At 48.5% G+C, this 72,089-nt stretch overlaps 1 protein-coding gene and 1 pseudogene across 1 annotated transcript in view; one reads left to right on the top strand and one right to left on the bottom strand.

The window, feature by feature from the left end:
- LOC115085922 (gastrula zinc finger protein XlCGF57.1-like) overlaps nucleotides 1-5,513 on the bottom strand; it is a 16,639-nt gene extending 11,126 nt beyond the window's left edge. The window contains exon 1 of the mRNA XM_029592463.1: nucleotides 4,783-5,513. Within this exon, the coding sequence (XP_029448323.1) occupies nucleotides 4,783-4,957 (175 nt within the window). The 5' untranslated portion in view covers nucleotides 4,958-5,513. The remainder of the gene's footprint in view (nucleotides 1-4,782) is intronic.
- Nucleotides 5,514-31,602: 26,089 nt separating this feature from the next.
- Nucleotides 31,603-71,727, top strand: LOC115085919 (annotated as a pseudogene).
- Nucleotides 71,728-72,089: the final 362 nt, after the last annotated feature.

Raw genomic sequence — 72,089 nt, 5'->3', positions numbered from 1 at the left:
TCCCGCATACACTTTTGTAGCGTCTTTGTGATGAGGGGAATTGGAGGAAACGCATACATCAGTGGTTCCGTCCATGGAATGAGAAAGGCATCCTGGGCGACTCTGTGTGGGGTCAGCCATACGGAGCAGAAGCGAGTCACCTTCCTGTTGGACTCTGTGGCGAAAAGGTCTATGGATGGTCATCCCCACCGTTGGAAGATGGTCTCTGCTACGTCGCGGTTGAGGGACCATTCGTGGGGATGGAATATCCGACTTAGTTTGTCCGCTTGAGTATTGGCAATGCCCGGCAGGTAAGTGGCTTGCAACTGAATGGAGTGGCAGGTTGCCCACTGCAGAATGGTGAGGGTTTCGCGACACAAACTCCATGAGCCTGAGCCTCCTTGTTTGTTGATATAAAACATGGCCACTTGGTTGTCCGTGTAAACCATGACCCGGTGACCTCGAAGGTGAGATACAAAAGTTCGCAGTGCGTAACGGATTGCTCTCAATTCCAGGAGATTGATGTGTAGGAACTTCTCTCACTGGGTCCAGAGGCCTTGTGTATGTAGGTGATTGAGATGTGCCCCCCATCCTTTGTGGAAGGCATCTGTGGTAAGGACTGCATTGTGTGGCAGAAGAGTAAAAGGAGCTCCCTTGGTGAGTATCGGTTTGCGTAACCACCAATCTAAGTCTGCTATCATGGTCTTTGTCAAGGACACTCTCCATTGTAGTGGTTGAGAATGTGGCTTCCACTGTCGTTTGAGACGCCATTGTATGTGTCTCATGCGAAGCCTTGTATTGGAGACCGCGTGAATCGAGGCCGCCATATGTCCCAACACTGTCAAGATTTGATGTGCCATCGGCGATATGGTCAATTTTAATTGCCGGAAGAGGAGCCTCATGTTGTGTCTCCTGTCTGTCGGCAGAAAAACCCTGCATCTGATGGTATCCAGATGAGCTCCTATGAACTGTATCGTTTCTGAGGACGTAGGTTGGACTTCTGATAACTGATGATCAAATCCAAGTTGCCGAGGCAATGGATTGTATCCTGAAGATGTTGTTGCAGAGTGTCCGGGCTGGCGGCCACAATCAGCCAGTCATTGAAGTAAGGAAAAATCATGATCCCTTGCTGACAGAAGAATGCCACCATCACTGCCATACCCTTGGTGAACACCCTGGGCGCTGTTGACAGGCCGAAGGGAAGGACTTTGTGTTGGAAGTGTTGGCCATGCACTTGGAAAGACAGGTATTGCCAGGAGGAAGGATACATAGGAATGTGAGTGTACGCATCCTTGAGATCTATGGAGCACATCCAAGCTTTGGGTTGGATCAAGGGTAGTAGAGATTTGAGAGAGATCATTTTGAACTTTTCCTTGACTATGAATTTGTTCAGCTCTCTGAGGTTATTGGACGAAGATCCCCCAACTTCTTTGGAATGAGGAAGTAGGGGGAGTAGAACCCCGTAAGATGGTCGGTTGGAGGGATGCAGCGAATTGCTTTTTGTCGTAATAAGGCCGTCACCTCCTCTTCCAATCGGGTTTGGTGGGATCTGGATCCCCATAGCGCTGAGTGAGGGAGCAGTGGAGGGTACTGGAAATGAATTTTGTAACCGTGACGAACAATGTCCAGTACCCATTGGTCGGTTGTGATCTTCTCCCATTCCTGGATGTGTGCCGTGATTCCCCCCGCTAGCACCGTCTGCGGTGGTGGCAGGGCAATGTTCAAAATGACAGATTAGGCTTGGCGGGGGCAGTAGGTTGTTGAGCCTGAGGGTGATGGCCCCGCAGTCGTCCCCTGCGGTTTTGGTTCTGTTGATTCTGCGGACGGGGAGTCTGCTGATAGGATGGGGGACGGTAGGACGCATATGGTTGATAAGGCAGGCGCTGAAAGATTTGTCTCTGGGGCAATGTAGAATATTGGCATGAAATAGAGTAGGTTTGAGGGGTGGCTAGGGATTGTACAGCCACTGACTGCTCCTTTAGTTGAGCCACTGTTTCCTGAAACCGGGTCCCGAACAGGTTGTCACCCTTGCAGGGCAAGTTGGCCAACTTGTCGTGGACGTCTTCTCTAATGGAGCTGGCTCTCAGCCAGGCCACCCACCGTGCTGCAATAGTGGCTGCCGATGCACGGGAGGAGGTCTCAAACCCTTCATATACTGTGCGCAACAGATGTCGTATGCCTTCTTCCAGGTCCTGAACGTTGTGAGCGTCCCCGAATGGTTGGGCGAGCTCCGCGTTGTCTTTCAGCCATTGCACACATTTGTAGAAGTACTGAACAATGTAAAATTGATGGTGGTTAATGCGGGCGGCTAGCATAGAAGCCTGGAATGTGCGCTTCGCGAACTCATCCAATGACCGAAGGTCCCTGCCCAGAGGGGTCGCTGAATGAAATCTGGATTTCCTTGCTCTCGCCATTGCCAATTCAACGACCAGGGATGCATGAGGCAGTTGTGGTGCCGTGTAATAGGGCGATTTTTGCATCTTGTATTTTAGGTCTGTCTTCCTGGAGACCACTGGAAGTGTGACGGGGGTGTCCCAAGAGCGTTCCAGAACTGTGTCCACTACCGCATGTGGAGGCAGAGACATAGGTTCTGCTGGAAGGTCGAAGATTTTTAATAGACCTAAAGTTTCAGATCTCGGATCAGGTACCTTCTGAATGTTCAGGTTGCGGACGGAACCCATCTTTTCCAAAAATTTTGGATAGGTTAGATCTTCCGGCAGAGAGTAAGGTTCCGCTGGTTCTTCCCCTGGCTCCGAAGGGTACCCGGTCAAACTGTCTGGCGACGTTGTCTGAAGATCCGGCGACACGGGGCTAAGTGGCCGTTCCTGAGGCTGTTGCGACGGTGTTGGGATCGGAGAAGGTGTGCGTGGAGACGGAGGCAGTGGGCGCTGTGGAGCCGAATGCACCAATGGCTGCGGAGATTCCGGTCCAGTACTGGGTGAGGATTCCGCTAGCTGACAGGACGATTGCATGACCTCAAAAAACCCAGCTAGTGCTAGTGAGAGACTAACGAAAGCATCCTTCGTCTTTGGCGGCAAGGGTGGCCGAGATGGTGCCTGCAGGCGCCCTGCTGGAATTGCCGCCAGCAGAATGTCAGAATCTGGCGGCTTGGCCTCATGGTTACGGGTGCGCAGTCCTTCTGGTCCCTTTGTGCTTCACCAGCGGTTCCTGCAGGACGTCATCCCAGGGGTGGCATTTAGAAGCCGAGGATAAGTCTGAGAATACAGGAGCTGAGGAAGCAGATGATGCTGAAGAAGAAGAAATGAGGATCTGGCCGTCTTCTGTCTCTGATTTGGACGAAGAGGCCGGTGAAAAAATGTTCTAATGATAGCGGTTCACGTCTGGAGGCCCTTGAAATTGTGTGGGTAGCAGACGGCGGCAACAAATGAGACCCCCTTTCTTTTCTCCTTACTGGGCTCCGGAAAAGATGCGTCGATGCCTTGGACGATTTCTTCCTTTTTTGCGTGTCCCGGCACCAGCGCCAGCGCCATCCCTTCGTGTCTCGATGGCGTTTCCACTTGCGTCAGTAGAGTGTGCGTCGTCCGACGCACCTGCGTCGCAGGCGACACATGGGGTTCGTGCGTCGATAAGGACGGCCTCAGACTGCGCGTCAGATATTCCGGCGCTGTGCTCCGAGTCTCATGCGCCCCGTCATCACGGCGCTACGTCAGTGTATCCTGTCTTGGTGGCTTCGAAGCATGGGACGCTCCGCGGGCAGGCTTTCCCTTCTGCACGGCTCATGTGATTCTTCCAGGATTCGGCTTTGACGTGGGAGGGATCCCGACCTTTGGAGGCCTGCGCCTTAACTGTTCTTCGGCGCTCCGCGGAAGGTCTGGAGGTAGGAGGCTCCATGGAGGCTGCCCGACGCTGCGGAGGCGGCGTGGCTGTGGCGGGCCTCGGGGAAGAGTGGGCTTTAGACGGCGGGGCATAGGAATCGGCCCTCGCTATTTTAAGACGCTCAATTTTCTTCCCTCTATGGCGTCGTGCCCTTGGGAGACATCTGGCCACAATGAGGGCACGTCTCTAGCGGGTGGTCTAGGCCCAGACATCTGTAACAGCGGTCATGTCCATCTGTGTGGGAAGGTCATGTCCATCTGTGATGGACATGACCTTCCCGCAGAGGCAGGGTTTGAACCCTGAGGGCCGGGGAGCATCTTTCCTACCGTGTTCCTTCATTTTTGTAGCTGCACTTCCCTGAAGAAAAAGTTTAGCTGAGGAGGTCTGACGCTCTGTGTGCCATCCCGCGCGCGGAAAAACAGGCTGAGGAGAATCGTTATCAGCGCGGGAAACCACGCGCAGCCTCAGAGCAAAGCTCTGACATCACTTAGGAAGCTCCGCCTCCTGGGCCTGATGGACAGTTCCCGTGACAGCATGGCTAATTCAGCCCTGCTATCGACGGGAAAAAGGGAGGGAGGGAGGGAGAGGTAGATCAGGACTGCAGGAGAGAGCGGGTGGGATCTCGATTCTCTCAATCATACTTCTATCAGATGCCCATCCCCAGGGGCTTTTCATCTCCCTCTTACTCATACAGATACCACCCACCCCATCCCTCCTCACTCCCAAACACTTTAGTATTGATCCACATCCTCTCCCGGTCAATCGCTTATTCACCATTCTCTAACCACCTCCCCTTGTATACAGTATATACATTTCACGGGAAACAATGATTTCTTCCGTCCTCACTCACTTTTTTATTGTGCTGAAAAAAATTACAAAAGGACTCCCCCTCCATACACACAGAGAATGTTTTATTTTGTTATGATGGCCCAGTGCTGCTATTAAAAATGTAAAACGATCCCTTACCCAGTGAGATCAGGGTCTCATAATTCTCCTTCATCACATCCCTGTAAAGCTCCTTCTGCTGTTCTTCTAAATCCTCCCACTCCTCCTGGGAGAAATAGACGGCGATGTCCTCAAAGGTTACTGGGACCTGAAACACAGACCCTTCCACACTCAGCACCTCTTGCATCCCCTCCATCGGGAGACCTCCCAGCGCTGGGGATCAGCAGGGCAGAGGGAGAATTTTCTGGGTGCATATAATTCACAATCAGGTAACACACAGCGCCCGAGCAGAATTACCTGACACAAAATCCATTCTGTGGGGCTCCTAACCTTTCTCTTTACATGCAGGAGGGTACCAAAGTGTCTTTTCTTTGACCCAGGTCTGGGCTGACTCTGCAGTGTCCCCCCAGGTTAGAAAGCTGCAGCAGGGTTTGTACAGAGAGGGCAGGACGTTGGGGGCAATCTCCTACCTGAGCAGAAGCTCCTGCAGGCATTTTCCTCTCTGCTTGTGCTGCTCTCAGGATCAGGAATGACTTGGGGGTGGGGGGCTCTCTTGCTCGGGATGGGGATGAGCTGAGTGCCTCCTGCAATGCAGCTGGGGGGGGGGGGGAGGGGATGTTACAGGAGAGGGGGAGAGAAGGGCAGACGCTGAGATCTGAGGCGGGAGGACTTTTGTTTCAAGCTGCAAGAATCCAATCTGCCAATGAATAAAAGATTCTTTGCAGCCTGTCTCCAGCGCAGGGCAGCTCCTCTTCCTGCCGGGCACCGTCTGCCGACGTCACATAAAGAAGGGCGGAGCTTCACAACCCCCCCCCCCCCGCGTGCTGTCATTGCTCCTGGGGAATATTTGTGCCTTCCTGCTCGTAACTGGGTTTTTAGACGAAAGGATACCCAGAGCTTTCTTACCAGGAAACACAGATCCCGTATCAGAGCCATTGCTATAGCCTTTTGGCAACGTGGCCACAGGGTTGCCAACTTTCAACGAGGAAAATTCTAAACTCCCCTCACACCAGCGATGGGGGCACCATAGCCCCTACAACACACCTGCTTGTTCTTGCTTTGAATTTAAAATGGAATTGCAATCAGATTTAACACAATAAATAAATAACCCCTTCTAGTACTACTTTCTCCCCCCTCTCTATCCCCACCCTTGGTCCAGTATCAGCATGCTCCCTACCTTCGCCCAGCCCCAACCTGCATTTACAGAATAAAAAGCAGACATATTTGTGATTTTTCTATCGTGTATCCCTGGATCATGCATCACCAGCAGAACTGAGCTTTAAAAAAAATCTCTAACACAAATTTAAAATATTTTCCTAAATAACCAAGAGTAGCGCACAACCCTAGACTATGCATACTTTGGCCTGATGTTACCTGTATCTGGCAGCTTGGCTAAAAGATGTCATAAGAAAAACTCCTAACATCCCTACATGCAATAAAGAAATCCCTGGCCAGTTTTAGCCACCCAGCAAAACTACTTTTAAAACCATTTGACAGCATTGCATCAACAGTTTTAGAAAATGGATACAAGATCATATTCAGATGATTTTTAACATCTCACAGATTATATAAAATATTCCCACAGGTACCAGTTAACTATTGGACACAAATACAGAATAAAGAGATCATAAAGCATAAATAGAAATGTGCAGACAAAAACAACTAGAAATTACAAGCAGCCAGTATGCAGTGCAACATTATCATTCCTCAGAAAAAAAAAAAAATAAATAAATATAAAACATAAAATCATATTCCTAATAGTAAAACAATACTAATTAAAATAATACATTTTTCAAAACAGCTTAACAGAACATTCAATAATTAAAATCTCATAAAAATTTTTAAAATTTCCCAAAACACCAATAAGAACAGAAGATTTGCCATACTGGGTATCCTGTTTCTAACAGTGGCCAATCCAGGTCAAAAGTACCTGGCAGGATCCGAAGGGGTAGATAAAGTCCAAGCTGTATATCACATGGATAAAAAGTGGATTTCTTAATAATGGTTTATGGCCTTTTCCTCCAGAAACTTGTCCAAACCTTTTTTAAACAAAGCTACACTATTAGCTCTCATCACATCCTCTGGCAATAAATTCCAGAGCTTAATTATGCATTGAGTAAAGAAATATTTTCTCTTATTAGTTTTAAATGTATCACCTAGTAACTTCATTTTGTGTCCCCCTAGTCTTAGTACTTTATGAAAGAGTAAACAACTGATTGTTTACTTGTTCCATTCCACTCACTATTTTATAGACCTCTATCATAACTCCCTTTCAGCCATCTCTTCTCCAAGCTGAAGAGTCCTAACCTCTTTAGCCTTTTCTCATAGGAGAATTGTTCTATCCCCTTTTATCATTTTGTTTGCCCTTCTCTGTACCTTTTCTAATTCTGCTACATCTTTTTTGAGATGTGGTGACCAGAACTACACACAATATTCAAGATGAGGTCACACCATGGAGCGATACAGAGGCATTATGATATTCTCTGTTTTATTCTCCATTCCTTTCCTAATAATCCCTACCATTCTATTTGCTTTCTTGGCTGCTGCTGCACACTGAACAGAAGATTTCATCATATTATCAACGATGACACCTTGATCCTTTTCCTGATGAGACTCCTAATGTGGAAACTTGCATTGCGTAGATATAATTTGGGATACTCTTCCCTAAGTGCATCACTTTGCACTTGTCCACATTAAATTTCATCTGCCATTTGCATGCCAAATCTCCCAGTTTTGCAAAGTCACCTTGCAATTTCTTACAATGATATTGTGATTTAACAATATTTCAGAACAGCAGACACATCAAATAACGTGTAACAATTAAAACTAATAAGGATTAAAAAATCTCCCACTTTCTATACGTGGGATCTTATGAGTTCCAGTCACCCTGAGATTGTCACTGATTGAGATAAACCTTTATGCAATGGAAACAGTGCGTGCAAATCTACCTCATGCATATACATTGCAGACATCCTGAAAACCCGACTGTCTGGAGTCCCCCAGGAAAAGTTTGGGAACTACTGATCTATGGGGCTGAACCTGGAATTCATGATACAGGGGTTCTATACTTCAGATTTTTGCACATAAAACGCAATCTATACACAGAACAAAATACTTTTTGCACAGCATGTTTTATTTTTATTTGTTTATTATTTATTTATTTGCTTTTATATACTGACATTTGTTGGAGTACATCACATCGGTTCACATTATAACAGTTGGAATAGTATGACAGGGGTGTCTTACTACTTTTACATTGTAATGTTTTAGGCACATAAATAATGTTTTATGCTCAAAAGTATGATTTTTGTACACAAAATATGTTTTCTGTGCATAAATTGTATTTTATACATGCTAAGCAAGCACGTCTTTCTGTGCATATCTTTGGGTTAGCGAGCATGCGTTTGAAAAACTTCCGGTGCATCTGCATACCATTAACTTACTGCATTGGGAGTTAACTCTTGTCAGTACGTGAGGGAAGAAAAGGCACTGAAGTTCAATGCACATTTTTTACTTACATTTTATTACATTTTCCAACTCATCCCCTCCCCCAACATTCACTGTCTCCTCATCTCATAATCCCACCTCTCCCCCCTCCCAAAAGGAGCATTCTCTCCTTTTGGTCCCTCCACTTTCACCCCTTCTTCATCTCATCACAATCTTCTCAAGCTCCCCCCACCCCCCCCCCCCCCCCCCCCAGCATTCATCCACTTACTGCATCGTTGCCCAGAATTTACCATCCACCCCCATGCTCACCTCTTCCCTGCATTCTTCCCTTCCACTTTGCTCTGTTGCATCTGTTTTCACTCCCCCACGACAAGAGGTAGGAGGAAGTGGAGGAGGAGCCTCAGAGAGAAAAGCAGCTCTTGGGTGCTCAGCTCTTTGGGCATGGAGACTCAGTCTATGCAAATTTATTCATGCATATTCATTACATAGAAACATAGAAATGACGGCAGAAGAAGACCAAATGGCCCATCCAGTCTGCCCAGCAAAGCTTTCACACTTATTTTCTCATACTTATCTGTTACCCCGACCGCTGAGTTCAGGGCCCTTATTGGTAGCCACTGGCTGTGGGCTCCCCAGGATAAGTTTGGGGAGCCCTGCTCTAAGGGCTCTTCTTGTACATGCGGTAGGGCAGTGCCTCTCAATCCAGTTCTCAGGGCTCACTTAACCAGTCAACTTTTCAGGAGATCCACAATGAATATTTTGGAAAGCTGACTGGCTAGGTGTGACCAGAAGACTGGGTTGAGAAGCACTGCTGTACGGTGATGGCCAACTGCGGTCCTCAAGAGCCACAAACAGTCCTGGTTTTCAGAATATCTACAATGAATATGCATGAGCTAGATTTGCATGCACTGCCTCCATTGTATGCATATTCATTGTGGATATCCTGAAATTTTGGACCATTTGTGGCTCTCAAGGACCAGAATTGGCCACCCCTGCTATGGGGCAGTGCTTCTCAACCCAGTCATTGGGTCACACCTAACCCATCAGGTTTTCAGAATTGCCACAATGAATATGCATGAGCTAGATTTGTATGCACGGCTTCCATTGTATGCAGATCTATCTCATGCATATTCATGGTGGATATCCCGAAAAGCTGTCTGGCTAGGTGCGACCTGAGGACTAGGTTGAGAAGCCCTGCTGTAGGGGAAGGAAAGTAGAACCAGCCCAGCCCCTAAACAGATTAATTCTCTCAATTTTGCCTTACAAATTCAATACAATTTCAGTTTAATTAACTCCAGTAAGTCCTCTTTGAATTCCTCAGAGGTGACCCCATACTGACTTCTAATGGATACCTAATTCCTCACTCCTGTATCTGCACCCTCCCAATTAATATTCACATTCGGACTCCTTAGCCCACCTATCAATTTCTTCTCTTTGCTCTATTTGCTCTAACTTCCATCTCTGCTGGCTCAGAGATGATACTTCAGGTCTGCTTTGCTTTTCTATTATAGTTCATTATATCTTTTGATATATCGAGAAGAGTTATATTATTATTTATTTATTATGTTTTATAAGGAATATTTGCTGAATCGTGTGTATAATTGTTAAAGGTAATACCTGAACAATTTAATGCATAAGGTAACGAATATCAGATAATTTTTTATTAGATTGTTTCTATGAAACTATTCTATTTGTATTTATTTTTGTTTGTGTTGCTTTTATTATGTGTGTGTACTTTGTATATCGCCTAGGCCTAACAGTGTTAGGCGATTAATAAATTTTATAAATAAATAAATAAATAAAATATTACATTATGTTTTGAGTAGTTTTGGACCGTTTTCTTTGTTATCTGTAACCTATGTTCCTTGTACCGCCTCCGAGCGATTGTTAACGTAACACTGTAAACCGATATGATTTGTATAGTTTACAAGAATGTCGGTATAGAAAAAATAAAAATAAAAATAAATAAATAAATAAATAAATAATGGTTCAACAGAGGGGTGGCTTCTGGGATCAATAATCCTACAGTGCCCCTTCCTGTCACTTTGGGGGCAATCTCATTTCTGCTCACATGGTTAAATGTGCAGGTGCTTTTTACCTGCAGACTTTGTTTTTGTGAACCTTCCCTTTATTTATTTACTTATATATTCCACCTGTTTGACGAATCATTCCAAGTGGATTACAATAAAAAACCATAAAACAAAGTATAAACAATACAAACAAAACAATGGTAAAAATACATGGTTAAAACCCATAGAGTAATAAATAGCTTCTATGAACAGTAAGTCCTTAAGTCTCTTCCTGAAGATTTGAATGTCTTGAGTGATTTTTAGGTCATGTGGGAGCATGTTCCATAATGTAGGGCCAATGACTGATAATGCTTGTGTTATGACCATTGGCTGTGGGTGGCTGAGGCCGACTCAACTTACGTCCTGTCATGCCCTGCTCCTCCCCGTTGGGTGAACTTGTGGCTGTGGCTGGCTGCTACCGCCGCGTACCTCCTGGATCCCAAGACTCCACGTGGCGGCTGGGATGCCACAGACCTACACACCGACTCTGGGCCTTCCTAGGCACGTGCGCACGCCACCGGGCCTCCCTTTAAAGGCCCAATGGTGGGAACTGCAGGGGCGTCCCTGGCCGATGACGTCACAAGCCTGGGATATTTAAGCACCTCCTTTGGCCTACGCTAACCGACTTGGCAACGAGCTCCCTGAGTGCCTCTGGTGCTTGTTCTTGTTTCTCCGGACCTGCCGTTCCTGCCTTGGATCTCTGCTCTACATTCTGAACTCTGGGACTTTGTCTTGTGCTGCCCCGCTCCTCGGGGTAGCCTCAGCGTTGCTACACCAGAGATCCTGTCTCCATGCTTCCCCGCTCCTCGGGGTAGCCTCAGCGTTGCTACACCAGAGATCCTGTCTCCATGCTTCCCCGCTCCTCGGGGTAGCCTCAGCGTTGCTACATCAGAGATCCTGTCTCCACGCTTCCCCGCTCCTCGGGGTAGCCTCAGCGTTGCTACACCAGAGATCCTGTTTCCACGCTTCCCCGCTCCTCGGGGTAGCCCCAGCACTGCTACACCAGAGATCCTGTCTCCATGCTTTCCTGCTCCTTGGGTAGCCTCAGCGTTGCTACACCAGAGATCCTGTCTCCACGCTTCCCCGCTCCTCGGGGTAGCCTCAGCGTTGCTACACCAGAGATCCTGTCTCCATGCTTCCCCGCTCCTCGGGGTAGCCTCAGCGTTTGCTACACCAGAGATCCTGTCTCCATGCTTCCCCGCTCCTCGGGGTAGCCTCAGCGTTGCTACACCAGAGATCCTGTCTCCACGCTTCCCCGCTCCTCGGGGTAGCCTCAGCGTTGCTACACCAGAGACCCTGTCTCCATGCTTCCCCACTCCTCGGGGTAGCCTCAGCGTAACCTCACCAGAGATCCTGTCTCCATGCTTCCCTGCTCCTCGGGGTAGCCTCAGTGCTGCTACACCAGAGATCCTGTCTCCACGCTTCCCCGCTCCTTGGGTAGCCTCAGCGTTGCTACACCAGAGATCCTGTCTCTATGCTGCCCCGCTCCTCGGGTTAGCCCCAGCGTTGCTACACCAGAGATCCTGTCTCTATGCTGCCCCGCTCCTCGGGGTAGCCTCAGCGTTGCCACACCAGAGATCCTGTCTCCATGCTTCCCCGCTCCTCGGGGTAGCCCCAGCGTTGCTACACCAGAGATCCTGTCTCTATGCTGCCCCGCTCCTCGGGGTAGCCCCAGCGTTGCTACACCAGAGATCCTGTCTCAATGCTTCCCCGCTCCTCGGGGTAGCCTCAGCGTTGCTACACCAGAGATCCTGTCTCCATGCTTTCCCGCTCCTTGGGTAGCCTCAGCGTTGCTACACCAGAGATCCTGTCTCCATGCTGCCCCGCTCCTCGGGGTAGCCTCAGCGTTGCCACACCAGAGATCCTGTCTCCACGCTTCCCCGCTCCTCGGGGTAGCCCCAGCACTGCTACACCAGAGATCCTGTCTCCATGCTTTCCCGCTCCTCGGGCTAGCCCCAGCGTTGCTACACCAGAGATCCTGTCTCAATGCTTCCCCGCTCCTCGGGGTAGCCTCAGCGTTGCTACACCAGAGATCCTGTCTCAATGCTTCCCCGCTCCTCGGGGTAGCCTCAGCGTTGCTACACCAGAGATCCTGTCTCCATGCTTTCCCGCTCCTTGGGTAGCCTCAGCGTTGCTACACCAGAGATCCTGTCTCCATGCTTCCCCGCTCCTCGGGATAGCCCCAGCACTGCTACACCAGAGATCCTGTCTCCATGCTTTCCCGCTCCTTGGGTAGCCTCAGCACTGCTACACCAGAGATCCTGTCTCCATGCATTCCCGCTCCTTGGGTAGCCTCAGCGTTGCTACACCAGAGATCCTGTCTCCACGCTTCCCCGCTCCTCGGGGTAGCCTCAGCGTTGCTACACCAGAGATCCTGTCTCTATGCTGCCCCGCTCCTCGGGGTAGCCTCAGCGTTGCTACACCAGAGATCCTGTCTCCACGCTTCCCCGCTCCTCGGGGTAGCCTCAGCGTTGCTACACCAGAGATCCTGTCTCCACGCTTCCCCGCTCCTCGGGGTAGCCTCAGCGTTGCTACACCAGAGATCCTGTCTCCATGCTTCCCCGCTCCTCGGGGTAGCCCCAGCGTTGCTACACCAGAGATCCTGTCTCCACGCTTCCCCGCTCCTCGGGGTAGCCTCAGCGTTGCTACACCAGAGATCCTGTCTCCACGCTTCCCCGCTCCTCGGGGTAGCCTCAGCGTTGCTACACCAGAGATCCTGTCTCCATGCTTTCCCGCTCCTTGGGTAGCCTCAGCGTTGCTACACCAGAGATCCTGTCTCCACGCTTCCCCGCTCCTCGGGGTAGCCTCAGCGTTGCTACACCAGAGATCCTGTCTCCATGCTTCCCCGCTCCTCGGGGTAGCCTCAGCGTTGCTACACCAGAGATCCTGTCTCCATGCTTCCCCGCTCCTCGGGGTAGCCTCAGTGTTGCTACACCAGAGATCCTGTCTCCACGCTTCCCCGCTCCTCGGGGTAGCCTCAGCGTTGCTACACCAGAGACCCTGTCTCCATGCTTCCCCACTCCTCGGGGTAGCCTCAGCGTAACCTCACCAGAGATCCTGTCTCCATGCTTCCCTGCTCCTCGGGGTAGCCTCAGTGCTGCTACACCAGAGATCCTGTCTCCACGCTTCCCCGCTCCTTGGGTAGCCTCAGCGTTGCTACACCAGAGATCCTGTCTCTATGCTGCCCCGCTCCTCGGGTTAGCCCCAGCGTTGCTACACCAGAGATCCTGTCTCTATGCTGCCCCGCTCCTCGGGGTAGCCTCAGCGTTGCCACACCAGAGATCCTGTCTCCATGCTTCCCCGCTCCTCGGGGTAGCCTCAGCGTTGCTACACCAGAGATCCTGTCTCCATGCTTCCCCGCTCCTCGGGGTAGCCCCAGCGTTGCTACACCAGAGATCCTGTCTCAATGCTTCCCCGCTCCTCGGGGTAGCCTCAGCGTTGCTACACCAGAGATCCTGTCTCCATGCTTCCCCGCTCCTCGGGGTAGCCCCAGCACTGCTACACCAGAGATCCTGTCTCCATGCTGCCCCGCTCCTCGGGGTAGCCTCAGCATTGCCACACCAGAGATCCTGTCTCCACGCTTCCCCGCTCCTCGGGGTAGCCCCAGCACTGCTACACCAGAGATCCTGTCTCCATGCTTTCCCGCTCCTTGGGTAGCCTCAGCGTTGCTACACCAGAGATCCTGTCTCCATGCTTCCCCGCTCCTCCGGATAGCCCCAGCACTGCTACACCAGAGATCCTGTCTCCATGCTTTCCCGCTCCTTGGGTAGCCTCAGCACTGCTACACCAGAGATCCTGTCTCCATGCTTTCCCGCTCCTTGGGTAGCCTCAGCGTTGCTACACCAGAGATCCTGTCTCCACGCTTCCCCGCTCCTCGGGGTAGCCTCAGCGTTGCTACACCAGAGATCCTGTCTCTATGCTGCCCCGCTCCTCGGGGTAGCCTCAGCGTTGCTACACCAGAGATCCTGTCTCCATGCTTCCCCGCTCCTCGGGGTAGCCTCAGCGTTGCTACACCAGAGATCCTGTCTCCATGCTGCCCCGCTCCTCGGGGTAGCCTCAGCGTTGCTACACCAGAGATCCTGTCTCCATGCTTCCCCGCTCCTCGGGGTAGCTTCAGCGTTGCTACACCAGAGATCCTGTCTCTATGCTGCCTCGCTCCTCGGGGTAGCCTCAGTGTTGCTACACCAGAGATCCTGTCTCCACGCTTCCTGACGGCCCGAGGCCCTGACGGCCCGTGAGAGAGAGAGGTTGTGGGTGTGTATAAGAGAGTGTATGTGTGTGTATGTGTGTGTACGTGACAGTGTATGTGTGAGAGAGAATGGACATGCAAGTATGTGTGAGGGGGGAAGAGAAAGGGTCTTAGAGCCTGAGAGTGTGTCAGTGTCTGTGAGAGAGAGAGGTTGTGGGTGTATATAAGAGTATGTTTGTGTGTGTATGTGACAGTGTATGTGTGAGAGAGAATGGACATGCGAGTATGAGTGAGAGAGAGAGGATAAAGTTTGTGCGCCCCCCACCCAATCCACAACAATTTTAGAGTGACTGGAAATCAAAAGATATCAGGCATGGAGAGTGGGGAATTTTGTTTATTCTTACTAGATTTAACTGATGAATGTTATTTTATGTGTCTTATTTTGAAATATTTTATAGTTTGTTTTTTTAGATGTCCTGTTCATCAGCCATTTTGAAATATTGATTCTTTCTATTAGTATAGTTTTACTATTATGATTAATGATATATTTCTTGATTTATTATTGTTTTATGAGGAATGATGGCGTTTCTATTTTTCCATTGTTTCACTGCATACAGGTCTGGCTTCACGCAGTTTCCAGTTCAGTTTTTGTCAGCACATTTTGTTTATATTTTTTTTCTATATTTGGTGTCGATCTGTCTGTGTTTTACTTGTGTGACTGAAGGGGCGTATTCTGCTGGCATGTAGTTTCTGTGTAGGATACAGCAGCCTGGCTTATTTTGTTTTCCTAATAGGAGGTGTATTGGTGTTTTAGAATCTGGTGTCATATTTGTAGTGTTGTCTTTTCAAAGATAGGGCTGTTGCTACTTGAGTGCTGGCATTTAGAGCTGGGCTCGGGTTTCCACCAAAAACAAGGTGACTTAAGCTGTCCTTGTTCCCCCACTGCGGCCCCTAACCTACCCTAAGTACATTCTCTATCCCTTCCTGTAAATCATTATTAAACAAATCTATCCCAATATCTGATAAATGTATCCCATCCCCATGGAACAAACCCGCATCTACACCCCACGCCCAACCGTGATGCACCCAAAACCCCCCTTCCCGAATCACCCATTTCCCGTTTTGCTTATTCATATTGGTAACTCCAGACTTCCATAAAATCTCATTCTTGCACCAAAGTCGCACAATTATGTCCGACTAACCTATTTTGATTCTCGGCCAACAATTGAAGATTTGAGGTAAATCCTTCTTGTCACAGGTCACCCACTCCCTACAAGACTTCCTCCCCACATCATTGCCCTCTAAATGAATCACAAGAATATCTGGCACCCCCCACGTATCCTCTCGCTCCCACAGGAAAGGTAACAGCTCGTCCCATTCCATTCCTCTTTTGCTGAACCAGGCGACATTCACATTCCAGCTCTCGAGGTTGAGGTGCTCGCCATATGACCGTCAAAGTGCCCATCGCTGTGCCCAATGCACGAAAGAGTGGCCCACAATCCAGACGCACTCTTGCCTCCGAGCAACCCTTAATAGCTTTGAAAAAGAAGAAAATACTATCAATAACCCTTCCCTCAACCCCCTCCCCTATATTTCCTGTGTGACTTTCAGATTGTTGTATGCTGTTTTGTTTTTTTTTGTTTTTCACCTAAACCCTCACATAAGATAGGAATGCCTTCGATTTCCACCTCCCTATGTCCTGTATGCCTGCACCTGATATACCACATTCTGCAGCTGAGGTAGCTGCCCCGATTCTGAAAGAATGCGAACTATAATCTTTCGCATCCCACCCCATCGTGCTCACCACCATATACAGCACTCTGGTAAACTGAAACCTGATTAAAGGCCACCCATTCCTAAGAACCAAAAAGAACCCGGGAACTATTTATTTATTTTATTTATTTAACATTTTTTATATACCGCAGTTCTAGTAACAATGTTACTAATCACTTCGGTTTACAGGTAACTTTGGGATGACATAACATATGAGTGTCTTACAGATAACAGGAAGTAAGAACTGGGATTTAGTTAGGATAAATATAAATAACATTAACAGGATGTTAATTAGTTAGTTAGGATAATGTTAGTTAGGATAAATATAAATAACATTGAACAGGATAAGATATAACAGGATAAGATATAACAGGATAATAACTAACAGGTGCCCCATCTGATACTGCTGCAAAGTACGAACTGGGCATACCGATGCAGGTGTAGCTGGAAGAAGCCTTTTGATTCGTTTTGGATTTAGGTAAAAACAAAACGACCAATTCCTCGTTCATCTGAACATGCTGCTCCAACAGCCCTTGTCCTGCAAAAGCCGTCTTAGACTTTGCTACCAACTCGCTTATCTGCATTGCCCCGAAAAAGGCCAAAGAAAATGCTGTCCAAAATAACAAAACCTCATACTCTGACCAACACACTGATGGCAGCCTTCCTATTAAAGAAATCAAAACCCTGTATCTGATGGGTTTTCTTGAGTCTCCCTCCCTCCCGGTATCCCTCTGCCAGCCTCCCAATATACGCTTAATTCGAAAACTGCACAATGGGTTCCCCCAACCTTGTAGTTTCCGAAAAAAGGAAACCTCGCCATCTGGACCCTAACTGTTACCACCGAATAACCCAGAAGTTTTGCCCAGACTATGAACTGCACCAGCTGGTCGTCAGGAACGGGCCCCATCCTCCAGCCCACAACCCGCAAAAACCGAGTCACTGCGTTTCATCCCGCTACATAAGTCGCCCACGTCGCAGGTGCAACTGACTGTCGAATCATTTTCCATTCTTCATCCTCCCCAGATTCCATAATTCTTCTGGAAACAGTTCCGCAGTCTCCTTCGCCTGCGGTGCCATCTCCCGGAAAACCTTCCATTGGAAACTAGAAAGGGCGTTAGCAATAATGTTCTGAACTCCTGGTTCATGCTTGGCTCTTATGCTAACATTCCGGCACAAACAACTGGCAAGCAATTCCCTCAACAACACCGAAACTTTCAAAAAATGCGCCAACAACCGATTAATCACTTGCACCATGCCTAAATTATCGCACCAAAAGACTACCCTCTGGTTAGCGAGCTGATCCCCCCATATTGCCATGGCTACTACCATAGGGAATAATTCTAAGAAAGTGATGTTCCTGGTCAAGCTACTCTCCACCCAATCTTCCAGCCATGGTCACGCGCACCATTGACCTTGGAAATACACCCCAAAACCCGTGGAGCCCGCCCCATCTGAAAAAAGCTCAATGTCCTGATTAGAAACCTCGCCCTCTGGAATCAACAAAACTCCATTAAAAGATTATAAAAAGACTTCCCAGATCCCTAACTCCTCTTTAATCCATCGCGTGACTCTAATGTAATGATGCTGCGCTTTAATCCCGACCGTAGCTGCTGCTAACCTTTGCAGAAAAGCCCTTCCCATCGGAATAACCTGACATGCAACATTCAGAGACCCAATCAAAGACTACATTTTGATTAATGTCACTTTATGGGCGATTTTTACTTCCTGCAGTTTATCCACCTTATCCTCAGGTAACCATGACACCATGCTTTCCGAGTCCAACTCAATGCCTAAGAAGGTTAACCGTTGTGTAGGTCCTTCAGTCTTCTCTGACGCGATCGGAACCCCCAATCTATCGGCCACCTCCAGAAAACTATCCAGCTGAACCTGACATTGATCCGAGTTGGTCTCTCCCACGAACAAAAAAATCATCCAAATAATGCAACAACTGATTACAACCTGTGTGCTGCACCATCACCCACTGTAAAAAAGAACTAAAGGCTTGGAAGTATGTGCAAGATATCGCACAACCCATAGGCAGGCAACGATCCACGAAATAACATCCTTCAAATGAAAACCCCAATAACGGCACTCTTGACGGGTGTATGGGTAACAATCGAAAAGCAGACTCTATGTCCGCTTTAGCCATCCACGCCCCTTGCCCAGCTGCCCACACTAAATTCAAAGCCTCGTTGAAGGAAGCATATCGCACTGTACAGTGCTCCCTTGGGATACAATCATTCACGGACTCTCCTTTAGGAAAAGACAGATTCAGGATTAATCTGTATTTACCCAGTATCTTTTTTGGAATGACGACCAATGGCGACAAATGCATGTGCTGAAACAGGTTCCGCAAAAGGCCCCGCTATCCTTCCCATTCGCAACTCCGCATCCAGTTTTTTCCGCACTACGTCCACCATATGGGCCGCGGACTTCGCATTACATACCCCAGCGGCTGATTCCCAAGGAAGACCGGCCCGGGGATTCGTCGCCCAGGCCGGCCCAGGACACATCACGTGGTCTGCCGAGCGCGGCTCCGTCACGGCCGCGCACGGCAGACCACGTGACTGGAGCGACCGGCCCACCGGGGGATGCCCAATCCCCCGATAGGCCAATCTGCCCCTGACATACCCTCCCCCCATTCCCCGAACCCATGTAAGGTATCTTGAAACCCTCTTTAAAACCCCAGAAAAGTAACTGCGCTGCTCTTTGATCCGGATAATGCTGCAACCACCCCTGCAACGCTGCTACCACTACCAGCGAATCCGCTTTAACTAATTGCGCATGGCTATTTTCCCTCTTTTGCAGGGGCGGTAATGGGAGTCTGTGAGCACTTGGAAGCCGGGTGCGCTCCATTACACGTGGCACATGTGTGTCTGAACTTACAATCTGGAAGAAAGCCCAAACAGAGCCCGCCTAAACAGAGATTACCGACGCCGCAGCAGCACAATGATGACGTGTCCACAGGGATCCCCCTCTGCGGGCACATGAGCAGAAGTTACTGCGGCGACATGGTGATGACGATCCTGTCCCACGGCAGCACACTGATGATCCTACCCCCCCACCTCCTGCGAGCACATAAGTGTGGCCGCGACTCAGTGAAGACCTGACCGCGAGAGTCCCACCCCTGCGGGCTGAAGAGGACCACGGTGACTTGACAGGCTTCAGGAGGTGCGGGAGGCAGGCTGTGAAAGGGAAGGTAGGACAGCGGGAACGACTCACTCCCTCGGCCTCCTCTACCCATCCGTTCCTTTTCCATTTGCCTCGGAGCTCAGCTCCCTTTCCTTCCCTTCTCTCCCTGTTTCTCAGAATGGAAGGGAGGAAAAGGGAGCCGAACAGATTAAGTGAAAGGGTAGGGAGCTAGTTGTGAGTGAGAGGAAAGGGAATGGAGGAGGAGTGAGAGGAAAAGAGTATATGAAGGTAGGAGGAGGAAGAGTGAGTGGAAAGAAAGGGAAGGATAGTGAGAGAAGAAAAAGGGGGGGAGTGAGTGAGAGGGAAGGGAAGGGAGCAAGGGAAGGAGCAGAAACAATGTTGGCAGTGAGAATGACTGACTGTAGGACTGCTGGGGCTGGGTAGGCAACGAGGGGTGATTGTGAAACTGCTGGGACAGGGGCATTGAGGGATGATGTGTGTGTTTGTGAGAGCCTGTGTGTAAGAACTAAGGAGGTAATTTTCAAAGAAGTTATGTGAATAGACGTAATGTACTATTGTAGCAATTTTCAAAAGTCATTTACACATGTAAAGTGCACTTACACTCATAATACCTAGTGACAATTAAATGTCATATAGTGTTGCGGTCCCAGTCGCTAGACTCACGACCGGGTCCTTACCTTTTTACCCGCGCTGCGGGCTGCGACGGGATTCGGCATCCCTCGGGCCTGCCAGGCCTCTCCGGCGGCGTCTCCACGAGGGAGACGCCGCTGAGCTCCGACTCTGCCCCTCCTGTAGGCACACGCGCGCGCGCGAGGGGAGGACTTTTAAAGGCCCAGCTACATGGAGTCCCGGCCAGCCCTCTAGATGACGTCAGATGCCGGCAGGGTATTTAAGCCCGGCGTCTGACTAGGGAAATCGCCTTGCAACAGGGTTCACTCCTTGGAGTTACTAGTTGCCTCGCGTTCCTGTGTTCCTGCCTTGTTCCCTGAGTTCCTGCTTCAGTTCCAGTTTCCTTGCTTCAGTTCCAGTGTTCCTTGCTTCAGTTCCAGTTTCCTTGCTTCAGTTCCTGAGCACCTGTTTCTGGCTCGGTTCTCCAGCTTCAATTCCTGGTTCCTGATTTTCAGACTGTCTTCCTGGCCTCATCTTCGGTTCGTCTTCTCTCTGCTGTTCTGCTGCCTGCCCCGACCTCTGACCGTTCTTCTGGACTACGTCTGCTCCGGGAGACCTCTCCTAAGCCCCAGCGGCCCGGGTCCTCACAGGCTCCTCCTGGGGGGACCACTGGCTTCCCAGGGTGAAGCTCTTGCCTGGTCTCCCGGCTCCGTGCCGCCTCCCGGCCAGTCTCCTCGGCAGTGGTCCACCCACTGCCTTTCTTTCATCTTCACGGCCGGCCCAAGGGTCCACCTCTCCAGTGATACAGTTCACAACATATAGTGTGTCAATTTTCAAAAGCCCACTTAGACATGTGTAAAGTACAGTTACACATGTAAAACCCAGTTTTATTAAGTGTGTAAAGACTTTTGAAAATGAACTCCTTAGTGTACTTTTCTGGTCGCCGCATCTCAAAATAGATATAGTTGCATTGGAAAAAGTACAGAGAAGGGAGAACAAAATGATAAAGAAGATGGAACGGCTTTCCTATGAGGAAAGGCTAAAGAGGTTGGGTCTGTTCAGCTTGAAGAACAGACATCAGAGAGAGGATTTGATAGAGATCTATAAAATCATGAGTGGAATAGAATGGATAAATGTAAATTGGTTATTTACTTTAAAAAAAAAACAAAAAACAGACTATAGGGCACTCCATGAAGTTAGTGAGCAGCATATTTAAAACAAATTGGAAACAATTCTTTCACTCAGTGCACAATTAAGCACTGGAATTAATTACCAGAGGATGTGGTGTTAAGGCAGTTAGTGTAGCTGGGTTTAAAAATGGTTTAGACAAATTTCTGGAGAAGAAATCAATAAACTGGTAGCTTTTTTTTTAATGTTTTAAGGGATGTGTGCATATATATGTAAATTATATTGTATGTGTAATTGGGTATCCATGGGCTACTATGGAGAAAAATCCCCCCAGGCCACTATTTTCCCACAATCCGCCCCTGCGCTCCTTTCTACCCAAGGATTGCCCGACGAACCTCGCCACATCATCAACCCAGAGAAGGTGGTCTTGGCAGCCACTCCTGCGGTCCCCGCTGGGAAAACTGTGGTGACTCGCGGAATGAGGAAATAGTTATTGAGATGTGCGCATGACCCTCGTTTGGCCGGTCACCCTGGACAAGCCCGCACGTTGGCCATGCTTCAACGCTTTTATTGGTGGCCCACGATGAAGGCAGATGTACAAGCATATGTAGCGTCCTGCGCTACCTGCGCGAGACAGAAACCTCCTGCCGGACTTCCCTGGGGTCTCCTTCAACCTTTGCCAGCGCCTGAAGAACCTTGGACACACATCACGACCGACTTCGTGGTGGATTTACCTCCCTTTAGTGGGAACAACACGATATGGGTGACTGTCGATTTCTTCTCGAAAATGGCACACTTCATGGCACTGCCTGGGCTACCTTCCGCTGCGGAACTGGCTAAACTATTTGTAACAAACAATGAGCCCAGCTTCCAAAAACCAGGAGTACGCATACACAGCAATATAGAATGGTTTTTGGACCTATTTTTTTCAATTTTTTCACACCATAAGTCAAAGACACATTCTTAAGTATATTGTTATAGTTTGTAGGACCGCTACCAAAGGGATCTGTATAGCAATCAGACCCAGCATAGGAGAGGTCACTTTACTTTATTATTATTATCAAATTTTCAAAAACTTCTTCAAAAGTACTATTTGCCACAGAAAAACGTATTCATAGATACAAACAAAAAATTATAAGAGCTTTCGTCTCAAAAAATCATTCAGCACAAACATTGCAGTACTTAGCTTCGAGCCGAGAAACCACGATGAAGTCACGACGTGATCACGTTTCGGACCACTCAGGGTCCTGCTTCAGGGGTCAATTCTTGGTAATCCTTTGATGCCGTTAATAAAACTCATTCCCAAAGCGGCAAGAACTGGCGTGTTTCATCTCAAATCTTCATTGGCGGTCCGTCTTCGAACCCTGAGTGGTCCGAAACGTGATCACGTCGGGACTTCATCGTGGTTTCTCGGCTCGAAGCTAAGTACTGCAATGTTTGTGCTGAATGATTTTTTGAGACGAAAGCTCTTATAATTTTTTGTTTGTATCTATGAATACGTTTTTCCGTGGCAAATAGTACTTTTGAAGAAGTTTTTGAAAATTTGATAATAATAATAAAGTAAAGTGACCTCTCCTATGCTGGGTCTGATTGCTATACAGATCCCTTTGGTAGCGGTCCTACAAATTATAACAATTAATTAAGAATGTGTCTTTGACTTATGGTGTGAAAAAATTGAAAAAAATAGGTCCAAAAACCGTTCTATATTGCTGTGTAAACTATTTGTAAAACATATCTTCCGTCTATATGGCATGCCTAAGCATATTCTGTCGGATAGAGGCGTCCAGTTTACTGCTAAATTCTGGAGAGCACTTTGCCGAAAATTCGACATTTCTTTGGACCTAACTTCGGCCTAACACCCACAATCCAATGGACAGAGGGAGAGAATGAATTAGACACTCAAACACTTCATATGTGAGTGTCTAATTCATATGTGAAGTGTTTGAGTGTCACATACGAGTGTCACTTGTATGTGAACTCCAGGCAAAGCAACTGGGCAGATTTACTTCCCTAGGCTGAGTTCGCCCTGAACTCTCGTCCTGCTTTGGCCACTGGATCTACCTCATTTCAAATTGTTTATGCTCACCAGCCGTTACCTCCACTGCCTCTGCCTCTGTCTGTACCTTCTCCAGCAGCCCAAACCACCGCAGTGGAACTGCAACAACTTTGGAGGCAAACCAAAGATCTGAGGCTCAAAACAGGGCAAAAGGCCAAGAAAACATATGGGGGCAGATTTTAAAAGCCCTGCGCGCGTAAATCCGGCCAGATTTATGTGCACAGAGGACTTGCGCGCCGGCACGCCTATGTTGCATAGGCCGCCGGTGCGCGCAAAGCCACGGGATGCGCGTAAGTCCCGGGGCTTTGCTTGGGGGGGCGTGTCGGGGGCGGCGTGGCATTCGGGGGCATTACATGGGCGTGGTGCAGGTCCGGGGGCGTTCCGGGGGTGTGGCCGAGGCCTCCGGACCAGCTCCTGGGCCGGGTGATAGCGGCCGGCAGCTGGCCGGCGCACGCAAGATACGCCTGCCTGAGGCAGGCGTAAAAAATGAAATAAAGGTGGGGGGATTTAGGTAGGGCTGGGGGTGGGATAGATAGGGGAAGGGAGGGGAAGGTGCGGGGGGGTGGAGGAAACGGAGGCAGGCTGCTCAGCTCGGCACACGCAGGTTGCACAATTGTGCACCCCCCTGCGAGCGCTGACCCTGGATTTTAGAACATGTATGCGGTAGTGCATGCATGTTATAAAATCGGGCATAGATTTGAAAATCTACCCCTTGATGCTCATCACAGAGAGGCGCCTCAATTCCAGCCAGGAGATAAAATATGGCTCAGTACGAGATTCCTTCGCCTCAAGCTGCCTTCTGTGCATTTTGCGCCGCGGTACATCGGACCTTTTCCTATCCTCCGACGCCTAGGAGCATTGACATAGAGCTTGAGACTACCTTCCTCGATGAAAATACACAATGCCTTCCATGTATCACTTTTGAAGCCGCTCATACTTTCGGAGTTTTCCACCAAGACTCCTGACCCAGAACCTCTTGATGCTGAGGAAGATATCACATATCAAGTAGATGACATCCTGGATGTACGTAAGAGAGGAAAACACTGGGAGTACTTGATTTCATAGGAAGGAAAGAGACCGGAGGAGAACTCCTGGGAGCCTGTTGTCGACATTCTAGATAAAGACCTGGTCCGGCAATTCCATCAGACCTATCCTAGGAAACCGAAACCTCCTGGGAGGGGCCCTAAGAAGGGGGATACTGTTGTGCTCGTCGGTTGCAGACAGTTGTACCCTCTGTTGCTCCCTCTCTTCTTTCCAATCCATCAACTCTGGGTAAGATGGCTGCCTCCGCCTCTGAATGCTGACCTCCCCGGCATTGCAGACAGTTGTGCCCTCTGTTGCTCCCTCTCTTCTTTCCAATCCATCAACTCTGGGTAAGATGGCTGCCTCCGCCTCTGAACGCTGACCTCCCCAGCATCCCTGGGACAGCTTGGGCGATTGTGTTCGCCATTTCGATCCAGGAATCACCTAGGGCACGCGCGCGCCATCCCTCCTCTTATGCACATCATGGCGGGAACCTCGGGGGCATCCCCTCCGCATGACCTCACTGCCTACGTATATATATTCTCTCTTCTCATTTCCTCCTATGAGTTAGCAAGGATTCCCTTCCTGCTGGTTTCGCCTCGCTACAGATGCTCTCAGCTCTGTGTTCCTGCCTTGGACGACTCAGGTACCCGCTCCTCGGGGGCCTTGCCATGCTCCAAATCTACCCTTTGGGGTTACCTTGATTCCAACTTGGACGCCTTAGGTACTCGCTCCTCGAGGGCCTAGTCATGTCTTGGACCTTCGATCCACGGAGGTTCCTCTTTTCAACTGCCTACTTCCCTCAGAGGGAGTACCATTGCTGTCCAGCCTCTCTCTCTCTCTCACCATCTACAGTGTGGATTCACGGCGTACCCCGTCCTGCGGACCACTACCGGATCTACTCATTACTTCAACTTGATGAGAGAATATCTCTGCACTGCGGAATACCAACGAGACATTATCATCTGGGACATTCCTCCTCTAAGCAGAGACTCTCTGCCCGCTCCTCGGGCCTCATTCATCACTTGCTGTACAATAAAGACACTCTATATTCTGTGTGTGTTACTGCTGAAGAGTCAGCCTATCGTAGCAAGTCCCCACAGGGCTCTGCCCTGTCGGAAGAGCTATCTCTTGTTGCAACCAAGGGCCCACGTTTCAAGACAAATTATAACACTATTCTGCCGTAAGGTGACTATGTCCCAGTTGCATAGGTGCGTCAGGTCACGGAGGACTGGGATCAGTCACTGGGCTCGGAAGCAGGGGATGGGAGAATGCCAGAGTGAGCGTGACTGGCCTTCATGAAGTCCATAACTCCTGAGACCATTGCTGGAGACGGCAGTCGATTCTCCCAGTGAGGTCAATGAGAGCATCAAGAGACCCGGAAAGCTCCCTTGCTGCCAATTCGTCCTTAATTATTTATTTTATTTATTTATTTAATTAATTAATTAATATCTTTTAATATACCGATGCTCAAGACCAAGTCTTATCGTACCGGTTTACATGGAACTAGGGTAAAAGAACCGCAAAAAACAACTGTAAGGAAGATAAAAGTTACATTAAACAGGGAGAAAAAAACATGGGCTTAGGAAGACAGGAAAGAATATGAACTAAAACAACTGGAGTGTACTAATGTCGTCCTCAAACATAAATTAAGTAACGGGACATATAAATCTTGCTGAATTTCGCTGGAGATTTATCATAGGCAATTAATAGGAGTGGCGTTTCCTGTGGAAAGAGGATCAGGGGAGGTAAACTAGGGGGAGGTAGTAGGGCGGGGCAAGAGGCGAGGGGGAGGGAGGAGAAGGGAGAGGGATTGGAAGGTAAGAGGGTCAATAATTGGTTGATGGAGTCTCCATCAATTCAAGGAGATAGTCCCTCCAAGACAATGCTTCAAAGGCTGTGTTCCTGGCAGTCTAAATCAGTAGCCAGGGTCTGGAATTCTATGGCATAGTCCATCAGTGGTTTAGCCCCCTGCCGGTGATGCAATAACTTGAATCCGGCAGTGGTCAACCTACCAGGCTCATCAAAACCTTGCTTGAAGGTTTGAACAAATCGCTGTATGTCCTGAATAAGAGGATCTCCACGTTCCCATAAGAGGGAAGCCCTGGCTAAGGCCTTCCCATCAAGGAGGGAAAGGATGAAAGTAGTCTTCATGGTGTCGTTAGAGAATTGCGCTGGTTGTAAGGTGAAATGCATGAAACATTGATTCAAGAAACCCCGATACTGACTAGGATCACCAGCGTATCAAGATGGTACTGGAAGATGAAGAGTGGTTGAGATAGGTGCAGACACAGGAGTCTTAGGAGGCGCCGTACTAACTGTGGTGGTCACATCCAGCTGGGCGCTGAGGTGTTCCATCTTCTCTGCCAACAACTCCAGGAAGTGCTGCTGCTGTTGAATTTTCTGAGCCAAGCCCGGAATGGCCTGGAGCCCTGAGAGGTTCGCCGGGTCCATGGCCTCAGCAAACTGTTACGGAAGAGGACCCTGGGTCCGAAACAAGGTTGTCACTACCTGCAGGAAGGAGGCCTTCTAGGTTCGTGTCGTCGGTAGGCAGAGCTGGCTGATGTGGAGACCCAACAGGACCTTCTCTAATACCAGCCCTCATTCCCCGCAGATTGAGCCCTTGGGTACCGGGGCCGGCTGGACTTAGGAATGGGTCTCCGGAGAAGAACAATGACACGAGGCGGCAAGCCAACAGAGCCAGAATGAACCAGGAGACAGGGCAGGCAGCAATCCAAGGGAGTCCAGAATGTACTAAGGGTCAGGGCAGACGGCAGTCCAACAAAGCCCAGAAACATAACCGAAGTCAGGACAGGCAGCAATACAATGAAGTCCAGAACGTACTAAGGGTCAGGGCAGACAGCAATCCAACAAAGTCCAGAAACATAACTGAAGTCAGGGCAGGTAGCAATCCAACGGAGTCCAGAGACGTACCAGAAGTCGGCAGGCAGAGATCCAACAAAGACCACAGGTATACCAGAAGTAAGGGCAGGTGGCAATCCAGCGAAGTCCAGAACAATCCAAGCCAAGACCAGAGAAGCAATCCAGAAGGAGTTGGCGACAGATGACTAGCTACCCACAAGGAGCACGACCTGTTGCCGAGGCAAGGCATTGCAGACAGGAGCGGGCAGAAGTACTGACGTCATCAGAAGGCACCACAGGATCTTTCTGTCGCGGTCCCTTTAAGAACAGTGGAGAGGTGCGCATGGACGCCTAGGAAGTCGCTGGTGGGCTCAGGTGTTGGCAGCCTGAGCAGCGACCCCAAGCCATGGAGAATTTTGTCACTGGCATCAACTCTCCACTGCTGCAAGAGGGGTCAGGACTGAACCAGGGCTGTGCCGGGTGAGTGTGACCGGCCGTGGAACGCCACAGCCAGCAATGCGCAATAGCGGTGAGCGATCGGGGGAAATATACGGCTAAGGAAGCTGACACGTGGCTGCAATAATGGCAATCACAGCAGCAAGAGAATGGTGCCTCAGCAATTTGACTCTGTACAGGCAAATCACCTGGTTATGTATGGCGGGAAAACACAAGTAGTGTTTTGATCTTCTTAATTTTTCTTCCTAAACTATGGAAGTTGACTTTCTGCAATTTGTGCACCTGACTCTTTCATTAATGCTGGCAGTCTTCATTTTGTTTTTTGTTCAGCATTCTCTGCTTTTTCATCTCACTGCTCTTCAGGACGCATTTTTTGGGGTTTTGTGCATACTTTGGTCTTCCTTTGGAGGCTGGATCTGGCACTGTCTTATTTGATTTTTTCTTTTCATTTGCCTCTCTTTCCTGGATGATAACTTTTCTTCCCAGCACCTCTTTTGTGAAGCGGGCTTGAAATCACATGGCCTCTCTCTCTTGATTTATTTCTGACTGTGACACTCTCCAGGAGCGACTGCGCCATTTTTTTCACTCCTGTGTCTATTTCCTTTGTTCTTTCTTTAGGATCTCTTTGATTGTGTGCCAGGAGTACGCTGTCCTCTGCTGTTTGCCATGTCCTTTTCCAAAGCTACTCTGGTGTGGTGGACCTCGAAGTTCGATGCTGTGAACGCTGGACTTTTCTGGACTATATTACTTGCTTTGATTTCTGATTGGCGTCCATCTGCATTTGCATTTGTGGATGTTCTGTTCTTATTTTTTGTTTCTGTTTGTTTTTCATTTTTCCTGCTCTACCTTTTTCTTTGTGTATTTTCTCTTTTCCCTTTTTTCTTATCTCTGTGTATTGCTAGTCTCAGTTTATGCTACAGTTTCATGCAACTGGCAGTTCTGTGGAGATCTTGCCAGGGTGCTGGTGGTTTCTGAGTTTTAGTTGGGTGATATTCTGGCAAGGTTTTCTCCTCCTGAGTGGGTTTTGGTTACTCTGGGGGTTTGGGTGGGTTTTGAATTTGGATTGGTTTTGTTGCATTACCTTTTTTTTAATTGTAATAGTTTTCGGGTGTGATTGGATTTGGAGCTGCTGGGTTCTCCTCCTCGATCCCGAAGTAATTCCCATCTAGGGGGTTATGGACCGGATTTTTCTTTGAAGCGGCTGCGGGTTTTGTTTTTAAGAGTATTTTGGCGCTGTCCTGGAGTTTTGTGGTTTGGAGGTTTTGGGGGGACTTATTGGGTCTTGGGTGTTTGGTTTTTTGGTACATAATATGTGGGGATTCGTTTCCCTTTTTTCCATGGCTGTTTTGTGCTGCGCCATCTGATTTCCCTCTCTTCTATATTCTCTAATTTTCCTTGGTCTTGTGCCAGTCCTGGGATAATTTATGCTCATTATTCTTTTTATTTACAGGCCGATACAGTACAGTGCGCTCTGGCAGAGCGCACTGTTAACCCGCGTTTGGACACACGTTGTCGACGCGCTAGCTTTACCCCTTATTCAGTAAGGGGTAATAGCGCGTCGAAAACGCGCGTCCAACCCCCCCCCCCCCCGAAACTAATAGCGCCCGCAACATGAAAATGCATGTTGATGGCCCTATTAGTTATTCCTGCGTGATTCAGTAAGTAAAATGTGCAGCCAAGCTGCCAATTTTACTTTAAGAAATTAGCGCCTACCCAAAGTAGGCATTAATTTCTGCCGGCAACGGGAAAGTGCACAGAAAAGCAGTAAAAAACAGTAAAAATTGCTTTTCTGTATCCCCTCCGACTTAATATCATGGCGATATTAAGTTGGAGGTCCCAAAAGTAAAAAATAATTTAAAAAAATTTTTTTTAAATCAGCCTGCGGGTTGAAAACCGGACACTCAATTTTGCCGGCATCCAGTTTCCGAACCCATGGCTGTCAGCGGGTTTGAGAACCGATGCCAGCAAAATTGAGCGTTGGCTGTCAAACTCGCTGACAGCCGCCACTCCTGTCAAAAAAGAGGCGCTAGGGACGCACTAGTGTCCCTAACGCCTCTTTTTACCGCGGGCCCTCATTTAAATACTGAGTCACGCGCACAGGAGAGCAGGTGCTTGCCCTCTCTCCCGCGACTTTTACTGAATCGGCCTGTTAGTGGGATAATGAGTAAGGGGTGTAAAATGAAACGGGGTTTAACTGTATTTCTTTAAATGTCCGTAGTATTTCCTCTCCCATTAAACGTAACGTATTCTGCAGTTCACCAAGCTTGCCAATGCTCAGATTTTGATGTTACAGGAAACTCACCATACTAAGCCTGAACATGAGAAATTGAAGTTGGGTTGAGTAGGTGAAGTTTATCATGCTTCTTATAATTCATGAGGCAGAGGGGTCTGTACTCTAATAGCTAAATCTCTGCTTTTCCGGGTGCCGAGATCTTTTTCTGACGCAGGTGGTAGATTTCTCTTACTCGACTGCTCTCTCTATGACACTGTCATTACCCTGCTTAATATTTATGGCCCTAATTATGATCACAGGGGGTTCTTCAAAAAGTTAACTGATCAATTGGTCCAGTTTGGGTTTGTAAATCTTTGTATTGGGAGGGACTGGAATATACACCCTGATCCTGGTTTGGAGAAAACTTCACACCTCAGTACAGGGGGTGGTGGTTTGGGTGAGTTTCCGGACATCACTGAGGTGCTTGGTCTGTTGGACATGTAAGCATCACTCAGATGAGAAAGATTTCACTTTTTATTCACCTCGACACAATATGTATAGCAGAACAGATTATTTTATGTGCACACTCAACTTTTACCAGCGAGTCAAAACAGTAAAATCCTGTCCTGTACTTTATCTGATCATCACCCTCTCCAGATTTCCATAGACCTTGCCCCTCTTATATCTCATCCCTTCACTTGGCGTTTAAATACATCCTTGTTGGGGGATAGGTTGAACTAATGTAACAGGCTTCCCTGCGTAGCCGCCACTGGGATGAGGTCCACCGGTGGCCACATGGGCCTCCCTGTCGGCCATCAGTGCCTCTCTATATCCCTGCATCCAGGGGCATTGGCCCCCCCTGCCCAGCCTCTGGTACACCACTGCCTGCTGCTTCTTCTGCCACTGGTGGACCCAATGGCACCGGCAGCACTACAGGCCTCCACTTCTGCAGCCGCCTGTGGGAACCAGTCCACCAGCAGCAACATGGGCCTCTCCCTACTCCTGACACCACCCCACCAGGTGTGCCGCCCTGTGTAATTGCACGGTTTTCACACCCGATGGTTCCGGGCTTGTATAAGTGTAGTCATCTCTTGCTAAGTCAGGATACAGCTCTACAAGTTTTTCTAATGGCAAAAAAAGAGATGGTGTATTTAGCCTCAAGCAGCTTGCAACACACAATGTATCTTCCTTAGAGAAAAATTCCATCCATATCATGTTACACTATTCCAAGAAAACAATTCACGCTTAAGTCATATTCCCAACTGGGTTGTTTTATTATTATTTTATTTCTTGTTATACTACCTTTATAGTTAAAATCAAAATAGTTAAGAAATTAAACTAGATGAATAAAAAATCATATAGTACATACAAACATGTTATATACATTGAATAAATAAAAACATATTACAATAAAATAAAATACAAGAAATAAAACATTCTGGTCCAGTTGACTAACACATAATGAATGCATTCATGATTCTGTCCCCATTGCTTGAACTTATGAATCATTCTTCAGTATTTGCAGATAGATTTTTCATGCTTGCAAACATCTTCATGGTTACTATTTGCACTGCTATATTAAGGAAGTTTCAGGGAGGGGCCACTGAGCAGTTTACTTGTATTCAAGGTTTCTGCCCTAGAAATTACTTTTCTGGCAGAAAGGAGCCTTTACTTGGAATCTGGACCCTCTGGGCAGTGAGATAGCCCAGCAGAAGGTCAAAGCTCCCTTCAGTCCTACCAGTATTGTCAGGATTGCAGAAAACGAGGAAACTTTATTGGCAGGACAATTTGTACATTTTTTACAATAGACTTCGTCCGCCCATCCGTGACATCATCAATGTGCGCCGGGCATGAGGAGTAGCTTATTCTGTTTCTAAGGGAAGAGCCAGCAAGGAAGGCGAAAAAGAGACTTCAGTCCTTGCATGCTACGAGTTTGAGTTCCTCGCCCCCCCCCCCCAGCATTTAAGTGGCAAATACTCAGTTATTCCCCAGCCTGCGATGGAGCCCCCAATTCAGTTTCACTCCTAAAAGCAGAGAGGAAAATGCCTGCAGGAGCTTCTGCTCAGGTAGGAGATTGTCCCCAAATTCCTGCCCTCTCTGTACAAACCCTGCTGCAGCTTTCTAACCTGGGATATTTTAGAGGCACTCCTGGGATGCAGGAAAAGCAATTTGGGACCCTCCTCATGTCCCAAAACTGGAAACGTTTGAGTATTGGTCATTCTGAAATTGGGGGAAATCTCCCAGGAATTTATCTTTGGTCTCTTTCTTGTGACTGGTAATTGGGAATTCGCAGGAACAAAAGCTTGAAAGGTTTTTACATACATTACTCTCAGTATTTATCCCCAAATTACAGATAAATCATTGAAACAGGATCGTTTTCACAGATTTAAGCCTATAAAAGCAAAAAGAGAAAGAAAACATTACAACCTACCTGATAATTTCCTTTCCTTTAGTGAGGGCAGGGCAATTCCCACGAGTGGGTTATGTACCTCTGCCAGCAGATAGAGCAAAAACTGATGTCATGGTCATATAGTCCTGCCCTGATATCAGCCCATCAGTATTCCCCGTATCCAGCAGATGGTGGACATGTATTTCCCTTTGGAGGGTTGCCTTTGAGTAAAAAAAAAAAAAAAGAAGTTTGAAATATCGGACAGACATGTCTGTGTAGCACTTCTTGCCTCCTGAGGTGATACAGTGTAGTCCCTCCCTCAATAGAGTGGCCTTCAGTCCGGTAGCTTGAGTGGCCTGGACCTAAATTTCAATTAGTGGTTGCAGGCTGTTAGAGGCTAGGCAGTGAAGGCTTTCGCCCTCTCCCCTGGTAGCTGGGACCCGTTTCTTCTCTCAGCCACAGGGGGCTGAGCTCAGGTAAACGTTTTTTACTTTAAAAAAATAAATCAATAAACAGCGAAAAGGAGATAGCAGGAGAAAGGGTCTTTTCCTAGTGTGTAGCAGATGGACTCAGGACCAATGTATTCCTGATAGCAGTTGGAGACGGATCAGATTTCAATCTGACGTCAGCCCTAGTACATATACCCCTGCAGGAAGTGCAGCTCTTCAGTATTTTCCGTCTCCATAGCAGTTAGGGACTACCTGCACGCTCTCACAGCGTTAGAGCAAAATTTAACAGAGAAAAACCCAAAATAAGAAGAAAACTTACTTCAACAGCGAGCCCCGCTCTTCTGTGGTGACACCCTCGGGTCCCTCCCCTAGTTGAGAATTCCCGAGGTGATTTCCGTAGTCCCTCGGAAGTGAGCCTCGGTCCGGCGGCCGACCTTCGGCAGGGACCTAGCCCCCGATTTCCGGTGCGGCTGAGAGGCAGTGGGTGCATCCTCGAGCGCGGCGGTGAAGGTATTCGCCCTCTCCCCCTGCAGCCAGAGACCGCCCGGAATGAAACCAGGAAGCGCCGAGACAAGGTAAGGTAGAAATCTTGTTTAAAGACTCCGGTCTCCGAAGCTCGAGGAGTCGCACAGGTCGCCGGCTGGGACCAGTGCCACCGGGTTGATCTACCCTAGCAGGGCTAGACCCCGGTTAGATCCAAGGGCTCTCCCATATGGAGACCCTCCGAGGTGGTTGCCATATTGCCTGCGTGGTCGCCGTAGCCATTTTAGCCCTGTCCACCATCTCGATCCGTGCGCACAAGGCGATCTGTGTGCACAACATTCCTTGTGCGCACAAAGTTACACGCTTAAGTACCATACGCACAGGTTACGCTCGCAACTCGCGCTTACTGGGCCGGGCGCATAACTGCGACTTGTGTGCACACTAGCATGCACATCCTAGGCGCACATCTATCCACGCGCATATATTCAACGCACCGGAGTGCATAATAGAATTTACGCGCCTATATCCATGGCACCGCCGGAAAAGGAGCTCAAGGTTCAGGGCCTCTGCCCAGCATGTCACATCAGAGCCGCACAACACGAAGAGGCCGATGCCCTGTGTATCCAGTGCGAGGAGGCCCTGGAGGATCAAGCCCAGGGCCAGTCCCATCCGGGCCTGAGTGCTAGCTCCTCATTAAGTACTCCGGACCTATCAATTCGCAGCGGGACACCTCCTCAAACGGGGCCCCCCAGGGACACAATGCCCCCTAGCTTGGACCCAGCGTCCATCTCCTGGGTGGAATTTTTCAAAGGCCCGCACACCTTCGTTCACATGCAGACGGATTCTCCGATAACACGGCCACAGCCTCCACCACAGGACCCTTATGCCCTGGGCCCCTCTAGGCCCAGAGAAGTGAATCCACCGCCCAGAAGCCCCACCTACGGGGACACGGACAACTCGGAGGAGGAATCAGAGCCCCTGGAGGAGGTTGATCTCCCTCCGGGGACAGAGCCTCACCGGACCATGAGGCGCTTCTTCACCAAGGACGAGCTTCCAGACCTGGTCACCCGCAGCCTGAATGAGCTTGCTATCCCAGGCACAAGTGCCTCAGGGGAGCCTAAGACGAATCCCCTGCTAGAGGGACTTCATCAGACCTCCCGCCATTTCCCCCTGTTACAAGCCGTCCAACAACTAATTGACCTGGAATGGATTGCTCCAGAGTCTTCGTTCAAAGGGGGACGGGCAATGGCAGCCATGTATCCTCTGGACCCGGCGGCCAAAGACCTTCTGACATGCCCAAAAGTGGATGCCATGGTCTACGCGGTTTCGAAGCGCACTACTATTCCAGTGGAGGGAGGCGCAGCACTCAAAGATGCCCAAGACAGACATCTGGAATCCATCCTTAGTCCTTTGACGTCGCCGCAATGTCCCTACAGATAGCTGCCTACTGCACTGTGGTAACACGTGCCTGCCTATCACAGACCAGGAGCAACACCCCTGGGGAAGCCATGGAGCCAGCAGTATCATTCCTCGCGGATGCAAATTCCGACCTGTGCACAACGCAACTAGAGGAGTGTCATCAGCTGTGGCAGCCAGGAGGCAACTATGGCTCCGAAGCTGGTCGGCCGACGCGTCCTCCAAAACAAGACTCACAAGGATGCCCTTCAAGGGATCCCTCCTGTTCGGCAGCGAACTAGAGAAACTGGCGGACAAACGGGGCGAGTTCCCACTGCCGCAGCTACCGAAGGACAGGAATAAGAGAAACCAGCGACCCTTCCCCCGATCCTCCAGGGGCAGAGGTTCACAGCACTTCAACCCATATAGAAACACTTATCAAGTGCCTCTTCCTACAGGCAGGAACCAGTCCTTTCGGAACAGGCACAACAAAAGAGGAACCAGCTCGGGTCCAGGCCCCAGCCGCACCCCACAATGAGAATCAGCCGACCCGTCCGAAGGAAGACGCCATGGGGGCAGACTTGCCCTATTCTACCAAAGATGGGTCGAGATAACTTCGGACAAGTGGGTCCTAACCATCATTCGAGAGGGGTACTACCTGGATTTCCTCCGAACTCCTCCGGACAAGTTTGTGGAATCCCCCTGCCACGACCCCTACAAGAGGGTGGTAGTGGAGGCTACGCTGAGCAGATTACTGACCCTAGAGGCCATAACTCCAGTGCCTCCACAACAAATAAATACTGGACATTATTCCATTTATTTTATCGTCCCCAAGAAAGAGGATACGTTCAGGCCCATCCTGGACCTCAAGACTGTCAACCATCACCTGCGGATTCCCCGCTTCCGCATGGAAACCCTATGCTCCTTAATAAGGGGGATACAACTGGGAGAGTTTCTCACATCCCTGGATCTGTCGGAAGCATACCTACACATTCCGATCTATCAAGATCATCAGCGCTTCCTACGCTTCAAGATCCTGGACCATCACTACCAGTTCCGGGCGCTACTCTTCGGGCTAGCCACAGCACCCCGGATGTTCACCAAGACCGTAGTGGTGGTGGCGGCGGCAACACTGAGGAAGGAAGGAATCCTCTTATACCCTTACCTAGACAATTGGCTGATCAGGGCGAAATACCCAGAGGAAAGTCACCAGGCAACCAACAGAGTCAAAACTGTACTGGAGAGCCTCGGATGGGTGGTCAACACAAAAAAGAGCTGTCTGCAGCCCTCACAGTCTCTAGAATACTTAGGAGTCCGCTTCAACACCAAAGAAGACAAGGTCATCCTAACACAGACAAGGAGATCAAAACTGAGAAACCAGTTGCAAACCCTGCTGAGCGAACTTCGCCCCACAGCATGGGATTACCTACAAGTCCTCGGGCTCAAGGCATCCACTCTGGAGGTAGTACCATGGGCATGAGCTCACATGAGACCCCTACAGCGCTCCCTCCTATCGCGATGGAATCCACTGTCTCAGAACTACGCTGTACGTCTACAGCTCCCGGGCAGAGTTCGGACCCAACTACGATGGTGGCTACAAGACGATCACCTGAGCCAGGGAACAAGACTATCCTCACCGACCTGGATTCTGCTCACCACGGATGCCAGCCTAAAAGGATGGGGCGCACACTGCGAAGAGCTAACCGCCCAAGGGCAGTGGAACACAGAAAAGTCGGGATGGAACATCAATCGGGCAGTCAGACTAGCCTGCTTACGGTTTGGTCACAGACTCCGAAACAAAGCGGTCAGAGTCATGTCGGACAACGCCACAACAGTGGCCTACATCAACCATCAGGGAGGAACAAGAAGCCAACAGGTGTCTCTGGAAATAGACCCCCCAATGTTGTGGGCAGAAGGGAACCTCAGGAGATCTCGGCCATCCACATCGCCGGTAAAGACAACATCACGGCAGACTACCTCAGCAGAGAAAGTCTAGACCCAGGAGAATGGAAGCTATTGACAGTAGCATTCCAACTGATAGTGAACCGTTGGGGAACACCAACCATAGACCTTCTGGCAAACCGGTCCAACGCCCAAGTGCCCAGTTACTTCAGTCGCAGACGGGAACCTCAGTCTCAGGGGATCGACACCCTGGTGCAGACCTGGCCACAGGAGACTCTGTTGTACGCCTTCCCGCCGTGGCCCCTGTTAGGCGCAATCATTCACAAGATTGGACTACACAGGGGACCAGTACTTCTTGTGGCCCCGGACTGGCCAAGAAGATCGTGGTACGCAGACTACTGGCAGGGACTCCCCTGCCACTACCTCCACACAGAGATCTGCTCCAACAAGGGCCGATCCTCCATGAGGATCCAGCTCTATTCTCTCTTATGGTCTGGCCATTGAGAGGGTTTGCCTGAGAAAGAGCGGATACTCAGGGGCTGTAATTGACACCCTACTCCGAGCGCGCAAGTTCTCTACCTCTCTAACATACATAAGGATTTGGAGAATATTCGAAGCCTGGTGCGAGGACCACGACATTATACCACGCTCAGTCAAAAATTCCTGCAATCTTGGAATTCCTACAGAATGGCCTACAGAAGGGATTGTCCCTCAACTCCATCAAGGTACAGGTGGCCACATTGTCATGCTACGGATCCAAGTGCGAGGGCGACACCATAGCCTCTCACCCGGATGTTTCACGCTTCCTGAAAGGAGTCAAGCACATCCGACCTCCATTAAAGTGGCCGGTACCTCTTTGGAGCCTCAACCTGGTCCTGTATTTCTTAGCAGGAGCCTCTTTCAGACCTCTCCATGCTGCCTCTCCAACTTCTAACATTAAAGACAGCCTACCTGCTGGCAGTTTGCTCAGCCCGTCGTATATCCGAGCTACAAGCACTGTCCTGCCGGGAGCCGTTCCTCAGACTCACCCCTGGAACTATCCAGTTACGCACAGTTCTGTCGTTTCTCCCCAAAGTGGTGTCCCACTTCCATATCAACCAAACTATCTCACTACCATCGCCAGATGAACATAAGAATTTGGAAGAGGCTCGAAGTCTACGCCACCTCATCATTGGCAGACTCCTATCCAGATACCTGGAAATGTCGGATCCCGTATGAAAAACGGATCACCTATTCGTCCTTCACAGCGGGAAGAGACAAGGGGAAGCGGCCTCACGAGCAACCATACCCCGCTGGATCAAAGAAGTCATCAATGTGGCCTACGTAGAAGCAGGCAAGCCGCCGCCTCTTCAAGTCACAGCCCATTCTACTAGAGCCCAGGTAGTGTCCTGGGCAGAAACCAAGATGTTGTCACCCGCCGAGATTTGCAGGGCAGCGACATGGTCCTCCATCCACACCTACTCCGGTTTTACCGCCTGGATGTTCAGGCTCGGGAGGACGCAGCATTTGCAAGGGAGGTACTAAGTGGGTCACGGACAGCCTCCCACCCAGTTTGGGAGTAGCTTTTATACATCCCATTGGACCTGAGTCCATCTGCTACACGATAGGAAATGGAGAAATTACTTACCTTATAATTTCGTTTTCCTTAGTGTAGACAGATGGACTCCGCATCCCACCCATGGCTGCCGTTACTCATGGAATGCTCGAGTGACTCAAGGGTAAGCCATGCTTTCCTGCATCTAGGACACCCATCCTACCAGGTATCGACGTTTTCCAGTTGAGGGCACTCGCTGTCTCCAGCTATAGCTAATTCAACCAGCTCAAGTTAATCAAATTATAAAGTTAATCAAGTTCAAGTTATGAAGTTATACAAGTCATTCAAATTAGTCAGTCACACATATATCCACAATGCTTTTCGAGGAGAATACTGAAGAGCTGCACTTCCTGCAGGGGTATATGTACTAGGGCTGACGTCAGATTGAAATCTGGTCCGTCTCCAGCTGCTATCAGGAGTACACTATACCCATTGGTCCTGAGTCCATCTGTCTACACTAAGGAAAACGAAATTATCAGGTAAGTAATTTCTCCAATTACCTCGGCTTTCAGCTGTCCCACACACGTCTCTGTGGAGTTCTGTGAGAGGAGGAGTTAGTGCAGGCATGGCGGGTTGAACAGTTGTTTGGCTAGGCCCCACTCCCAGGCTTTTCCCTTTTTGGCATGTTGTAGTTGCGCGGTGATTTTGCACATTTTTGCTGCGTTTTGGGCGTCCATTCTTACGTGTGTGTCCAGTTTGGGCATTCATCCTTCTGGATGCACACCATGTGCTTCCAGTTTAGGCATTGTTCCCTTGCGCCTGGTTTGGATGTTTGATTGGATGAACGGACTAGGCGTGTTCACTCGTATGCACATTTTTTGTGTGTTCATAAGAACATAAGATATCCCATACTGGGTCAGACCAATGGTCCATCAAGCCCAGGATCCTGTTTCCTACAGTGGCCAATCCAAGTCACAAATACTTGGCAAGTATCCAAACATTGGATAAATCATAAGCTACTATTGCTTATTAATTACTGTAATAGCAGTTTATGGATTTTTCTTCTAGGAACGTATCCAAACCTTTTTTAAACCCAGTTACACTAACTGCTGTAACTACATCCTTTGGCAATGAATTCCAGAGCTTAACTATGCATTGAGATATAATTGCGATGGAGAAGGTACAGAGAAGGGCTACCAAAATGATAAGGGGAATGGAACAACTCCCCTATGAGGAAAGACTAAAGAGGTTAGGACTTTTCAGCTTGGAGAAGAGACGACTGAGGGGGGATATGATAGAGGTGTTTAAAATCATGAGAGGTCTAGAACAGGTAGATGTGAATCGGTTATTTACTCTTTCGGATAGTAGAAAGACTAGGGGACACTCCATGAAGTTAGCATGGGGCACATTTAAAACTAATCGGAGAAAGTTCTTTTTTACTCAACGCACAATTAAACTCTGGAATTTGTTGCCAGAGAATGTGGTTCGTGCAGTTAGTATAGCTGTGTTTAAAAAAGGATTGGATAAGTTCTTGGAGGAGAAGTCCATTACCTGCTATTAAGTTCACTTAGAGAATAGCCACTGCCATTAGCAATGGTTACATGGAATAGACTTAGTTTTTGGGTACTTGCCAGGTTCTTATGGCCTGGATTGGCCACTGTTGGAAACAGGATGCTGGGCTTGATGGACCCTTGGTCTGACCCAGTATGGCATTTTCTTATGTTCTTATGTTTTAAATGAGCTACTTGCTAACTTCATGGAGTGCCCCTTGGTTCTTCTATTATCTGAGAGAGTAAATAACCAGTTTACATTAACTTGTTCAAGTTCTTTCATGATTTTGTAGACTTCTGTCATATTCCACCTCAGTCGTCTCTTCTCCAAACTGAGAAGCTTTCTTTAGCCTTTCCTCATAGGGCAGCCGTTCCATGCCCCTTATCATTTTGGTTGCCCTTCTCTGCACGTTCTCCTTGATATGGTTAGTCATTTTGGGCTTATACGTACGGGTAATCTAGGCGCGAGCCTTTGCCAGTCTGCACATTTACAACCATGGCTTCTGCAGCGAAGAAGCCAAAGCGATTTTCCATTTGTGTTGTATGCCACCGGAGCTTTCTTTAAGCCTGTGTCAGCGCTGCCTGGATGCTTGGGGAGATTTGCCGCCTCCTGATTTTGCTGATAGTGGTCCATCTCCTCAGTCTAAGGGGAGTAGGTCCCAGGGATACATGATGGGGGTGTCCCCACCCGTGATCGGTCCATGGACAGAGTCATCAGCGGACACTAACTCTCACAATGTCAGGTTTGAGCTTTTGGGGCCTGGAATGGATGGTCCTTTTCCTGTGTAGAATTCTTCCAGGGATTGTAGACTTTTAAAGGGCTAGTCTTCTGAATCAGCAGTACCTACTACAGTAGATCCATGTACTCAGAATGCTCATCCGCTTGTCTCCATGGTCAAGTGCCATGGCGCAGTGCAGGCTGACAAGGCCCGAATGCAGGTGGATCAAGATGATACCGATGATGAATGGTGGTGGCTCTCCTGGTGAGGAAGGGAACATTCCCCCAGATTTGGAGCCATATAGAACTCTTCTCAGTTTCTTTCATAGAGATGAGTTGTGGAGCTTGATCTCTCAGACCTTGAAGACCCTCGGAGTGGCTGGGACTGACTCCTTGGGGATGCAGAAGAAGGATCCCATTTTGGTCACCCTATGCAAGGCTTCTTGTTTATTTCCCCCCTTGGATGCTATCCAGGAGTTGATTGATCCAGAATGGAGTGAGCCAGAGGTATCTTTTAAAGGTGGACGCGTCTTAGTGGGTTTCTACCCCTTGGATCCACAGGTCAGAGAGCAGTTGCGTTTCCCTAAAGTGGATGCCTTGATATGTTCTGTCATGAAATGTATCACCATTCCGGTAAAGGGAGTTGTGGCACTGAAAGATGCTCATGATAGAAGGATTGAGGTTTTTCTAAAGGAAGCCTTTGATCTGGTGACAATGAACTTACAAATTGCTTCTTGTTGATGAAGGTAGAAGTGGAAGCAACGATACAAAGGCTGTTGAACCTGAAAGTGATGATTCCCATTCCCAAATCGCAGCAAAATACAGGCCGTTATTCCATTTATTTTGTCGTGCCCAAGGAGGAAAGGCCCATACTGGATCTCAAGAGAGTCAACCAACATTTATGAGTCATGCGTTTCCAAATGGAAATGGTGTGCTCTGTCATAATGGCAGAACAAACAGGGGAGTACCTCGTGTCTCTGGATCTGATGGAGGCATATCTCCATATTTCCATCCGTCGGGAATATCAGCGGTTCCTCTGGTAAGTAGTAATTTCTCCTTCCTCAGCATTCATGCAGGTCAATCCCCACAAGTGGGATGTACAAAAGCCAATCTTGAAAAGGGCAGGAGACTGCCAGCAATAAAGTCATGATAGAAGGATTGAGGTTTTTCTAAAGGAAGCCTTTGATCTGGTGACAATGAACTTACAAATTGCTTCTTGTTGATGAAGGTAGAAGTGGAAGCAACGATACAAAGCAACGATACAAACCCGCACAAATGTGGCGTCCTCTCTAGCCCTAACATCCAAGTGGTAATGCTGGGAGAAGGTGTACAGAGATTATCACGTCGCCACTCGGCAAATTTCAGAAGGCGACAACAAACAAAGTTCTGCCCACGATATCGCCTAAGCCCTCGTGGAATGCAGTCTAATCTGTTTCGGCAAGAACACCTCAGCAGTCACATAGGCTGCTGTAATGACTTCATTGACCACGTTGCTGGAGCTCCTTATTTATCTCTACCATGGAGCACAAGTAGGCGATCAGACTTCCGAACAGATTTCGTCACCTCCAAGAATCGCAGCAAATGAAGCCTGACCTCTAAAGAACGCAAAATACGGTACTCAACTTCATCTCTGTCCCTGTCGAAGGCAGACAGGGAAATGGACTGATTCAAATGAAAATCCAAAACCACTTTTGGCAAAAAAAGAGGGCATAGTCCAAAGTTGAACTGCACTCGTAGTCATATGGAGAAAAGTCTCATGGCAGGAAACAGCATGCAAAACAGATTGCCACCAGAAAAAATGTCTTCAAGGAAGACCACCATAAGGAATGAGTACGCAGCGGTCAAAAAGTCGGACCTGCCAAGAACTCAAGGACAAGTTAAGGTCCCACAGAGGCACTGGAAGCCACGAGAGGCAAAGATGCTTAACTCCCTATAAGAAATGAGACATCTGGATGGGAAGACAAAGGCACCACCCAGCCTAGTTCCTGTAGCAAGGAAACCACCCTATGGGAAGCATGAAGACTCTCTTCTACAGTCTTGGCTCTAATCAACCAGTCATCCAGATAAGGGTGAACTAGAATGCTCTCCTTGTGGAGAGCCACCGCTACCACCACCATGACCTTGGAAAAGATCCTGGGTGGTGTGGTTAGCCTGAAAGGCAAGGTTTGAAAGTGAAAATGACGATCCATAATAGCAAACCAGATTAATCCCCGACCCACCCTAGGCTGCCGATGTTTAAATTTGTGGTTTGCCTCCTTTGGGTGAGCTGTGCAGAGTAAGCTTCCTGCTCTTCATTGACAACTGGTAAGAGGCTTCTCTAAACCTTAATTTGCTGCTATGTTCCTTCTTTTGGCTGAGCTCGGTGTTCCTGTTGGTTGGGAAACATGAATGGTTGATTGCTAATAGTATTGTTCAAGTATAATCAGTTTTGTCCACAGTGACTTTTCCAGAGAATACTGGGCGACTGATGGGGCAGGACTATACAGCTTTTGTTCCGTCTCCATCTGCTGGCGGAGGAGCATAACCCACTTGTGGGGATTGACCTGCCCTCACTAAAGGAAAGGAAATGATCAGAAAAGTAGTAATTTCTCCTTTCTTTTCTTGCTTTTATAGGCTTAAATCTATGAAAATGATCCTGTTTGAATGATTTGTTTGTAATTTTAGGGTAAACCTGTCCCCTTGGAATTAATTATGTTTTTAGTAGAGAAATTTAACTAAAATCTTTAAAAGATCAGTTTCCTTATATAATTTTTGTTCTCTTATGATTTCTCTTAGTCTTATTCCCAGGTCTCCTTTTCTTATTTTATTAGAAAATCCCAGTTTATAGAATAAGAAGTATGTATTTCTTCTATGTATATCTGTCCTTCCTTAACAGTGTTTATAGGGGATCATTCTTCAGTTGCTGCAGCTTTGTACAATCTGAAACTCTATCATCCTGTGACTTACTAACATATGGAAAACTCTCTCCCTGCCCTGCTGAGCCCCAGTGCTGGGAGTTCTCCTGATGGACGAGATATAGAAGGTGCTGAATGTGGAAGGGTCTGTGTTTCAGGTCCCATTAACCTTTGAGGACATCGCCATCCATTTCTCCCAGGAGGAGTGGGAGGATTTAAAAGAACAGCAGAAGGAGCTTTACAAGGATGTGATGATGGAGAATTATCAGACCCTCATCTCTCTGGGTAAGGAAGAACTTTACATTTTTATTAGGGGATCTCAGCCATCAGGGAAAAGGAAATTCTGATTGTGAGGATTTCCTGGTGTGATTTGGTAAAAAAGTCAGAAAATGAGCACGTGCTGTAGTTATCACTTAGCTTCTTGTCAGGTGTAAAAATGCAGCAGATGTAGCATGATCAGAGAGTAGAAAGAAACATGTAGCTGTCAGTAATTTACAGTGAGGGTAGAATGGATGTCATGTGGCTGTGTCAGTGGGATATAGTGAGGGTAAAATGGATGTCATACTGAACTGTGTTAGTGGGATTTAGTGAGAGTAGATTGAATGTCACACGTAGCTGTGTCATGGGAGTTACTTAAGAACATAAGATATGCCATAATGGATCAGACCAAGGGTCCATCAAGCCCAGTATCCTGTGTCCAACAGTGGCCAACCAAGTCACAAGTATCTGGCAAGTACCCAATCATTAAATAGATCCCAAGCTACTGTTCCTTATAGATTAATAACAGTTTATGGACTTCTCCAGGAACATATCCAAAGCTTTTTTTTAAACCCAGTCACACTAACTGCCAAACACATTCTCTGGCAATGAATTCCAGAGCTTAATTGTGAGTTGAGTGAAAAATAATTTTCTCCGATTTGTTTTAAATGTGCTACTTGCTGACTTCATGGAGTGCCCCCTAGTCCTCCTATTATCTGAAAGCGTAAATAATCAATTCACATTTACCCATTCAAGTCCTTCATGATTTTGTAGACTTCCATCATATCCCCCTCAGCCATCTCTTCTCCAAGCTGAACAGCCCTAATCTCTTTAGCTTTCCTCATAGGCAGCCGTTCCATGCACTTTATCATTTTGGTTACCCTCCTCTATACTTTCTTCAGCGGAACTATATCTTTTTTGAGATGCAGCAAACAGCACTGCACACGGTATTCAAGGTGCGATCTCACCATGGAGCGATACAGGGGCACTGTGACATCCACCATTTTTTTCACCATTCCCTTCCTAATAATTCCTAACATTGTTTGCTTTTTTGACCACCTCAGCACACTGAGCTGATGATTTCAATGTATTATCCACCATGAAGCCTAGATCTTTTTCCTGGGTGGTAACTCCTAATATGGAACCTAACATCGTGTGACTACATCAAGAGTTATTTTTCCCTACATGCATCACCTTGCACATGTCCACATTAAATTTCATCTGCCATTTGGATGCCCAATCTCACAAGGTTCTCCTGCAATTTATCACAATCCCCTTGTGATTTAACTACTCTGCATAATTTGATCACCTCACTCGTTGTACCCCTTTCCAGATCATTTATAAATATATTAAAAAGCAGCAGTCCAAGTACAGATCCCTGAGGCACTCCACTGTTTACCTTTTTCCATTGTGAAAACTGACCATTTAATCCTACTCTCTGTTTCCTGTCTTTTAACCAGCTTGCAATCCACAAAAGGACATTGCCTTCTATCCCAAGACTTTTTAGTTTTCTTAGAAGTCTCTCATGAGGGACTTTGTCAAAAGCCTCTGAAAATCCAAATGCACCACTTTTACTGGCTAACCTTTGTCACATGTTTATTCACCCCTTCAAAAAAATGTAGATTTGTGAGGCAAGACTTCCCTTGGGTAAATCCATGCTGGCTGTGTCCTGTAAACCATGTCTGTCTAAATGTTCTGTGATTTTATTCTTTATAACAGTTTCCACAATTTTTCCCAGCACTGAAGTCAGGATTACTATCTCTAGTTTCCTGGATCACCTCTGGAGCCCTTTCTAAAAATTCCCTAACTGTAATGCTTCATTAGTATCCTTCAAAGATACCTCCTGCTGAGCGACTCTCAGCTTTCTTTTTTTTTTTTTTTAATTTGCAATTTTTATTGCTGTTACATAGGAACATTGATAAACAAGATGTACCATAAACATAGAATCAAACAGCAGCATACAATTTGTACAATATCCCTTCCCTCCCCCCCCCAGCATGTTAAATAAAACATGAGAATGTCAAGTCATTGATTTGTCACTCCAACTGCAGATTATGTGTGAAAAAGGTCAAGCGTAGGTTGAAAAAACTTCATTAAAGGGATGTAAAATTCAGATGTCTCCAGGAGATGTAGGGCTGCCAAACAAGATTAAATTTAGAGAGACGATGGTACTTCAGTGCAGTTAATCGGCAGAGAGTGCATACTCCATCTAAGCGTCTCAGAATTTCGTCCGAGGTGGGTGGATGGGGTCTTTTCCATGTGGTCGCTATCTCCATCTTAGTGGCCGTGCAGATTTGTTGTGTAAGAGTTTGTGTGTGCGCTGGAATGGTGTCAGCAAAGATAAATAAGAGTGCCTGTTCTTTGGAGAGAGTGAAGGCGGCATTAAGAAGATCAGATACCAATGTTGAGATACATGTCCAAACAGGTTGGATGAAGGTACAGTCCCACTACATATGCAAATACGTCCCAGGCTGATTGCATTTTCGCCAGCAATGAGGGTCGGCACTTGAATAGCAGTGGTGCAGCCTAGTTGGTGTTAGATGCCAGCGGAAAAGTATTTTGTAATTGGCTTCGATGATGCGGATTGAAATATTTCTACGAGAGATTCTGGAGAATATAATAGACCATTCCTCTTCAGAGATGGATCATTGCAGATCGCATTCCCAGGCTATCATGTGAGCATATTTAGTGAACGGACGGGATTGTAGAATCTTGTAGAGTTTAGAAATGAGGCCTCCAAATACTTTAGGAGTCGCTCAGTAGCCTTCAAACAGAGAACGCGAGGATGACAAGAGGCCTTGTGCTTGGATGTGAAGTATAAAGTGATGGAGTTGCATATAAGAGAAGAATTCCGTGGAAGGTAGGTGATGTTTCTCCTGTAGTGTCGAAGATGGAAGAATGGACCCTTGTTGCATGACGTGTGAGAGACACGTTATGCCTCTAGATTTCCAAAGGTTATAGGCCGAGTTGCAGGGAAGGAAGTGTTGTGAAACAGAAAAGTCAGAGTGAAGTAGTCATGATTGCCTACTAACTTGAACTTCCATTGTTTCCATAAGTTTAAAGTTTGCCGCGTGCAAGGGGTCAGGGATATATTTGCACGCCATGTCTTACAGGGTTGCCAGAGAAGAAAGGCTAGAGACACTGGAGCTTGACCATTCCTGTTCTAGTTGCACCCATGGTTTAGGGTCGTCAAGAAGATGCCAGTCGACTATCGGGTGAAGCTGAGCAGCTGCATAGTGCCATGTCAAGTTAGGTAAACCTATGCCTCCTGAGGTCTTATGCTGGTAAAGAGTCATTTGCACTATCCTAGGTGGACGATGTCGCCACAGAAAGCGTAGCAACTTCCTTTGCCATTGTAGCAGTGTGACTTTACTGACAAAAACAGGCAGGGTCTGAAAAAGATATTAGGAATCTAGGAAGTAAATTCATCTTAATGGTCGCCAGTCTGCCCAACCCCGTGAGAGGAAGAGAGTTCCATGTTTCTAAGTCTATATCGACTTTCCTAGTGAGGGGGGTGTAATTGAGCTGGAAGAGATCCGATATATTATTGCTAATATAAATCCCTAAATATTTAAGTTTAGAGGGCGCCCATTTGAAAGCGGGAGAGTGTTGCAGGGTGTGAGCCATATCCGGCGGACAAGAAATGTTTAAAATCTCTGATTTGTCCCAGTTGATTTTGAAACCAGATAAGGCAGTAAAGTGGGCCAACACAGCTTCAATCTCTGGGAGAGATGCAGTGGGATTGCATACTGAGAATATAATATCATCTGCAAAAAGAGACATTTTGGATTCATACGAGTGTAGAGAAAAGCCTTGCACTGTCGGCTTAGTGCGTATATTAATGGCTAATGGTTCAAGAAAAATAGCAAATAGTAAGGGAGAAAGGGGGCACCCCTGTCTTGTGCCCCGTCTTACTGGGAAAGGGGGGTGGTGTATCGACTGTTGATTTTTCAGGCTAGCCGATGAGGAATTATAAAGAGCCTAGATCCAATTTTGAAAAAAAGGTTCCAAATTCCATGGTTTGGAGAATTTGGAATACAAAAGGCCAGTGGACCACGTCGAAGGCCTTTTCAGCATCTATGGCCAGTAGTAAGTATGCTTCCTTCCGATGTGTAGTACCCCATATAATATTAATGATTTGGCGGACATTGTCGCTGGCCATGCGCCCAGGAATGAAACCCGCCTGTTCCCTGTACGTACCAGGATCAGTCCAGACGGTGGGTTATGTCCCCCGTCCAGCAGATGGAGTCAGAACAGACTTTGAGGGACTCACCATATAGGCTAGTACGCCTTCTGCAGGAGCTCAGTATTCTTCTGACTCCAGCAGATGCGAGTAGGGGAACCGGTGGCTTCCCCAGAGTAGCAGGGATTTCAGGATTTTTGCTTCTTTATTCAATCTTATTCTTACCTATTTCTTTTGAGAACAATTTGGATCAAGGTTTTTTTTTGGGTTTTTTTTTTCAAAAAGTCTCAATTTTTGGGGAGGCGTGGTTTGTTTTCAGCTCTGTCTGCCTCCTCTATTTTTCTCATTCCTGGCAGGGGGTAAGTTTAAAGTTTAAAGCTGTTTTGTGTGTTTGGCTTTCTTTTTCCTCTAGGTCTTAGATTGGTGGTGCCTCCTGGAAGCCGGTGGGGCCGGCCTCTCCGCGTTGTTTTTGTCATTCCGTCCCGCGGCCCTAACCTGTCTGTGTGTGATCTGGGGCCACTGCGGCAGGGAGGCTCGCTCCCCCTGCCCCTTGGGACGATTACAGGCGGGCAGCGCAGGCCATTTTCGGCCCCCCCGTGGCCCCCCTCTCCTCCCGGCCCCCCCCCCCCCCCCGCGGCCTCCTTTGATCCTCCCCCGGCGCTCTCAATGCCGCGGCCGTCCCGGTGTTCGGCCTGCGGCGAGCTGGGGTCGAGGATTTCAAGAGAGGGGATCTGCGCTAGGTGTCTCCCCGGAGGGGAAGGCACCTCGCAGCCCCTCAGCACTTTTTCTTTTCCTGTTCCTCAGCGGCCAGGGAAGCATGGGCCGGCCACGTCGCCGCCTTTGGCGGGAATGGCGGCCATGTTGGATCGGCAGCGCTCGGGGGACGCTCCCGCAGCCATGCCTGACGGGGGAGGATTGTGACCGTTTGCCGCCGAATCTGTCACCGGAGGGCGGATTGCCGGACCCGGGAGAGTCGGAAGGCCCCCCCCTCGGGGCCCCCCCCCCCCGGGCTTACCACGTTTTTCGCCGGAATTTATCCTGCTTATGCACAGTGCATATTTACAGGGCTTGGAGGCTCCCCGCGGGCTCCCCGCGGGCCCCCCTCCCGCCAAAACTCCTCGGGCACGGCTGCCCCGCTGGGCCCCCCTGTCCTGGGAGGCCCGGGGTCGGGGGCCTCACCATTGCCCATCCGGCTGTGCCTTCCCCCGGGAGGAGCGGGGGCGGCTTCACCCTCGGGGGGAGATCCCGCGGACTCCGCGGATGCTTCGCTGCCGGATGTCCAGTCGGAGGGCGACAACCCGCGGGCTCTTCGCATTGTTCAACGTGAGGAGCTAGATGACCTGATCTCTCAGATACTTCTGGAGCTGGATCTTGACCCGCCGCCGGAACCACCAGCACCTGTGGCCCCTGCCGCCGCCACGTCCTCCAGGAAGGGGGATCCGGTCCTAGCTGCCCTGCGACCGAGGGCTCGGGCTTTTCCCATCCATGATTCCTTTTTGCAGCTCCTGACCAGGGAGTGGGACACTCCTGAAGCATCTTTGAAGGTCAGTCGAGCCATGGAGAAGCTGTATCCTCTTCCTGACGATTTTCTGGAGATCAGCAAGGTTCCAAAAGTGGATTCGGCGGTGTCAGCGGTCACCAAGAGGACGACAATTCCCGTGACTGGTGGAGCAGCGTTGCGCGATACCCAGGACCGCAAGCTGGAAATTTTTCTCAAGCGAGTCTTTGAGGTCTCCGCCCTGGGAATGCGAGCAGTCATGTGCAGCTCGCTTGCGCAGAGGGCCAGTCTTTGGGTGCAGCAGCTGCTTACGTCGCAAGCCCTGCCGCCAGGGGAAGCTGTCCAGGCGGATCGTCTGGAGTCGGCCATAGCCTACGGGGCGGATGCCTTGTACGACCTCTTCCGAGTCCTCGCGAGGTCCATGGTTTCGGTGGTGGCGGCTCGGCGCCTCTTGTAGCTCCGTAACTGGTCGGCGGATGCCTCCTCCAAGTCCAGTCTGGGTTCTCTGCCCTTCCGTGGCAAGTTTCTCTTCGGGGAGGACCTGGACCAGATCATCAAGTCCCTGGGGGAAAATGCGGTCCACCGGTTACGGATAGACAATGACCTTCAAGGTTCTTTGGCTCTTCTCGAACCAGGGCCAGAGCACAATGGCGCTATAGGAGTTCCAGGCAGTCTGGGTCCAGGCCGTCCTACTCCAGATCCCAGACTTGGCTGCGGTCCTTTCGTGGCCGTAGGCCCACGCGCGATGGCTCGGGCCAGGGGAATCTCCCACCCAAGCCTCCACAATGATGCCAGGCTCACCTACTCCTCCATCCCCAGGATTGGGGGGCGGTTGACGGATTTCTTCAAGGAGTGGGTGCGTATCACCTCCGACCAGTGGGTCTTGGTCACTATAAGGAACGGCTACGCTTTGGAGTTTGCCTGCCCCCCGAGGCAGAGATTCCTCTTCTCCCCCTGTGGCTCGGACCTCAAGAGGACGGCGGTACAGCAAACTCTGGACCGCTTGCAGGTGATAGGAGCCATCAGTCTCGTCCCCTTCGGCGAGGTGGGCTTGGGCCATTATTCCATCTACTTCGTCGTACCCAAAAAGGACGGCTCGTTTTGGCCCATCCTAGATCTGAAGGAAGTCAACAAATCGTTACGGGTCCTCAGGTTCCGCATGGAGACGCTACGTTCCGTGATCGCCGCAGTGCATCAGGGAGAGTTCCTTGCCTCCCTAGACCTGACGGAGGCTTATCTGCACATTCCGATCTTCCCGGCTCATCGGCGCTTTCTCCGTTTCAAGATCCTGGGTCAACATTTTCAGTTCATGGCACTTCCCTTCGGCCTGGCGACTGCCCCGCACACCTTTACCAAGATTATGGTAGTAGTGGCGGCGACCCTCAGGAAGGAGGGCATTCTAGTTCATCCCTACCTGGACGATTGGCTGATTCGGGCAAAATCTTTCGCCAGGGGCAGGCCTCAGTAGCCAGAGTCATACAGGTCCTTCGCTCTCTGGGCTGGGTAGTGAACTTTTCCAAAAGCTCCCTAGTTCCCTCGCAGCACTTGGACTTCCTGGGAGCGAGATTCGACACCCGTCAGGGCAAGGTTTTCCTACGCCCGGACAAGGCTCAATCATTACGGGATCATATACGACTGTTCTCTGCGTTGCAAGAACCCACATCCTGGGACTACCTTCAGCTGTTGGGCGTGATGGCCTCCACCATCGACCTCGTGCCCTGGGCGTTTGCCCACCTGCGTCCCCTGCAGGCGGCTCTTCTATCTCGCTGGAAACCGGTCTCTCAGGATTATCAAATGATACTCCCTCTTCCACAGGAGGCCAAGGACAGTCTGACTTGGTGGTTGGTCCCGGAGCACCTGGCTCGGGGCGTTTCCCTCGAAGTACCCAACTGGATGGTGGTCACCACCGATGCAAGTCTAGTAGGATGGGGAGCCATCTGCGAGCGAAGCGCCACGCAGGGAACGTGGTCAAGGGTAGAATCGACTTGGCCGATCAACCGCCTGGAAACCAGGACGGTCCGGCTGGTGCTTCTCCATTTCCTCCCTCTGGTTCGAAACCGGGAGGTCCGGATTCTCTCGGACAGCGCAACCACAGTGGCCTACATCAATCGACAAGGAGGTACAAGGAGCCGGCACGTCGCTATCGAGGCGGCACTCCTGATGGAATGGGCAGAGATTCACCTAGCCCGACTGGCAGCCTCCCACATTGCCCGGGTGGACAACACTCAGGCGGACTACCTGAGCCATCAACAACTAGATCCCGGCGAGTGGTCCCTCTCCGACGAAGCGATGCAACTCTTCGTCCGTCGGTGGGGTGCGCCGCACCTGGACCTGATGGCGACTTCCCGCAACACCAAAGCTCCCTGCTTCTTCAGTCGCAGGAGAGAGCGAGGCGCGGAAGGGGTTGGCGCGCTGGTTCTCCCGTGGCCGTCTCATCTACTCCTCTACGCCTTTCCACTTTGGCCTCTTGTGGGCAGGATGCTCCGCAGGCTCGAAAACCATCCAGGGAACGTGATCTTCATCGCTCCAGAGTGGCCCCGCCGACCCTGGTTTGCAGATCTTCTGCAACTGTCGATAGACGGTCCAATTCGACTGGGCCATCTCCCTCGTCTGCTTCATCAGGGACCAGTATTTTTCGAGCAGGCAGAACTCTTCTGTCTTGCGGCATGGCTTTTGAGAGGCGTCGCCTTAGACGCCGGGGCTACCCGGAGGCGGTAGTTTCGACCCTGTTGCGGGCCCGGAAGACGTCTACTTCGGTAGCTTACGTTTGAGTCTGGAAAGTCTTCGAGATGTGGTGTTCCACAAGGGACATTCGGACCACGGGGGCGACGATATCGCAGATCCTTCAATTTCTCCAGGATGGTTTGGACAAAGGTCTTGCCTATAATTCCATTCGAGTACAGGTGGCGGCCCTGAGCTCTCTGCTGCAGACGGGCGGCTCCCTACTTCTCCAACCGGACATCGCCCGTTTTCTCAAGGGAGTCAAGCACTTGCGACCCCCACTAAGGGATCCATGTCCCTCCTGGAGCCTCAACATGGTTCTCCGTGCCTTGTCAGGGCCGCCTTTCGAACCTCTCCGTGGAGCTATGCTTAAGGACCTCACTCTCAAGACCGTCTTTCTCGTCGCCATCTGTTCGGCCCGGCACATTTCAGAGCTTCAAGCGTTGTCCTGCAGAGAACCTTATCTACGCTTCACAGATTCAGGCGTCCTTCTACGCACTGTTCCTTCCTTCCTCTCGAAGGTAGTATCGTCTTTTCACTTGAATCAGACTGTGGAACTTCCCTCCTTCGCTTCCAGCGAACCGAGGACCATTCGCCTCTTGGATGTCAAGCGCACGTTACTCCGATATCTCGAGGCTACCAATGACTTCAGGGTCACGGATCATTTGTTCGTCCTATGGTCCGGCCCAAAGAGGGGTTCGCAGGCTTCGAAGACAATGATCGCTAGGTGGTTAAAGGACAGCATTTCTGTATCCTACATTGGCTCGGGGCGGACTCCTCCCACCGGTATCAAGGCTCATTCTACCCGCTCTCAGTCCGCCTCCTGGGCGGAAGTTCGCTCTGGCTCTCCTCAGGAGATTTGTCGTGCAGCTACCTGGAAATCGCTGCACACGTTCTCGAGACATTATCGGCTGCACCTTCTGTCTTCAGACTCTGGGAGCTTTGGCGAGCAGGTTCTCAGAGCAGGCCTCTCAGGGGCCCACCCGTGTTAGGGAAGCTTTGGGACATCCCACCATCTGGACTGATCCTGGTACGTACAGGGAAAAGAAAATTATTCCTTACCTGCTAATTTTCGTTCCTGTAGTACCAAGGATCAGTCCAGACGCCCACCACTCTTGGGGTTTTGGGCCTGCTCCTTTCCTATTGCTCGGGTCGTCTTTTCGGCAGTCTACTCTGTTTCTGTTTCTTTCATATGAATATGAACTCAGCTCCCTACAAGTTGGTTGTGTTGCCCAAAACATTCTACATGTTGTTGTTGGCACTGTTATTTGTTTTTATGGTTAAGGTTACTTGATCCAGATTGTACTTCGTTTATTCGAGCTTTGATATTCTTAATACTGAGCTCCTGCAGAGGGCGTACTAGCCTATATGGTGAGTCCCTCAAAGTCTGTTCTGACTCCATCTGCTGGACGGGGGACATAACCCACCATCTGGACTGATCCTTGGTACTACAGGAACGAAAATTAGCAGGTAAGGAATAATTTTCTTATCTGGATGAATGATTTGAGCTATGAAGCAGTTCAGCCGGTCAGCTAGAATTTTGGCTAATATTATGAGGTATAGATTGATCAAGGAAATTGGGCGATAGGAAATGCATAAAGGGGGGTCTCTGACTGGTTTGGCTATGATGGTGATTCTGGCTTTATGAGCATCTGGGTTCAATGCTCCACCCTCCCTTAAAAAAATTGAAGTGACTCTGTAAGTGTGGTGCTAGAACCAGAGGTAAAGGATTTATAGAATTTGGCGGTTAGCCCATCAGGTCCCGGCGCCTTGCCCACTTTAAGGTTTTTTATGGCAACGATTATTTCTGGGGTTGTAATTTCAACATTCAATCGGGCTTGCATCTCTAAGGTGAGATGAGGCAGAGGAAGAGATTGAAGATATTGGAGTATGTCTGGAGGCTGAATATGGGATTCGGCAGAATATAGTTCTTAATAAAATTTGAGGAATTGTTGCATGATAGCTGAATTAGTGGATTCAATTTGACCATTCTCATTTTTAATTTTAAGGATGTGGTTCTGGAAAGTTTGCTTTTTTAATTGGTGTGCTAAGATTCTACCAGCTCGATTTTCCCCCCCTCAAAATGGGTTTGTCTGGTGAGATTCAATACATGTGTAATATGATCTAGATCCAAACGGAGCAAATCGTCTCGAGCTTTAGAAAGCTGAGCTAGTGTCTGCGTGGATCCCGTTTTGACACGGTGTCGGGTGAGTTCTGCAATCTGAGCCCGCAGTAGGGAACAGGCCGCCTCCCTCCATTTTTTAATATAGGAGGAGTGGGAAATGAAGTGACCTCTAATAAATGATTTAAAGCAATCCCACACCATAACTGGGGAGGTAACTGAGCCCACATTTAGTGTGAAAAAAACCACTAATGACCTGTGTAGAGGCCAGCACAAAAGAAAGGTCTTGTAGAAGAGTCATTAAGCCTCCAAAATTTACAGCCATGATCTCTCGAGAGTAATTGGAGTGTCACAGAAATGGGAGCGTAGTCAGACCAGGAAACTATGCCCGCCTCGGGGTTGCGGACCCAATGAAAGAGAGATTTATCTACCATCAGGTAGTCAATTCGTGAGTAGGAGTCATGCGATTTGGGTTAAAATGAATAGGACCGGGAGTGTGGGAAGGTAGTCCTCCAAGAGTCTACTAGATTATGCTCAGTTAAGAGTTCTTTAAGGGCCCTAGAATGAACCTTGGCCGTGTGGGAGTGCCCCTTGGAGGTATCTAAAGAGGGGGACACTGTTACATTAAAGTCTCCTCCCATTATTAAATGCCCAGTAGCATGCTGGGTGATAAGGTGTTGAAGATGCTTAAAGAAAACAGCCTGTTTCCTGTTAGGAGCATACAAATTAAGAAATGTAAAGTCAGTATCATGCATGGTAACACAGAGTAATAAATAGCGACCTTGAGGGTCCGAGATGCACTTCTTACATTCAAAAACCAGGTGCGATGCAAACAAAATACCCACTCCCGCATACTTGACTGACTTATTAGCTGCAGAGTAATATTGGTGGGTAAATTTGGAGGATTTCATGAGAGATTCGTATCTACGAGTAAGATGCGTCTCTTGTGCAAATACAATGTCTGGTGTGGAAGCCGCTAGTTCCTTTATAGAAAAGGGAGCGCTTTTGAGGAGCATTAAGGCCTTTGGTATTGAGGGGAGAGTATTTTTAGCGTGGCCATATTAGCACTAACAGGTATGGTAAGAGAAATATTTGGAAGATATCAGCTCTGGTACTCCCAGATAGTGTGAAAGTAGCATAATCCTGGAGAATGAACTGTATAGTTAGGATATGATATGAGAATTAAAGGTTGACCTACCACTAGCAAAAAATACGCAGCGTGGAGGTGCGTCAAATCAAGGACTGGGATAACCATGAAATTAGCATGAACCCTGTGAGGACTATTGCAGTCCGGAAACCCCAAAAGATGCTGCCTGCTATACCCTCCATGCAGGCCTACTCCCATCCCGGTGCGGGGGGGAATGAAAATTGTCACGGAGGAGAGTGTTGTTACTCCACCAACTCCCACCAATCCACAGCTAAGATAACAAGATTGAATTAAACAACACAACTATGTCCGTCAATCAGTGAAATTCATTAACATGAATATCAGAAATTATAATCCTGAAAAGTTAGAGGCTCAGTGACACCGAGCCAAGTGACCCCAGAAGCTCTCGTGCAGGATGTAGGAGAGAGACTTAGAAAAGGCCATGGCTGTTATGGGAGCCCCCAGATTGCCTACGCAACGGCTGTTGCGCTTTCCTACCCGCTCCCAAGCCAGGTAAGGAGGTCGGGTTTGATTGGATCCTGAGGGTTTCTGTGAAGTCTGCGAATTGGTGTATCCGAGAGCCATGAGACTGGGAATGGCCTCTTCAGGGGTCAAGCATTTATGGGTGATGCCAGCGAGAGAGTGGGAGAGCCCAAATGGATGTGTCCATCGATATTTCACGGTTTTACTACGGAGAAAAGCTGTGATGTCTCTAAAGGATTGCCGGTTCTGAAGGGTTGCCACAGAGAGATCTGGGAATATGGCAATACAGTGGCTTTCCCAGTGCCATTCAGTCCTCTCCCGTGCTGCCGCTGCTACTCTTTCCTTGATTTTAAACTCTGTGAAGCAGACGATGATATCACGTGGACGGTTAGGCTAGGGGGAGCGCAGGGCCCTATGCGAGCGATCAAAATTTATTTCAGGAGGCTCAAACCCATCAGCTTTATGCGTTTCCTGCAGCATAAATAAGCAGAATTTTTTAATTAGGGCATGGCAATCTTCCGGTGCCGACGACTCTGGGAAACCCCGGAAGCGGAGGTTACTTCTGTGCGCTCAATTTTCAAGATCGGCGAGTTTTGCAGTTAGTTGGGCATTGTCGGCGTGTAAAGCATCGCAGGAATTTTTATTAGTGTGTATCTGTTCAGTCTGACCTTTGAGACGCACGTTGATGTCGTCCTCCCACATTTCTTCGACGTGAGCCAGAAGTTCTTGCCGGTAAGCTTTGATATGAGCTCGCAGGCTGGCGAACCAGTCCCAGAATTCGGCTCTATTTGGGTGTTCTGACACGCTTTCGTTGGGAGGTGCGGGATCAGAATTATGTATTTCGGGGTCTTCGGCGCACGAGACGCCACCATCTTGGTCCCCATCCTCGCGCTCGGGTAGGCCGACCGGGTCATTAGTACTTTCTTTTTGATAGGAGAATCGTTGCAAGTCGGGGTTTTTCTTTTTGCTTGTCATGTCTCTGGATTAGGACAAGCTCTCAGCACTAATTTGCACGGTGTTTAGATAAGCAGGACGCAGATGGCTGCGGATTAGTCAGGAGTCGGCAGGAGCTCTCAGGTTAAGCTGCCATCTCACAGCATGACGTCACGTTTCCCCATCAACTCTCAGCTTTCTATTTTTAAAGGTTAGCAACAGCAGCCTGATTCCACCCTGGTTTAAGTAGAAGTCCATCCCTTCAGAAAAGACTCCCCCTTCCCCAAAAGGTTCCCCAGTTGCTTATAAAACTGAATCCCTCTTCCTTGCACCATTGTCTCATCCACACATTGAGACTCCGGAGCTCTGCCTCCCTCTGATCATCAGAGGTATCTCTAGGTTATGATCCTCGGGAGGCATTTTCAGTTTTGCACGTTCCCATTTGGGCTGGCAACGGCCCCAAGGACATTCACCAAGGTGATGGTGGTGGTGGCAGCAGCTCTCAGAAAGTAGGGCACGCTGGCTCATCCATATTTGGATGACTGGCTCATCCGAGCAAAGTCAGAAGTCCTTTGTAGATGGGCAGTGGAAGTGGTGTTGCACTGCTTGAGATCCTTGGGCTGGACAGTGAATCTGTCCAAGAGCCATCTTTCTCCTTCGCAGGTCCTGGAGTTCTTGGGCGCGCACTTCGATACCCAAGTGGGGAAAGTCTTTCTCACAGAGAAGCGGATCATCGAGCTGTAGACTCAAGTTCTGAACCTTTTGGAGACCCGAGTGCCCAGGGTCTGGATTACTTGCAGGTCCTCGGTTCCATGGCATCTACCTTGGAGCTGGGCCCGTGGGCATTTGCCCATATGAGACCTCTGCAGAAAGCATTACTATCCTGGTGGGACCCGATGTCAGAGCAGTTTCATCTTCCTCTACCGCTTAAAGAGTCAGCCAGGTCCAGTCTTTCATGGTGGCTTGGTCGGGAACATTTGTGCCATGGGATGGACCTCGAGATGCCACAGAGGATGGTAGTGACTACAGACGCCAGTCTCTCCGGTTGGGGAGCTGTGAGTCAGTCCCAGTCTGTGCAAGGCCAGTGGTCGATGGAGGAAGCGTCTTGGTCCATCAGTCACTTAGAGACAAGAGCGGTGCAATTGGCTCTGCGGGAATTTCTACCTCTTTTGTGCAACCTTGTGGTCAGAATCCTGTCAGACAATGCGATGACAGTGACCTACATCGATCACCAGGGTGGTACCAAGAGTCGAGCGGTTGCTCTGGAAGCAGAGATGCTGATGTGCTGGTCGGAGCAGCATTTGCCCTTGATAGCAGCTTCTCACATACTGCGACAATGTGCAAGCAGATTTTCTCAGCTGACAACAATTTGATCCTGGCGAATGGGAGCTATCGGAGGAAGCAATTAGTCTCATGACTTGCAGATGGGGTGTTCCTCATATGGATCTGATGGCAACTCAGCGGAAAGTGAAGACACGTGCTTCTTCAGTCGCCGAAGATAGCGCAGAGCAGAAGGGGTCGATGCCCTGGTTCTTCCTTGGCCACACAATATTTTGATCTACGTGTTTCCACCATGGCCTCTGGTGGGCAAGGTGGTGAAGAGAATAGAGATCCACTCAGGAAAAGTGATTCTCATGGCTCTGGAATAGTCACGGAGACCTTGGTTTGCAGATTTGGTCAATCTAGCAGTGGACCGCCTGTTAAGACTGGGCCATCTTCCAAATCTTCTAAGGCAGGGCCCGATATTTTCAGATCAAGCGGATCGCTTTTTTCTAGCGGCTTGGCTTTTGAAAGGAGGCAATTAAGGAAGAAAGAATATCCTGAGGATGTTATTTCTACCCTGTTGCAGGCTCGAAAGACTTCTACTTCCTTGGCGATGTCCTGGTTTGGAGGATCTTTGAGTTTTGGTGTACGGAGCAAGTGGTTGATCCTTGGCAAGTGTCAATGGCGCAGATTCTGGCTTTTTTGCCGAGAGGCCTAACGAAAGGTTTGTCCTTTATTTCCCTAGGAGTGCAGGCATCAGCCCTGGGCTGTTGTGAGGCAGGGTTCATGGAACAACTCTAGCTGCGCATTCGGATGTGGTACATTTCCTCCGAAGGGCGAAGCATGTGCGCTCCTCCTGTTCGTAAGGTGTGCCTATTTTGGAGCCTTAACTTGATCCTCAAGGGCATGTGTGTGGCACCGTTTGAGTCTCTTAAAAGGGCCACCATAAAAGATCTCACTTTGAAGGAGGTTTTCTTGGTGGCAATTTGTTCAGCTAGAAGGGTGTCAGAACTTCAAGCCCTGTCATGTAGGGAGCCTTTTTTGCAGATTTCAGATTCCGGGGTCTCTTTGCGGACGGTTCTGTCTTTTCTACTGAAGATAGTTTTGGCGTTCCACTTAAATCAGTCAGTGGAGCTTCTGGCTTTTCCAAATCTGGAGGTTGGTGCACCTCATGCAAAAGAGTTAAGACATTTTGATGTCAGAAAGGCATTGTTGCAGTATCTAGAGGTCACTAACAGTTTCAGATTGTCAGATCACCTTTTTATGCTATGGAGTAGTGTGAAAAAGGGTCAGAAGGCATCAAAGGCCACCATTGCACGTTAGTTGAAGGAGGCTATTGGTTCTGCATACATCTGTCGCGATCTTCCTATCCCTGAGGGGTTAAGGCTCATTCTACTCTGTCCCAGGCGGCCTCATGGGCAGAATGTCAGCTAGTTTCGCCGCAAGATATTTGCAGGGTGGCTACTTGGAAGTCTTTGCATACATTTGCCAGACACTAATCGATTGGACGTCCAGGCTCTGGAAGTCAGCAGTTTCGATACAAGTGTACTTCGAGCGTCTCTCACAGTCCCACCTTGGTTAGGAAAGCTTTGGTACATCCCAGGAGTCTGGACTGATGTGGCTACATACAGGGAAAGGAAAATTAGTTCTCTTACTTGATACTTTTCATTCCTGTAGTACCACAGATCAGACCAGGCGGTAGAGAGTAGATTTGGAGAGTCCGCTCGACCTGTTAACTATAATGATTCTGAAGAATGGCACAGGTTTCTGGTTAGTCCTTACAATTAATGTTCCAAAATTAGATAACGTTATCAGTTATACATTTTCCTCTTTCCTCTGCTCATTGGGGAATATTATTGCATTATAAGTTTTTTGCTGTTTTTGCTTGAGGGACTGCAGGTGGCACATCAGGTTATGTGGGGGTGGCTGCAAAACTTTGTGTCTCCATCTGCTGGAAGGGAGGCAAAACCCAGGAGTCTGGACTGATCTGTGGTACCACAGGAACGAAAATTAGCAGGTAAGAACCAATTTTCCTTGTATGGATTTCTCCTCTAGGAACTTATCCAAACCTTTTTAAACCCAGTTACACCAACTGCATAACCACATCCTCTGGCAATGAATTCCAGAGCTTAATTATGCGTTGAGTGAAAAATAATTTTCTCCAATTTGTTTTAAACGAGCTACTTGCTAACTTCTTGGAGTGCCCCCTAGTCCTTTTATTTATTCTCTCAGATAATAAAAGGAATAGGGGGCACTCTATTTTTTAGCAATTAGCTCATTTAAAACGGAGAAAATTCTTTTTCACTCATTTCATAATTAAGCTCTGGGATTCATTGCCGGAGGATGTGGTTATAGAAGTTAGTGTAACTGGGTTTAAAAAAAGGTTTGAATAAGTTCCTAGAGGAGAAATCCATAAACTGCTATTAATCAATAAGGAATAGTAGCTTGAGATCTTTTTAATGTTTGGGTACTTGCCAAGTACTTGTGACTTGGATTGGCCACTGTTGGAAACAGGATACTGGGCTTGATGGACCCTTGGTCTGACCCAGTATGGTATGACTTATGTTCTTACTGTGTGGCCATTTCCTGTAACAAGAACTCTGTGGGGTAGATTTTCAAAAACGGCGCGTTCGTGTACTTTTGCTGGCGCATCAGGCGCAAGCAAAAGTACGCGGGATTTTAGTAGATACGCGTGGAGCCGTGCGTATCTGCTAAAATCGGGATCGGCGCACGCAAGGCTATGGATTCTGTATAGCTGGCGCACGCCGAGCCGCGCAGCCTACCTCCATTCCCTCCGAGGCCGCTCCAAAATCGGAGCGGCCTCGGAGGGAACTTTCTTTTGCCCTCCCCTCACCTTCCCCTCCCTTCCCCTACCTAACCCACCCGCCCAGCCCTGTCTAAACCCCATCCTTACCTTTGTCGGGGGATTTACGCCTCCCTCTGGGAGGCGTAAATCCCCGCGCGCCAGCGGGCCGCTAGCGCGCCGGGACGCAACCTGGGGGCGGGTCCGGAGGGCGCGGCCACGCCCCCGGACCGCCCCGGGCCGTAACCATGCCCCCGGACCCGCCCCCAAAACGCTCCCGACACGCCCCCGAAATGCTGCGCCGACCGGGCCCACCCCCGACTCGCCCCCCTCAGAAAACCCCGGGACTTACGCGAGTCCCGGGGCTCTGCGCGCGCCGGTAGGCCTATGTAAAATAGGCCTACCGGCGCGCAGGGCCCTGCTCGCCTAAATCCGCCCGGATTTAGGCGGATTTAGGCGAGCAGAGCTCTTAAAATCCGCCCCTGTGAGCATAAACGTTGAGTGGGAGTAGATGTGCATGTATACAGTGTGTGCACTGCTAGTGTATGCATGAAACAGAAAATGTGAAGCTGAGGCAGTGATAGGAATGTAGGGTAAGTGAGAATATTTGGCTGGTTGATTTGGATGTAGGGTCTGGTGCAGTAATAGGACTGCTTTCTTCACAGCAGATCATATCTCCATAAAATCAGCTTTTAGATGCAAAAAGATGTTGACACCTTTTCTTCTCTTTGCCTCTTATAGAATACAACGGCATGGCTGGTTTTAGTTAGATCTGATAATCTGGCCAAGAAAGGAATAGAAAATAAGTGACAAAATTGCCTGTGTCAAAGGTCCCTGGGTGGTAAATTTAAAATAGTAAAAATATGTGGGTGAATAATCCTTGTTGGGCCAGTTCACAAATGGAGAATATTAATGGAGTATCTGTGGGGATCCTGCCCCCTGCATAGCCCAAATATCTTTCTTTGAGCTGTGCTGGATGCTTTTTTTTTAATCTTCTCCCAGTATATCCTTTGAATAACCCTTTTTATTACCTGATTGGACTATTTCAGTCACAGAGAGATGGCCTCGTCGTTAGCAGCAGCCAATCAGAGGTGACAGGAACAGCAGGGCACGAGTCCTGCACATCAAACCTAAAAAAAGCATATGGGGAATAAAAAAAAGCCCCAAAATAAGCTACCTGCAAGTTATTAAAAAAAAAAAAAAAAAAAAAGCATTTCCTGAAAAAAAAACCATGCTCAAACACACGGTAAATAAGCAAGGTTGGCAACACTACTTTTCTTAGCGTCCAGTCAGATGAATCCAGATCAAGTGGGTCATGCACCTTACCAGCAGATGGAGATGGAGAAAACTGATGTCACAATATATACATCCCTGCAGTTACATCAGTTTGCCAGTATTCTCCGTCTCCAGCAGATGGTGGACGTGCATCTCCCCACTAGGGATTGCTTCATTTTAAAGTAAAGGAGAAATGAGGAAAAAACTTTCCTTGCTCTCCTGCAGTGATATCAAATGGTCCCACCCCCAGCTGAGAATTCCTGAGGTGATTTTCTTGGTCCCTCAGATGTGTGCCTTGGTCCGATATCTGGTTTTGCTGGCGTGGATTTAGCTGCTTGAGCAGCTGAAAGGGAGTTGGGTACAAGAAGCCGAGTGTAGCAGTGATGGCACATGTCCTCTCCCCTTGCAGCCGGAGACCGTCTCTATGCTCAGCCAGGTAAGGCTGAGCTCTGGTAAATTGGAAAAAAAAAAAAAAAAGATAGAGAGACTTAGCAGGAGATTTTTGTTGTACAGGGTTTCCTCTTCCCCTGGACTCCTTGGTCGGCGTGCTGGTCTGAGGTTGAGCAGCCTCTTTAGGCTAGGCCCTGGGCCGAGGCTTTTTGTTGTGCGCCATGTGGTAGGTCGCAATGGCTTTTTGTGCGCTTTCTAAGGCTGTCCTCTACAGGACTATCAGCCCGGCCTGTGCATCCAGGTTGTGCGGCAAGTTTTTGGGCGCACAGTGAGGCCTTGTAGTCTGTGCGCCCACATTAAGCGATGTGCAGTGGCGCGTGCTTACCTATGAGCAAAAGTGGTACTGTGCGCTTAAGTTTTTTGTGTGCTTAATTTTTGGATGCCTAGGTAAGCGCCTAGGTGTGTGCACCTAAGTGTTGGATGCATAATTTTTAGGCACCTAGTTGAGTGCATCCAGCCGCTGCTCAGCGCATTGTCGGCCATCATGGTGCCTGTGCCTAAGAAGCCTAAGCATTTTTCTCTTTGCACTGCTTGTTATATATGGGCATCTCAGACAGGAGTGCCTGCCGATTTGTGCCAATGCTATTTGGAGGCTTAGGGTGAATTGTCTTCCTCTGATTTCACTAAGCCTAGTTCTTCCCAGGATGGGAGTCTAGGGTAAAGACGATTCAGATGGAGGGCCTGATTTTGAACACCCCTAACTGGTTCCCCAGCAGGGGAATGTAGCTCAGTGAGTACTCCTCAGGTACCTCCCGATCTGGATGCTTCTACTTTTTCAGGGGTAGAATTTTTCCAGGGGTTGCAATCCTTTCTTCAGGCACAGTCCTCAGCCCTGTCCCATGCTCCTAGACCACAGGCGTAGGGAGAAACCTTACCTGGATATTTTGTTGGACACCGGAGTACTCCTGGAGCAGCAGAAGGTCCTCTGGATGGAGATCCGGATGGTACGGATGATGACGCCGATCCTGCCTCTCTCGAGGATGGTAAAATTCCCTCTGGATTAGAAACGTATAGAACTATGTTACGGTTCTTTCATAGAGATGAAGTACCAGCTCCGATTTCCCACAACTTGAAAATGCTTGGAGTTCCTGGGGCAGATTCAGTGTTTGAGCCAAAGAGAAATCCCATTTTGGTTTCCTTGCATAAAGCCTCTTGTTTTTTCCCTGTGATGGAGAAAATTCAAGAATTAATTGATCTTGAGTGGGGCATCCCAGAGGCTTATTTCAAAGGGGGTCAGGTTTTAGAAGGCCTGTACCCTCTAGATCCGGTGATGAGAAAGTATTTACGTTTTCCAAAGGTAGATGCACTTGTGTGTGCAGTCTCCTAGCGGACCACTATTCCCTTGGAAGGAGGAGCGGCCATGATGGATGCTCATGATAAAAAGATTGAGACTCTCCTTAAGCAAGCATTTGAAGCCGTGGCAATTACCTTGTAGATCGCTTCTTGTTGTTCCTTGGTGGCTCGCTGTAGTTTGCTTCTCTCCCAGAAGGTTGATGACTCTGGAGTAAACTCCAGGGCAGTTATGTAGCCGGCTGCTGCCTTCTTGGCTGATGCAGGCTGTGATTTGGTCCGCACTTCAGCCAGAGGGGTAGCTTCGATTAGTAGTGTCCAGGCATCAGTCATAGTTGAGAAACTGGTCGGCTGATGTGACCTCCAAGGCTAACCTCACCATATTGCCCCTTAGCGGCTCACTTTTGTTTGGTAGCGAGTTGGAGAAACTTGCCAGTAAGTGGGGTGGCTCTCTGATTCCTCGTTTACCAGAGGATAAAAAGCAGACACCAAGCTCCTTTAACATGAGAGGTCGTGCTAGAGGATCCAAGCGTTTTCGATCCTGTAGAGGGGCGACCTTTCAGAGGACTCGACTCTTCGTCCATTCGTCCCTGACAACCCAGAAGAGGTGCAGGCTCAGGTAGTGGATCCTCCCGAGTCTCCCAATGAAGGTTTGCCAACCCACTACTGGGAACAGGAGATAGGGAGATGCTGCTTTCTCTCTTTTATCAGAGGTAGGTCGAAATCACATTGGATCAGTGGGTCTTGGAGGTGATACGAGAAAAATCTGTGCTGGGGTTTCGCAATGTTCCTGGAATGTATTCATGGTGTCTCCCTACCACTCACCACAGATAAAGCAGGCAGTGGAAACTACATTGGCAAGGCTCCTCAGTAGCAGGGCTGTGGTGCCAATGCCTACGTCTCAAGAAAATACAGGGCGATTTTCCATTATTTTGTTGTGCCAAAGAAGGTGGGATCTTTTCGTCCCATCCTGGACCTCAAAGGCATCAGTCATCTGCAAGTGAAGCGTTTTCGCATGAAGACATTGCGCTCGGTGATAATGGCTGTGCAGTCGGGGGAATTTGTTACCTCTCTGGATCTGTCTGAGGCGTAACTCCACATTCTTATCTGACTAGAACATCAATGCTTCCTGTGGTTCACAGTTCTGGGACACAACTTTCAGTTTTGGGTGCTGCCCTTTGGTTTGGCCACCGCTCCCATAACCTGTTCCAAGGTAATGGTGGTGGTTGCAGCAGAGTTGAGAGAGGATGGAATCCTAGTACACCCATATTTGGATAACTGGCTGGTTCACGTCAAGTCACTGGAAGAAAGCTACCTGGTGATTCGCAAGGTGATTTCCCTGTTGTTGGAGCTTGGCTGGGTTGTGAATCTAGCCAAGAGCGGTCTTCAGCCTACTCAGTCGCTGGGATACCTGGGGATTCCAGTCAACATGAACCAGGGAAAGGTGTGCCTGCCGGAAGCTCAAATTCAGAAGTTGCCAGCTCAACTCCGTCTGTTGTTGAACTACTGCGCCCAACTGTATGGTTTTACCTGCAGGTCCTTGGCTTAATGGCATCGACCCTGGAAGTGATACTGTGGACGAGGGCTCATATGCATCCTCTTCAGCGCCCCCTGCTGTCTCAGTGGAATCCGCAATCTCAGGACTATTGGATTTGGCTCCACCTGCCGATGGAGGTCTCCTCCCAACTTCCATGGAGGCTGCTGGTGGATCATCCATGGAAAGGAATTTCGCTATCCCCTCTGAACTGACTGGTACTGACAACGGATGTGAGTCTCCTTGGTTGGGGAGCTCACTGTCAGGAGCTGATTGCGCAAGGGCACTGGAGTACAGAGAGTCTCTCTGGAACAACTGTCGTCTGAAGGACAGGGCGGTCCAGTTGGCATGTTTGCAGTTCGGTGATAGGCTGCAGGGTTGCTTGGTCTGCATACTATCGGACAATGCAATGACTGTGGTTTACATCAGTCGGCAGGGAGGTAGCAAGAGCCTACAAGTATTGCATGAAATAGATCAACTTATGGATTGGGCAGAAGTGCATCTCCAGATGATCTCAGCCTCACACATCGCAGACAGACAACGTAAGAGAAGACTTTCTCAGCAGGGCGAGTCTGGGCCCAGGAGAGTGGGTGTTGTCAAATGAGGCGTTTCAGCTGAATCACAATTGCTAGGGTCTCCCGTTGCTGGAGCTATTGGCTACTTGCGCACTGTGAAAGTTTTGCGATTCTTCCGCTACAGAAGAGATCTGAGGTCCTTGGAGATCAATGCCCTAGTGCAGGAATGGCCAGAAGACAAGTTGCTGTATACCTTTCCTCCATGGCCCATGTTGGGCAGACTGATTCGAAAGATCGAATGCCACAGAGGGATGTGCTCTTGGTTGCTCCAGATTGGCCCAGGAGACCATGGTATGCAGATCTGCAGAGGCTCCTGGTGGATTCGCCTCTTAGACTTCCAGCGCACAGGAACCTGTTGCAGCAGGGGCCTGTCCTTCACGAAGGTCTGACTCAGTTTTGTCTTACTGTATAGCCCTTGAAAGTTCTTGCTTGCTGAAACTTGGATACTCTATGGCAGTGATCTCCCCCTTGCCAAGAGCTATAAAGTTCTACACTTCCTTGGCTTATGTGTGGATTTGGAGGGTGTTGGAGGCCTAGTGTGAGGATCGAGTTACTCTTCCTTGTTTGGTCAAGATACCACTCATTTTGGAATTTTTGTAGGATAGCTTGAATTGGCCCTTCATCCCTTAAGGGTACAAGTAACTGCTCTCGCTTATTTCAGGGGCCGGTCAAAGGTGGATCCTTGTCTGCTTTCCTAATGTGACCCGTTTTCTGAAAGGAGTGGAACATCTTTTTCCTCCTTTGTGTTTCCAGTGCCCCTATGGAGTCTCAGTTTCGTTTTGGATTTTTTTGGTAGGCCGTACGTTTCGACCGCTACATACTCTGTCCTTGAAAATAGTGTTCCTTGTGGCAAATTGTTCTGCGTATAGGGTGCAGGCAAATTGTTCTGCATATAGAGGTGCAGGCCTTGTCTTGCCAGGAGCCGTTTCTATTTTTATCAAAAGTGGCCTCTGCATTCTTGAACCAGTCCATCTCCCTGCCATCTCTGGACAGGGAGAGAGGTGTAGAAGAGTCTTGTCTGTTGCAGCCCTTGGATGTCAAGAGGCATACTGTCAGGTATCTGGAGGTCACTGGGCCTTTGCGTAGATCAGATCGCCTGTTTGTCCTCCATGGAGGTATTAGACCAGGGAAGCCAGTCTCTCGGGCTGCAGTAACTCGCTGGATTAAGAAGGTAGTCTCGGCTGCGTATGTGGATGCTGGGAAGCCGTTACCAAGTCTGGTTCGGGCCCATTCCACTCAACCTCAAGCAGAGTCATGGGCAGAAGTTGGATTGTTGTCTCCCTTAGACATTTGCCAAGTTGCAACATGGTCCTCCTAACCCCCCCTGCCAGGTATTATCGTCTGGATGTGCAAACCTGGGAGGATACAGACGTTGCCTCTTCGGTTTTGACAGTACCACGGGCAGTCCCCCACCCTCTTTGGGAGTAGCCTGGGTAGATCCCATTCCTTCTGAATTCATCTGACAGGATGCTAAGAAATGAGAAATTGCTAGTTACCTGATAATTTCCTTTTCTTTAGGACAGCTGTATGATTGCATAATGATCCTCCTGTGTGCCTACATGTTACAGGGCTTACTGGTAAGTGTTACCCCAGTCCCTGGACTAGTGTTCTTACCTTCTTGTCTGAGCTCAGTGTTGCCTGTTGGTTGAGTTTTGAAATGGTTATCTGTTTTTAATCCAGTTTTTTGCAAGTCCGTCCACAGATGCTTATGAAGAGAATACTGGCAGGCTGATGTAACTGCAGGGGTGTATAAACTGTGTTGGCAGTTTGTTCTGTCTCCATCTGCTGGTAGGAATGTATAGCCCACTTGTTCTGGATTCATCTGACTGTCCTATAGGAAAGGAAATTATCAGGTAAGTAGTAATTTCTCAGTATCCCTCATGCTTGCAAGTCTTCACCTCCATCACCTCTACTGAGAGGCAGTTTCCTGTATTCACACCTCCCCTCCCTTTGTGTAACAATCCTTTTGTTTTCTTTTGACTCCTCAGTCTAGCTCCTTGTCACTTCTCATGTGCACCAGTTGTTTTCTAACTTGTTAGCAACGTCCCTAAAAAATCCTCCTTTGCCTGACGCTTGATATTATCTGCGCTACCCTCCTCCTTTCCTGATGATAAAGATTTCCGGTGGGATGCCAAGGGACCTAGCATGTGAGAAATGGCATTTATTATGATGGGGCCTTTTTCAGAACTGCCCTCCCAAGTGCAGAGACCCAGAGTCCGTTTTACCCGCAGGCTTTGCACCAATTTTCAAAGGGAAAATACAAGCATACGTTACATTGAAAATCTCCCCCGGAAAAACCTACCCAGAGAGATTTGCACCTGCAAATAAAAGGGCATAGATTTCAAAATAAAACGAGAGTTATTGCATCCTCCTCCATAGCCTTGCCGGTAGGAAACCCTCTTTAAAATTTGGGTAAAAGTGTATGTGTGTTGTGCACCAACCCACATAATTTTACTTGCAGTAATGATGGGAAATTTTCAGACACTCCCTTTATTCAGTATTTAACTGGATAAATGGGTTTTGATAGTTTACCTTCTGAACTGATTTTCCTGATGAGGAGTGGCAGAACCGTATTCTTTCATCTGCTGGGAGGGAAGTCTATTTTGGCCATGATGCGACCTGCCTGGATAGCTCCCACTTCTTCTCATGCTCACGAGTCTCCTCTCTGCTCCTGTGCAGTGGAGGCCTCTGCTGCAGTTAGAGGCGTAGCACAGGATGCTGCGTTGCTCGTTTTCTCTGCAGGAGGAGCTTCATTCTGCCCTGTGCTCTTATCTGCCACTCCTCTTCCCGGTCTTCAGGCATTTTGTCGGTGTTGGTGCCTCTGCTGCTTCAGTCGTACCATCACTGCTCCCCAGCTGTTGGTCCATGCCACCATTATATTCCACTATTGCTCACTAAATGCCACAGGGGCATGCTGGGTCTGCCGAGGATGTGAGCTTGACCTGGGAATATGCCCACTTTCCAGCCAGGAGGACATCCACTGCCTCTGGATTCAGATGGCATGGTGCATGCACTTTGACCTGGTGAAGGAATTGATGGATGACAGCTTCAAGAAACACCTGCAGGTGGGCTTGAGGAGAGCGAGCTCTTACGCTGCTCTCTGGCCCTCGCCTCTCATTTTCCTCCCCCCCCCCCCATATCTCTTGGCTCTGTGCCCAGCAGTGGGAGACAGAGGGGAGGGGGGAAGATGGGAATATGAACCAGGTGATTCCATATTATTCCTAATCTCTATACATGGGAGGATGGTGACTTCCACATAATGAAGTTTGCAAGTATTGAGCAGAGATGGATAATATATTGCAGGCTTCATAGTGGGGGTGAGAATACAAAGGTGAGGAAGGGAAGGTTAACACACATTTTTGGAGATGTATCGGGACTCTGAACTTGCCTCTAAGTGAGGATCTGAATATTTATTTTCATTGAAGATAATCAATATCTGCATGCTGGAAGTGTTTTAAATTGCTTACTTTGGAAAAATAAAAGCCAGAGGGATTATGTAAAACATAATGCTGTGTTCTTACCCCAGGATCAGGATCTCAGACTGCCACACCTGATATCATATCCCACATGGAACGAGGGGAGGAGCCGTACATCAGGGATGAGCCAGGATCAGAGGAAAGAGAAACTGGGAAAAGCAGCTGCTCAGGTGAGTGCAGTAATAAGAGGGACGGGGTAAAACTGCTGAGAGGAAGAGTGGAAGGAGCAGCTGGGAACTGCAGAGACTCCTTCACCAGCTCCTCTGCGATTGCTTTAATCACTTGCAGGGCTTCTGTTTCAGGCTCCAGTCACATGGAATAGTCTTTTTGAAACCCTCTGAGAACCATACTGTGGTCTGTTAGAAAAGAAAGATGGGGACCATCCCTGCTGACCAGTCCATAATTTATGGAGCTTTGTCGTATTATAATAGAGCTCTACATGTTACTTTTCCCTCAGTTAGGAATAAGAAGTGCTTTATCAGCCTTTCCTGTTTACTGTTGCATGATCAGAGAGTCAGTGCTGAAGTCTGGGGACCCCCATGGGGCAGTCTCTTCATCATTAACTGAAAATCCTTTATTCTAGAGGAAGGTGAGCTATGGCCCAAAACTGACCTGAGGTGATGAGATGCATCTTGGCCTACAGCAGTAGGAGCATTACATCAGCAGCCCAGAAGTGATGATGTCATCATTGGGCCTCCAGTGGACATCAATTCTCTCCCCTCCCCTCTCAGACTTCAAGGGGGACCCCTTTGCTCAGATCCTTCTTTACCTCCACACCCAGACCTGTACTTATTTGACCCTCAAGCCCAAACGTTTGCCCACCCCAGCTTTGCTCCCTGCTGAGTTAACTTCCAGACACAAAGAGACTATGACTTCTCTGGAGTCTCTTAGTCTGTGTCCCTAACAAACAGAATAATACTCTGTGTTTACTTTAAATCTAGAAAATGATGATCCTGGAATTAAAAATAAAAAGAGACAAGAGTGGAAAGCCAGTCAGAATCCAGAAGGAAAGGTGATGATGATATCAGAAATAATTAGAGAAGATACTTCCTCATGGTCTGCTTTGGAAAGAAATTGCGGGAATCAGTGCAACTCAGAGAAGAAGCAAAGAAATCAAACAGGAGACTCAGCTGATAATTCTGTGTGTGAGCAAAGAGCCAGTAATGTCATACATACAGGGGAAGAGCAGAGAAATGAGATAATAGAACAAAAATGCTTGTATGATGCTTTTCTGAAATCTCAGGGATCTCACACTGAGGAATCATTTATTTGTACTGAGTGTGGTAAAAGCTTCCATAGCCAGATTACCCTTACAAGACACCAGAGAATCCACACTACTGAGAAACCATTTAAATGTACCGAGTGTGGTAAAAGCTTCCACTGTAAGATAAACCTGACCAGCCACCATAGAATCCACACTGGTGAGAAACCATTTAAATGTACAGAGTGTGGTAAACGCTTCCGTCATAAGATAAGCCTGACCATCCACCATAGAATCCACACTGGTGAGAAACCATTTACATGTTTAGAATGCGGTAAAACCTTCCGTCATAAGATAAATCTGACCAGCCACCACGAGAGAGTACACACTGGTGAGAAACCATTTACATGTTTAGAATGTGGTAAAAGCTTCCACTATAAGATAAACCTGACCAGCCACCAAAGAATCCACACTGGTGAGAAACCATTTAAATGTACTGAGTGTGGTAAATGTTTCTGTCATAAGATAAGCCTGACCAGCCACCATAGAATCCACACTGGTGAGAAACCATTTACATGTTTAGAATGCGGTAAAACCTTCCATCATAAGATAAATCTGACCAGCCACCAAGAGAGAGTCCACGCATGTGAGAAACCATTTAAATGTACTGAGTGTGGTAACAGCTTCCATCAGAAAAAAAGCCTGTACAGGCATCAGAGAGGCCACGCTAAGAAACCCTTTATATGTACTGAGTGTGGTGAAAGCTTCCGTCAGAAGAGAAGCCTGACCAACCACCATAGAATCCACACTGGTGAGAAACCATTTAAATGTATTGTGTGTGGTAAAAGCTTCAGTCAGAAGTGCAGCCTGACCAACCACCTTAGAATACACACTGTTGAGAAACGATTTAAATGTACTGAGTGTGGTAAAACCTTCCCTCATAAGATAAATCTGACCAGCCACCACCAGAGAGTCCACACTGGTGAGAAACCCTTTATATGTACTGAGTGTGGTAAAAGCTACCATGAGAAGAGAAGCCTGACCAGTCACCAGAGAGTCCATACTGGTGAGAAACCCTTTATATGTACTGAGTGTGGTAAAAGCTTCCATCAGAAGAAAAATCTAACCAGGCACCAGAGAGGCCACACTGATGAGAAACCTTTATATGTACTGAGTGTGGTAAAAGCGTCCATCAGAAGATAAGCCTGACCAGCCACCATAGAATCCACACTGGTGAGAAATCATTTAAATGTATTGAGTATGGTAAAATCTTCAGTCAGAAGATAAGCCTGAGAAACCACCAAAGAATACACACTCTTGAGAAACCCCTTATATGTACCGAGCAGTGGCGTAGCCAGAATTGATTTTTTGGGCACAAGGTTAACATGGGTGGGCTGTAGGCATGCAGGTCTACTAGTTGTTTTTTTACTGATAAATAATGCCAAATTATGCAGCATAGCATTCACATCTACGCCTAAGTATGAGGTTTACTTAATGATACAAACATAATTCACGGTGATTTGTGGTACTTTAGCCTTCTTATTATTACGATTTTATACACAGCTCCTACCTGTCCATAAATTTTGAGAGAGCGGTTGTGTTGCTTATATTTAAATTGCTAACATCTCAAAATATAGAGATATATTTTTACCTTTGTTGTCTGATCTTTGTATTTTTCTAATCAGTTGGTCCTGGTCTCTTTTTCCCATTTTTTCCCTTATAGCTCATTTCCTAATTCCTTTTCAGTGTCTTTCTTCTATTACTGTCTTCTTCCCTTCCACACACACATACACATACACGCTTTCTCTCACAGACTCCCTCTCAC

Source organism: Rhinatrema bivittatum, chromosome 2, assembly GCF_901001135.1.
Source record: "Rhinatrema bivittatum chromosome 2, aRhiBiv1.1, whole genome shotgun sequence".
NCBI classification, from domain to species: domain Eukaryota; kingdom Metazoa; phylum Chordata; class Amphibia; order Gymnophiona; family Rhinatrematidae; genus Rhinatrema; species Rhinatrema bivittatum.
The sequence above is the reverse complement of the archived record's forward strand: the minus strand, read 5'-3'. Positions and strand labels throughout refer to the sequence as shown.